The following is a 64,717-nucleotide window of genomic DNA, read 5'->3' as shown; positions in this document are numbered from 1 at the left end:
AGAAACTTAACTATGTTTCTAGTCCCTTGCCTCCTAACCCCAACAGCAGTATACCAACATTGGTACAGCAACGAAGACACACTGAGAAAACCACTTCTCTGAAGTAAATTGTCAGCAGCTTAGATTGTGAGGGCATTTAATGTAACATCACAGTGATTAGTGTCAGGCAGATTTCTTTGAAATTCTGCAACAGTGCCAGGAAACATTAGTGCTGGGCACTAAATGAGGAGAGTTGACCAGCATAAATGAACACCGAGAAATCATCAAAATGTCTTAGAATAAGTAAATAAATAAATGATTTATTCTAGGAAAGTTAAAGCCAATCCACAAAAAGAAATATAACATGAAAAATAGATATTTTATAAGAGATAAACAGGACCAGCAGTGATGCTGAAAGACACCTGGTGTTACAGGACAAAACCCAGGAGTCTGAAATCATATATGCCAGTGTGAATGCGGACATGAATTTCTAAAGACTGAAGTCCAGTCATTTCTGCTATAGTAAGCAATGAATGCTTTTGTTCATCATTTGGTAACTGCATTCCTACCAGCAAAACCTCTGGAAAAATAAAGAAAAGCCGAGGAAAAACAATTAAAGTTTAATTTTTAAGGAAAGTTGAGCAAAACCAATCACCTGTACAACGGATATAATAACACAGTAAGTAGATAAAGATGTGCATATGCTAGTGATAACAAAACAGTATTTAGAACAGGTAAGAAAGTTCATTAATTTTTGGAGAGTATTACAGCTACAGAAAGTCAACTGAATCTGAAGAAAGCTATCAATTAGATCCAAAGAATATGAAGTATGACTTTAAAATTCTTACTACTATTACATGTAATGTTTTGCCTGGGGATATCAATATCCCAAGTACTTGCATCAACTTCACCTTGCTTTAGAAATGAAAGCCAGCATTTAAATGAGACTTTAATTTTCCTGCAAAGGTTATATTAAAAACACCCTTTTCCCATTATGGGTCTAATTCCCCTTGTTTCACTGCACAATTATTGTGTGTAAGGCTAAAGGTAAAAGCTGCTAGAGGCAAATTTTTTCAGCCCAAATTCCATTAGATTACCTCTGGCCAAAGCCACCAAGGATACAGCAGGACTCAGCTTGTTCACGGAACCCTTGGGGTCATTTCTATTTTTGTATCCATACCATTAAGCCCTGACTGTGTATTGAACCTTTCTTCAGCTGATAGAATTCACCTTCCTCTGGTATGTGCTCTTGAGCATTTACATTCAATTCCTTCCTCCCTCCATCCCCTTTTCTTTGAACAGTTTGTGCTGATAAAACTGACACTATGGTACCTTCTCCAGTCCTTGAACAAACACACAGACACTTCGGTCTAAATACAACATTTAGCCAGGTAACTACAGCTGTTGGAAAAATAATTAGACCAGTAAAAGACTGGTGTGGATGCATTTGTGCCAATCAAATGGTGATCCATGCCAATATAATCTCTGTATGAGAACAGCTATACTGCATCAGTATAGCATCCCTTTGGAGAATAAATTCATTATCTGAGCATGTCTGCATTGCAGTAATGATACAAGCATAAGCATAGCAGTGAAGTGGCCAAGCTTCAGTTAAAGAAATATCTTGAAGAGGTATCAGAGCTAAGATTAAATTTCAGAGATTTTTATACATTTTTGTGACAAAATGGAAGAAATTTCTTGATATTTAGACACCTTATTCTGGTGTTCTCAGTTTTCAGGTCTGTTCAAAGTTCACAGAAATTCTAGGGAGCTACTTGGACAACCCAAACTTGAATTTCTTGCTTGCTCTGTATTTAAATTTCTCCAATCAACTGAAATGTTGTACACAGAAGATCATGAAATCTTTAGTGCTTTTAGCATTCCTTCTGTTCTGGGCAAAGGGAGATTCAGTATTTCCACCCAGAAGTGTCTGCTTCCAACTTCCCACTCCCTACTTCATATTCTGCAACACACTTTTCTAGTATAACAGCCACCATCTGCTCCTATTCAGCATACCTTTCATCAGCTATCATTGAGTTCCTTACTTTAGCTCTGAACTTCTAAATACTCTATCAGGAATACAGGAAAGAAAGTGGATTAAATGGTAATCGAAGCTGTTTCTCTTGTATTATCTTATAATTTTGAGATAATTGCAAAGCTAATCCAGCTGCTTGGTATGAAATAGAAAGAGTAAGTGACAAGTAAGGTATCAAGTAGTAATAATAGGTTCTAATTACGAGCATGGGTCTCACAGGTTCTGTGAGAACACAGAGAATTAGTAAAACAATTGTGTTAGCATTGCCATTAATTTATAACTCATGTTAATCAAATGGTTTCATTTTGAGGTGGAAGTTGTAAAAACATGTACTGTTCACGATCTAAAGTGAGAGCAAGCCCTGCAGAATTATACATCGGTGGAAACTTCTCTCTCATTTCCCACTTGTCCTCTGCATTTATGTTGTCTATATATCAGCTGTTTTGCTTTGAAAAGGAAGGAAAAATACATGTTATAACTTGAGAAATCTTCTACTATCCTTCCATTGCAATTATTAAACTAGTCAAACACTTAACATGTTGTAGATGAATAACTGGTTCAATTTATTTATACACCCTGTTCTTGAAAGCATATATGCTGTGCCACGTCCAGGATCATAGAGGTCATAATCCTCATGAAAACAACTTGAAGAGCACCATAATTTGCATATGTTAACTTTAATCTCAACGTGACATCTTTTATGCATTAAGACAAACTTATGAGTGGAGAACATTTAGGATCAAATTTGAAGTCACAGGTTCCAATTAGTTGGGAATTCATTTGGGAGCTCAAGATTAGTAAGGACTCCAGGAAAAAAACGACAAAAAACAAACAAACAAAACCAACACCACACAATGCAAACAAATAAGCAAACAAACACACCAGTTCTGGAAGAGACATCCCAAACTGTATATTACAGAACCAGAGATTGGTTAAGGTTGGACAGGACCTCTGGAGGTCACATTGTCCAACTAGCCCTGCTCAAGCCAGGCCACCTAGAACCATGTCCAAACGACTTCTGAGTATCTCCAAAGAGGGGGAGTCCACAACCTCTCTGGGCACCCTCTATGAGTGCTCCATCGCCCACACAGTAAAGAAGCGTTGCCTGATATTCAGACAGAATCTCCTGTGTTTCTGTTTATGCCCATGGCTTCTTGTCCTGTCACTGGGCACCACTGAAAAGGATGTGTGTAGTTAGAGACCATTAGGAGATGAATTAAACTGGGGCAAGCAAGAGAATGAACTGTTTACATAAAAGTTACATTACCCACCATTTTATTACAAAGAAGGTTATAACTAACCTCTAGAGTGTTCCAAAATGTTTTATAAAACTAAATGCTGGAAGAGGAAGGCTAAATTGTCTCAGAAGTGATTCTGTAACCATCATTTGTCATACTTAATCAACAAATTAAACTGAACTGAAAACTCAATAAGGTAATCTTGTCTTTTTTAATATATGCAACTCCCGAGGACAGTAAAAACATGTTTAAAATTGTTGTGATATCAAAAAATCAGTCATCCCATCTGTTATAACAAAGATAACTTTTGCAGAGTTAATAGTCCATAAGAACAGACTTTTTCTTTCTATCAACTCTACAAAAAATGAGGTATGACGGTTTCACCCTGATGGGCAGCTAAACTCTGCCACAACTGCTCTCTCACTCCCCCTCAAAGGGAAAGGGGAGAAAATATAATGACAGAGAGTTCAAAGGTTGAGATAAGGACAGGGAGATCATCCACCAAGTATCATCATGGGCAAAACAGACTCAGCATAGGAGATTAATATAATTTATTGCATACTACTAACAGACTAGATCAGTGAGAAACTAAAAGCAAACTAAAAACACCTTGCCCCCATCCCTGCTCTTCTACATCTGTCCCCTGAGTGGTACAGAGGAACAAGGAATGGGGGTTGGAGTCAGTCTGTAACACTTTGTCTCTGCTGCTCCTTCATCTCTCTCTTCCTCTCCACAGGCCGCAGCCTCCTCCAGGCCACATCCACCTGCTCCACCAGGGGCTCCTCCACGGGCTGCAGCATGGAGACCTGCTCCATGTGGGACCCATGGGCTGCAGGGGGACAGCCTGCTCCACCAGGGGCCTCTCCACAGGCCGCAGGGGAACTGCTGCTGCTTGCCTGGGGCACCTCCTGCCCTCCTGCTGCACTGACCTCAGGGTCTGCAGGGCTGCTTCTCTCATTTTCTCACCCCTCTCTCCCAGCTGCTGTTGCACAGCATTTTTTTCCCCTTTCTTAAACGTGCTCTCACAGAGGCACAACCAGCATCTCTCATTGGTGCATCTTCGGGCAGCGGTGGGTCCCTTTTGGAGCCGGCTGTTATCTAACATGGGACAGCTACTGCACTTTTCTCACAGAGGCCACCCTTGCTATCAAACCTTGCTGGAAAAGCCTGATACACAAGGGTATTTCACAACACCTATTTATTGGAATTGAGGTCTTCTGAATTTCACTCAGACACCTTATTGACCATCATCAAGTCAATCAGCTGTTTTACCACCACCATTCCCCACACAACACTGCCTTGTATTGCTACATACTCACAGTGAGATGAGAGATTGAGAAGCAGTAACTGACAGGAGGTGGGAATGGGGATTCAGTCAGTGTTTGACAGACCGTGCGTGACTTCAGACGAATTATTTGCTGTTCGTAACATACTCCACATCCATCTCAGGAAGCATCAATAAAGCTTTTGTTTATCAAGCTCTTGGAGGCCTAGGGAAGAACGTGCAGAACAAACATGAGTTCTGATACCCAGTCTCCTGTAGTAAGTCCTCACGTACACATTTATCTACATTTCTCACCCTGTCACTTCAGCTTTGTTACTCTCTGCATTTAAGGCACTACCCCTCCTTTCCAGTGCAGTTGCAACACAGGCAGAGAGGAAGGCTGATTTCTTTCTCCACACCATAACCGGTCAGCCCTCTCCACCACCTTCTCCACAGTCCCCTAGACCAGCAGCAAACCTCCATGGCTGGGGCAACAAACACCAGCATGAGGCAACTATTTGCTGACCCAAAAGCCCTTGAGCCCTTCCCAGCTCTCCCCAAGCCTCCTGACCTGTAGGCTCTGCCTCCTGTTACCCCACCCAGACAGCAATCTTGTCTCAACAGCTTCAGCTGCTAGGGAGCTTGAACTCACTCACCTGCACTGCAGTTCTGACCCTGTGTAGCCCAGCAGCAGCAGTCAGTGTCTTCCCCTCAGCAGTTTAAAAAGCTTGACGGCCAGAGCTGCCTAACACGACCTCTGTCTGCAGGGGGATTAGCACCTTTCACTTCACCCTGCAAACAATCAAAAGAGCGCACGCAGCCAGCTACTATGCATGAATGAAGGGGTTAGGAGCAGCTGAAACAGCCCTTACACATCTGTTTGCAATCATCTGATCACACAGTTAATTGGCACGAGCTACATTATTTCATCTGACCTGTGTAGGACAGATTTCTTATATTCTAGACTGGGCGTGGCAAAAAAAAAAAAAAAAGTTATGATAGCTAATGCTTGTGTTTTTTAAAGATGTCACTTCTTTCATAAGTATCGGTATTTATCCTTCTATACACAGCGAGTAAAGACCGCAGCATCAGTCTGGGAGATCAGTTTATGAGCTGATCATGCAGCTCTGCTTCTCATTTTCTCCCCTCTCTTGCAGAGCACACAGAGATAAACGTGGATGCAAGTTACTGTGCCAGAAATAGCTGTGCAGCAATATACTGCGGACATGACTGTAAGCAGTTTTATGAGCTGGCCAAAGGCAAAAACATAGTAAAGGCTTATTCATAAGTGATGGTATCAGCATATCTAAATGTTTCCTCTACCTCACCAAACGTCACAGGAGGACGCTTCAAATAAAGGGCAGTTAACCCAGGAGATGATTGGTCATTCCTGGTAAATGTCCAGTGGAACAAGCTGCAGAATGAAGATGTTCATCAGGTGGAAGCAGAAGCTGACTGACTGAATAAAACCTGTACTGCTTTTTTTTTTTTTTCTAGCAACTCTACTGCCCTGCATAGCCTGTATAAGCCCTGTGCATATTAATGTATACCCACATACAAATATATATATTTATAAAACATCAGAACAGCCCCTTAAGTCAATATAACAGTGAAAGTGACAACAGCAACAAGTCTTGTACAGTCAAACTTTCACAATATATTAATTAGAGCAACAATGCTCTCAGCTCACAGAAATATTAATATTTTTTTTTGCACTTGGAAATATATTAAAGTTGTTTACAAATGCCAGCAAGATGAGTTCCAACATGCCTGAGATGCAAACAGGCACGGTCACACAGCAGATGGTGAAAATAAGATACGGTGGTGAAAGCTATTGTCCCTAACTCACCTAAATATGTCACTGACATAGCCAAGAAAGGACTTCTGATTTCAGAATTTAAATTTCTGATATCCAACATTGACCCAAAGAGCATCCTAATATATACAAAGATTTCTATGTATTACAGAAGCTTTTGGGTCAGTCTCTTAGAAATAAGACACTGTTGTCAGCATGATACCAGCAAGCTAGCAGTGTAGGACAGCAATAGTTGCCACACATTGCAGGGCAGAAGCAAAGATAGGTCAGTGAAATAAGGTAATTAAAATAAGCAATGGAAAGTTGTAATTACTAAGGATGATTAAGGAAAATAATGGAAAAGAATAATTAAAGAGGAAAAAAAAAGAAATAAAAGAAGGTTTTATGTTAGAGAATTTAAATTCAAATGAAAGAAATCACTTGGTATAATATTGTTCTGTTAAGTTCAGTTCTCATCAGATAGTCAATTATGCAAAAAAAAAAAAAATCACTGGGAAGGTTAGAAAAGGTCATAGTGCAGTCCATACTGCTAAGTCTATTTCTCTTAGTCTCAAGGAAGTTGTGAGAGCTTTCCAAATACTTACTGTAAATAGTACACTTGCTTCCCATCACAGAATATCTAAAGGTCAGTGGTGTCCTCAGTCTAATCTCCATAAGTTTCTAAAATGAAGTTTTGCCTTTTATTTTCCAAATGTTTTGCTACTGCTAGGTGCTTTCTTTACATTCTTGAGGCCTGAGCTCTTCAGCAGCAAAGAGGCGCAGCATAAGAACAACATATGCTTCCTCCCCCATCCTAATCTAAAGGACCTACTGCTGAAGGAAGAAAAAAGGCTTCATACTGGTTGGCATCTGTGGTAAAGCAATGAGCTCTCATGTTGTGGTAGGTTTTTAAGAAATGCACATTTGTTCTCTGTGAAATGGACAACAGTCAGCAAGTATATTTATATAATCAGATACAAACATGTAATTGGTAAGTCTCACCATTCTGTGTTTGTTTGGGACTGATGGTCTAACAGTGAAAGACTGATCGCTCATCATCAAACCCATCAACAGTCCAGCCCCCTACCCTTTTTGCTAAACATGGAAGACATCTGTAATATTTAAGACATCTGTGTTTAAAGAAGGCTTTGGCTTTCTCTCAACATAGTTTTTCATCATACTTGACCCTGCAGTAAATCTGTAGCAGCAAATCTCATTTTGCAAACATAGAACACAGGATCACTGTAGACTCAGCCAAACAAAGGTTAAGGAGATACATTTCTGTTCAAATACACTTAGCTCCAGAATTAGCAGAGGCAACACAGAAAGTGCTTGGCTGAGTGCGTAGACTTAAAATGATTTTTTTTCCAAAGTTCATTCTAGTGCTAATATGCCTCTCAACAAATGCTGGAATGTCAGTCGTTAGATGGGGGAGAGAAAACTTTCAGGATGTCCCAGACGAACTACATTGGGACAGTTATGTTAAAACGGCAGGATTTTTTTGCAGTGAAGTCTTTGAAATTTATGAACCCTTAAATTGTTTGTTAGGAACAGCAGGAAATAATGGACTATTATTATCTTTTATCTTAGATTGGAAGGTCTCTGGGAGAGGTACTGCCTCTTCTGTGTGTCTTTGGCTGAAAGTTGGCAGAACAGAGGCCTATCCCTGACTGCCCCTCATCTGTGACTGCTGGGTCAGTCAGAGGAGAATTTGCCATTGGATTCAAAGGGAAATGAATCAGATCTCTCAGTAATATCTATATAAATGATAATACGCAGGGAGTAATAATTGAAGAGAGGGTCTCTTAGGTTCTGCATGTTGATTGCAAGGATAAAAATGATTAGAAGTGTTTCTCTTGTCAATCTGGATCCTAGAAGGATGGAGAGAAATGTCAACCAGTCAACCCACAAACCAGCCCTTCTGCTCATGTGTGTGTGAATTGTTGGAAGCTGCACAGGGCTGCTATTTCTCCTTTTCAAATAACACAGAAACTCAATTTTTTCAGCAAGGAAAATGGCACAACCAAGCCCTATTTTTAAACTGAACTGTTCTTGGACAGTACAAATGAAAAGCAATACTATCCTGACTGTACATTTTGTAACCTTAAAAGGAGAGAGCTCTTTTTCAGGGAAGATCAGAATTTCTGCCAAGTATTATCAGCAATGGGGTGGAAGGCAAAACATTGTTTTCACAACTTTCTTGACCATTAGTGGTAAATCTGATCTAGCCTAATGCAGTCTCTCTGTGTGTCCCTTTTAGGATGTAAGTATGGCTGGTAAAGAGAAATACTTGCCAATCTCTGTCCATTTTGACATGGGTTGGAGCTGTGGTAAAACCTCTGTATTTCCAGATCACCAGACAAATACATCAGGTGGCTTCTTACTTCAGTGAGCTCCTTTGCAAAGATTCTAGTGTGGTGATTTTACTCAGCTGGGCAGATGAGCTCCACCACAACCACTCTCTCACTCCCCCTCCTCAAGGGAAAGGTGGAGAAAATACAATGCAAAGGGCTCAAGGGTTTAGAAAAGGACAGGGAGATCACTCAACAATTATCATCATGGGCAAAACAGACTCTGCATAGGAAGATTAATGTAATTTATTACCTATTACTAACAAGCTAGAGCAGTGAGAAACTAAAAGCAAACTACAAACACCTTCCCTGTATTCGCCCTCTTCTACGTCCTCCCCCTGACTGGCGCAGGGGAACAGGGAATGGGGGCTGTGGTCAGTCCCTAACACTTCATCTCCGCCGCTCCTTCACAGTCACTCTCTGCCCCTGCTCCATGTGGGGTCTCTCCCACGGGATGCCGTCCTTCCCGAACTGAGCCTGCATGGGCTTCTCACAGGCAGCAGCTCTTCAAGAACTGCCCCAACATGGGTCCATACCACGGGGTCCATCCCCCAGGAGCAAACTGCTCCCGCACGGGTCCCCCATGGGCTGCAGCTCCCCCGAGGCCCCCTGCTCCTGCGTGGGCTCCTCTCCACGGGCTGCAGCTCTGGCCCAGGGCCTGCTCCTGCGGGGGCTCTCCATGGGCCGCAGCCTCCTCCAGGCCACATCCACCTGCTCCACCAAGGGCCTCTCCACAGGCCGCAGGGAAACTCACAACACAACCCATCAGCATGATGGTGGGTCAAGCAGTCCTGATGTGCTGTGCTTTTTGGTGGTGATATCTGGTCCTCTCACCTCACAACCATGTTAGCATGGGGACATCACCACAGCTGTGCTGGCTGCACAGAGCACCACAGATTGCAGCATGGCTCTTGCCCAGTTTTCAAATGATCCATTTACCAGATAAAAACCCACTACTCCCTTACTGATTTTTTCCCCCCTAAAAAGGAAGGAACAGCTGTAGAGCTTGTGAAGAGCCTGGGAGAGGGCTTGGGGGTGTGCTGGTGTGCGAGCATGGACCCAGGCACAGGGACGGAGCCAGAGCTGAGGAATGGGGCTGTTCGGCGTGCTTCAGACTGACTAAAATTGTGATGGGGAGTGGGGGGGGTGTGGAACTCTCCTTTCCCATCTCCCTATTTAGCCAGGGGCTCCCATATGGTTTTCTGACTGTTCTCCACTGTAGCCACTGTGTGGCAGAAGAGATCAAGACTATGATTTTCTGCGGAGGACAGCGAGGGAAGCGTGCAGCTTTCACACGCCTGCGTGGGGCAGGCGCCATATTGTGCGGGAGGGCGGTGTGGCAGGGGCCCATGCACCACAGCAGAAATAACAACCACTACCCGAACAGATGTGTCATTAGCTGACAGTTCATTGCTTTTAAGGGTGCGAAAGAGTCCAGGTCAGGGCAGTTCACTCCGTTAAATTGGCAGAGCCAATAGTTGCCATGCGTTTTAACACCGAGGACAGCCTGCCCTGAACCTCATCTGCCTCCCAGGCCGGTGTGGCGGAGCGGGTGAGGTGGCGGCCAGGACGTGGCTGTTGAACCTGGCAGAGCTGCCTTGGAGCAGAAGGAGCTGCGTGGACGTGAATGTGCAGACCGGCTGGGCACCACAGTCAAAACTGAAGTTAAAAATAATCCCCTCAACAGAAGACAATAAATAGAACTCCAGGGAGTTCCTGTTAGCACAACGAGGAAAATTGAATGGCTTTTCCTCTCTTAAAATCCAATGTTCCTCAAGAGAAAAAGAAAATGTGTTGATCCATATTCACAGCAGACAAGGGAGCCTCATATTTTAACCAGATGCTAGATTTTCTCAAAAACATGCTTTCAGAATTCAAAAATTACTGGCAAAGTCAGATTCAATTCAATAATAAAATTTTCTCAACATGAAAATAATATGGAAGGGTCAATGTATGTTGTTGCTGTAACATTTAGTTGCAATGTCTGGGCAAGGGTTTAGTTTAAAAAATTACGTTTTCATTTTAAATTTGATTTTCCAGTTGATGCATAACAAGAAATCAAAATAAGCCCTTTTGTTTTGGGTTGAATAAAATGTTTTCATTTCTACCCAAACCAAAATTGTTCTCCATTTGTTTAGTTTGGCCACTGAACTGAACGACTAGCATGTCATTATCCACACTTAATGGCAAAAAAGACATCTTAAGGACAAGCAGGGTTTTAATTAGTTCCACTTCAGTATTTAAGATCAATGCTTAAATGGAATTCCTGACCAGGAGTTTAAATAATAAATGCAGGTTTGTTTGTTTGTTTTAATGTTAGTTTTGCATTACATACTAATATTTCAGAAGTGAATCAGGACTTTCTCAACATAATCACATCTATGTAGTGAAAAGATGGTGCCTGCTTAGTGTGCTTGTAAACAACAGAAATAAACAGAGTTGGGTAATATAAAGTAAAAAACAGTTATGATTGTCTATGATGTAATGTGGTTAATAAGCTACAGTCTCAGCACATTTACTTAAGTGCTGACAAACTAAAAGACAAATACAAAACAAAACAATACATATCTACCTCTCAACTAAAGCCAGTATATCAAAACACACTTCAGGCGACATCAGACTGTATTTAGAGAACAGTGTTGAAGATAACTATGGGAACAATTGATGTTGAAATCCAAGACTATGAAGACAGCAAAAGCACAAAACACACATATGGATCTGCAAAACTTTTAAGAAACGTTCCAAATTTTAAGCAAATGTTTTTGATGGAAACCCATGAAAATAAAAAAAATAAAATAAAAAAAAGGAAGGCAAATTTAACTATTCACTTCATATTTGCTCACTCTGGGAATGTTTAGGAATTCTGTAATGGATCTGTACCTCATACACTGTTCAAAAGATCCCTATCTTACCAACTTGAGCTATAATTCAGTGGCCAAAATGTTTCTCTTTTGTTTCTCATGGCATGGTCTTACAGAACTGTGCTATTAGTCCTCAAAGGCAACATGCATATAACTTGGCTTTTATAAACATGTAGAATGTATTTCCAGAGTATGAATATGGGCATTAGTCTCAATAGGGCTACTTATCTTGCTAAAAAGATTTGATGGGGCTAGACTGTTAGGATGACTACTGGCACAAAGGCTATAAGCCCCTCACTTTTACAAGCAAAACACTTGCAGTGGTTACAGGTTAAACAGGTGGCAACTGAACAAGAAAGAACGGCTATGAGAAAGCTTAAATGTTGGTCAACTAGAGACACTATTGCTGCAAGAAATGACTATGACAAGACTGATCCTGCTTCCTTGGATGTCTGATCCTCTGGCTAAACTTCAAGAGAGAAGTTTGGGTATACATCTAATGAGGAACCAGGATCCAGCTGTCAGTGGCCAAAGGAGTCATGAACTGCCAAGTGGAACAAGTGAAAGATCCTAGTGTAAGAAAAAAACGAAGTTATTCAAATTTACTCAGTTCACAAAGACCTATTCATTCATGTGTTCTTTTTACAAGGTCCTATTAAATTGCTAGTCCTTTTGACACTGGTTTTCATTGTGCATTGCAAAGTGAAAAACAGAGAGGAACTTAATAAAGTCACTGCTCTGTACCAAGCTTCTGCTCATTTATTCAGCTGTATACCAGTTTTGATGCCCAATCTGATACAGAATCTATGAACTACTGCGAAGTCTACTGGAAAAAAAATCAGAAAGAAAAAGAAAGGAAAAGAGAAGTACTATCACATGATTGCAAAGCAAATCATGGAAATACAAACCAATTGTGTCAGCTTCCTAAATCTTTAGCCAGCCGAAAATAATAACACTAGGAGGGTGCACTTGACCTCTGCATCTCAGTGGGTTGTTTACCTTTTTCCCTGCAGGTTTCAAAGTCAGCAGTCATTGCTGATTTCCACTGTTGGTCATTCTAAGAGATGTGTATTCCAGGAGTTTGTATCCCAGGCCAACCTGCTTCCTCTGATGAGGAATTCGCTACTCATGTTGTCCTTCAAAAGGCAGTCAAAGCCTAATTGCCTACAGATTTTAGTTTGTTGATGATTGGGTTGTTTCCTGGATCATATCTTTTCAGTAGCACCAGACTTGGATTTGAACTGTTGCTTTGAGTTAGCACATTGAGCAGGGGCTGCAGGATCAGCTCTGCATACTGAACAGTTTTTTTCCTGCTGACTTACATAAACATGTTACACAGTAGACATGTTTCAGCCCATTTCCAGACTAGGCCTTCCCACACAGTCTTCTTAGAGGAGTATCTTCTCACTTCAGTATAATACAGGTCGTATATGTTGCTGCCTTGTCAGCAGCAATATCTGCCCATTTCCTACGTAATATTTGAGACACTGAGCTTCTGGCTGATTAGAGCTATATTTAACTGTGTTGATAATTAATTTTATCTGGTTGATGAGAAGTTGAACATGAGTCAAGTGTGCCCTGGCAGCTAAAAGAGCTAATCATATTCTGGGGTGCATCAAGCATGGCCTTGCTAGTTGGTCAAGGGAAATGATTGTCCCACTATACCCTGCACTGGTGCAGCCTCACCTTGAGTACTGTGAGTAGTTTGGGGTACTACAATATAAGAAGTGCATAAAACTTTTAGAGAGCATCCAAAGGAGAACTATGAAGATGGTGAGGGTCTGGAGGGCAAGACAAATGAGAAGCAGCTGAGGGTCCCTTGGTTTGTTCAGCCCAGAGAAGAGGAGTCTGGGGGAAGGCCTCATGGCAGCCTGCAGCTCCCTCATGAGGGGAGCGGAGGGGCAGGCGCTGAGCTCTGCTCTCTGGGGATAGCGACAGGACCCGAGGGAATGGCATGGAGCTGGGACAGGGGAGGGTCAGGCTGGGTGCTCGGAAAAGGTTCTTCACTGAGAGGGTGGTCGGGCACTGGAACAGGCTCCCCAGGAAAGTAGTCATGGCACCGAGCCAGACAGAGTTCAAGAAGCATTTGGACAACACTGTCAGACATATGGTCTGATTTTTGGGTGGTCCTGTGTGGAGCCAGGACTTGGACTTAATGATCCTTGTGGGTCCCTTCCAACTCAGGATAGCCTATGATTCTATGATTCTATATACTTTGTTGTGAATTGTAGAGCAGTCATCAGCTACTGCAGGTGAAATTCTGAATCTTGATCATGGATGACACACTAAGCAGGAGGCAATATAAGGGCTCATACACGTAAGAAATGAGCAGTTTTCTCTTGAGAAACAGCTGCAGCTCTGTCTAGACTGAATTGAAGTAAGGAAAGTCAAAGTGTGTTATTAAAGCAGCTTTCATATCAGTCAGTCAGAAAAGGAAAATGCCAATGTCACTTGGGAAAATGAGGTGTTTCCAGGTACCTTGCTTTCCCTCGTCATTCCAGCACTTCATCATCTTGAAGTATGACATCAGAGAGGGATATAGCATTCACTTGTCACTTGAGGGAGAAACTGTTATTCTATCACATCTGGATATCCAGATGACTCCACTATTAGTGGTTAAACTTTTTATTCATGGACATAAAAGACAAAAACCCTTCAGTGCCCTTATGGACACATGGCCAAAACCAGCAACAATGGCAGATACACAGGCAATTGTTTGTTTCCCAAGAGTCTGGAACAGCCCCAAACACAGCATTTCCTGTAGGCATATGCCTACAGGAGGTAGAATTAAGATCCTATTTGCCTCTTAAGTACAAAGGATCTTGAGCTTAGCGTCTCTATTAGATATCCAAACACCAGCATGTACTTGTAAAATAAATGAAAACCTAAAATTCCGGGGGGAATGGGCAAGAATCATCATTTCTCTTGCTGTATATATTACTCAATGTCAAAATGTATAAATAAAGTTAGTATTTTAGAAAACCATTAAACATTCACTAAGTATGGGAAATCTTCATCAAACAGATGTGCTGTTATGAATTATAACATTTATCAGTCTACTGATGATACAGTTTACTGTAAGTCTGCTCTTTCAAAATGAAACCATATGTTGAATGGGAGAGAGTGTAAGATTATTGTAAATGGAGATAAGGCTACTTACCAAGCATGCTGATGGGCATTTTGTGGATGAACTTTCTTTTACAATATTGTTAAGGGCTATATACATTCTAGTTTCATGCAAACAAACTTACAGACACCAGGTAGAAAATGATTTAAGCGTCAGCTGGACGTTCTGGTTGGTAGTGGGACCAATAGTGCCAGGTGCCAAACACGCACCACAACAAAACCTTTTATAGTTTCCATATTCAGATAGCTGAATAATAGTAGTTTGTAAGAGCAAGAAGGGACAGAAGCTGACTTTTTTATTTTTTTCTTCACTGCTCTTGGAAATTTTGTATTACAGAATGTGTTGAATCTTGGAACACATGAGGAAGTCACATTTGCAGCTATTCCCTAAGAGTTCCAAAAGTTTAAGTCTAGAAAATGTCATCGTGATGGGTCCTGTGAGCTGTAAGTCATGCTGCAGTTTTGGCTTGTGACTATGTCTGTCAGTCGCCTCTCTTGCTGATTGCCTGCAGTGTATCCCTGGAGTTGCTGTCTCATTTGAGAGAGAGCAAGTCCTAATAGAGGACAATAAAGCGTTTGAGCTACAACTCCCATGGGAAAGGGAAGCATTTCTAAAGTGAAGCTTTTCAGCTTTTGGCTAAAAGACTAGTTCTGAGTATTTAATTGGTTAATTTAAAAGAAAACAAGGTTTTCCCCAGAAAGCAGGCTTTTTATTTAAAAATGTGCATTTAATAAAAATCTAATTTTCCGCCAAAACTGTTTCAACCAATACTGGGAATTATATTCCCTGACAAAACTACTTGAAAATGAATTTTATAATGTAGAGGAAAATCCAGACAATTTTTTCCAGATGACTTTAGTGATGTTATTATTCCTGAGCTAAACATGATAAACTTAGGAAACTCAGAATTAACGTTAATGAAAATCTAGCACATTAAAGATATGGAAAATACAGTGTGTGAGCATGAAAATGACTTTAGTCTCTGCCATCTCATGCTGTAACTTTAGAGTTATGAAAAAACATTATATTTAGTTTGATTTACTCCAGAGCATCTTCAAGCAGCCAGCACATATTGAATGATCAAATACTTTTCAGAAATACTTGGTATTGCCAGAGTAGCACAAGTGTCTAGCCAAGCTCAGTTCTGCTGCCCATTTGTCAGCTTCCTTTTGTGCTTCTCTGTTCTTCCCTGAGTCTTAATCTGTACACAACTGTCTTGCAGTTCTACCAGTTTCTTCTACAGTCCCTTCTACATGTACCTATATCTCTGCACACATAAACCAAATGTGTAAACTCTCACTCAGATATAGAAGCACAGATCAGTTTTCTACTACTCCATATTCACCTGAGCATGACTATTTCTTGAGGCTTTTTTTTTTTCCCTGATTCCTTTTTTGTGGAATATAATGAAAGTAATGAATAGTTTATCAAGAAAATACATTAATGATGAAATTAAAGATGGTTCTGTAATTTCATAATACTGCATTTTCCTTAGGAATAACGTAGCATTAAAAGTTACTTTTCAGAAGTAACTGCATTGGTTTCAAGTGGCCATTATCCCCACAAGAAAAGGTTCTCTTGTAAGATGGCTCCTACTTCTCAGCATTTAAAGTGAATCAGGCTCCATCTTGAATGGGGGCCACCTCCCTTCATGTCATTGACAGAGTAAGAGAGACTCCTCTTAGTGCACTCACTTGGCTGACATTAATTTCAACAACTCCTCTGTCCAGAACACCTGAGGTTGGAAGCTACTTTCAAAGAGGGCGGTTGTACTACAGGAGTTTTGATTTTCTGTGAAATGTAGAAAAAATAAACATTGAATTGCAATTGTTTCTGATCTGTCTCTTGACATTTGAGCTCCCCGGCCCTGTCTCCAGTGACCGAATGTGGTGAGATGTAGTTAGAAATTTCTACCCTGCTCTCCATAGTATATTTTCAGTTCATCAGTTCCATCTTTAAAAAACAGTTTTCCTGTTATTTGAACGGGATGCAACATATTGAAACCCAAAACTTGCAGGTTTGGGTGCAAATTTTGTTCTTCCCCTCAGATTTACACAAAGGAACACTTATAGTAAATGTGTGTGATAATGACTGGATGGAAAGACAGATTTTCACACTGAGGCCTTGCCTTGAGGCCTAGCCTTTTTACAAAAAAAAATAGCAGTGGAGCTATAACACTTTGTTTTGTCTATTCCACAAGCAAGATTGTAAGAGAACTTAACAGTAAGTACTCCATTAAGTCACAATTCTGTTCATTTTATCATGCAGTGATTCACAGGCAAAACCTCAAAACACTCATGGCCATTGACTTTTTAATATAAATAAACAGTCATTCTAAGGCGGAATGTCTGAGTAATTACAAATAAACTTTTAAACAAGATCTACTGCACATTCATAGTCATCTATTAAACATCTCCTTTCATGGTTTCTTGATTTTTCATTTTTGTAACACAATATTTTAAAGCAAAATTTACATTTTGTAACAACATTTTAAAGCTTTATACGCTCAGAGGAAAACCTGCAAGATCAGCTGCGCAGAGGTGAATCACGGTGCTGTAAGAGAACCTAGCAACACAGCACAAGTGGAGATGGGAAAATGATAGCCACATTAAACAGTTTATGAAATGAATTAGAAGCTGACTAAGGCAAAATGTAATTATCATAGTTGGCCTTTGTCCAGAGCATACAGTTTCTAGTAATTAGGTATTCAGTATCAGCCAAAAATTATTTTTCTTCCTTGGTCCATAAAACAGGAACAAAACTCTTACTGAAGTTAGCAACTAAAGACAGAAAGGACACATGAGGTTTTATGGCAGAATTCTTGCTGGAAGTGATTAAGGAAAAGTTTCCATTCTACTCTGCATCTGTGAGAGTATCCGGGGTTATTCATGTGGCAGGTGCTCAAATGACATCACAGTTAATGTTTAGCATCATTTTCTTATAGGCCAAATCCTTCCACACCCTTTTTAAACAAAAAGTTGGCATTGGACCACACGATATTGCAAAAGAACTTGAGATTATATACCATTGACAAAATGTCACGTTACTAACAGGAAGCTCAGTAAAATGAAAAAAAAAATTAATTGTGTAAATTAAGTGTAATAAAATACCATTGGCAGAAAATCAACATGAAACATGGTAGGCCTGGTCCTGTTATACCTGGTCTTGTTCGGGAATCAGCAGAGGTGCCTGTGTGTCAAACTCTGACAAATAGGAGTGAGCACACATGGGCTTTTAAATTCAAAACATGCTTAATCAGTTTCACGTGGAGATACGGACTATACTGCAAATGTTAATTGGTTGGGATTGAAATGTAAACAGATTAATTTTGAAGGTCTCAGGTGGTGGAGCTAGAGTTTCCAACTGTCTGTTACAGTAACTTTAGAGAAGAGCTAGCAAAAGCTGCCTTCTTAAACTTTAGCTCATGGATCTCAATAATACAGAATATATATATATATATATATTTGAAAGATTACCTTTTACATTTTAATAAGTTAAAAAACATTCAGGTTCAAACAGCTATCAGTTCACCAAATTAAGGCAAATACGGTTTTAGACCAAGAACAGAATACCTTATGTAGTTGCCAGTGTTTTGTTCTCCATTATTAGCATAGCTCTTCACTGTGACTAAATCCTTGTGGTCCCTGTAGGCAGAAATAGCAGATTCCAGTTAGTAAGTCAAAGAGAAAGTGATGCTACCATGGGATGGGGCTTAAAAGGAAAAGAAAAGAATTAAAAGCATTTTCACTGATGTCAGTACGGTGCTGCTTGTTTCCAGGAGAGACAACTGGAACAAAATCCACTCTGGTTGTACATCACCATGATTTTATTGCAAGCATATTTATTCGCGTTTCATTAAATACCACTGTTAACAACTAAACAGATGAAGATGGGTTTGGACAATGGAAATCACTAAGGGAGCTTCCGAAATGAGATCAAAACAGCACTTACTAAACTTTGTAAGCCCATATTTCTGGCTGGTGGCCTGAACAGGATCCCTGTGCATGCTTGACACACCCCTTGAAATAAAAGGCGCTCGAGGAATGCATGATGGCCTCGTGCATTTCATGACTGAGGCCCATGACTGAGGAAGTCATTAAACCTTCATTTTAGCTTTTTGCTTGTGCCTTAGATAATGGAAAGCTTTTACAAAACATGACCTATGGGATAGAACAGACAATAAGGAATTAATGAACTTAATACAAGATAGAGATGCTATGATTGCTGAAAAGTATGGTAATACCAACATTATATTAACCACATGGACCATTACTATATCAGAAATATATACCTACCTAATGGGTGAATCATATAAGGTTAGTTCCTCATTATCAGTGAGGCAAATCCTTCACATTCACTTTGCAAAAAGAACTTTTTGTCAGGTTTAATTCTGAGAACAGCCAAACTTCCATGAAAAAAATAAAAAAGCCAAATGAAAATAAATTGTTTTTTTAACTTCACTGAAAAATGTTCATATGTCAGTTTTGGACTGCTGGTAAGAACTGTTTTTTAAAGAATTTTCTGTGGTCCAGCAAACTAAATAAGTAAAGAAAAGCACCTTTGCACTCATCTTCAACAACTATCAAACTTTTAAGGTACACAGGTTACGTCTGAGCATGTTCTTGCTTCAGCATTGCATAGCGACGTTAACGTGTTGCTGGGCAGTCTGAAAACTAGAACCAGCTATTTCCTAGCTGAAGTTTCCTTGTCAGCTGTGATCAGGTGAGTATGCAGTTCATCCCTAGCAGACACAAAGAACAATTGTTCTCTGTCCTGTTTTTCAACAAACTTTTGCATACTAGAATTTTATCTCCATGTCTTCTCTTTGCCAGATTAAACAACCCAGGACTTTTATTTCTTACTCACAGGTCAGATTTTGTTGTTCATAACCTTGTTGCTTCCTCTAAACTCTCTCTGTTTTGTCTGTATCTATCTGGAAAGATAATGATTACAGCTGGACATCGTCCTCCATCTGAGGCTTTCCCAGCACCAAGTGCAGCAACCCATCTGTGTCTTCTGCACAAAACTCTTACCTATAGCCTCAGCGTGGTGCTTCCTGTTTTGTGACAGTTCTGTATTGCCACTATCTGTTCAAATATCTTTGTTCCCAAGCACAAAATATCAGTTTTATGGTCTGAAAATGTGCACTGTGCCCATTTCTGCTTTCAGCATGAACCTCCAGAAATTACTTTGCTATGGTTTTGCCTTTACTACCTCCTTCCCATACATTCTAGCAGCAGAATAACTTATTACAGACGTAACGATATGTTTAAATGTTTTAAAAGTAAATATCATTTGGGAGGCCTGCAATCAGCTTAAATAAACAGCAATTAAGCAATTTACCTCAGCATCCATCCTAGAATACCATCCTTGACGTGACTGTGCACTCAAAACCCAGCGGAACACAAAACCCATCAAACCACCACGTCATTCCCCAGCAGCTGGGATGGTGGTACCAAGACATGCTTTTCTTCTGTCTGGTAACTGGCTGGGTCTGTAGTGTGGCAATACCTGACCTTACAAATGTGGTACTGATCCATGCCCCCTGGGCAGTTCACATTATTTTGCACCTTTTTTCTACATTTACAGTCAATATCACAAAGATCTGCTGCTGAAGAAGCTTTCCGTGGAAGAAGTCCCCATGAGCCCACAGTGACTACGTGCCTGGAAATGAATGACTGCCAGCTTGGTGTTTATGAAGATACAAGCTTCACTGAGGGAAATTGTATGAAATTTGGCTCCCTGGGCAGCATTTACTAGGTAGCTGCATGGGATTTGGAGGAAGCATCACCTTCTTTTTTGATTGGCTTACTTCTACTCACAGTAACAAGCTCACTCAGCAACAGGACCGTTTCTTATGATGCCAAGACCATTTATCTCCCAGTATATGTTTTTATAGGTATATATATGCATGTGATGACAAATAAATTACAGTCAGAGAATACCAAAGGACCAGAGTTTTTCTTCTTTGCTATATCTGGTTCTGACACCCAGACTATTGGATGCCAGTTCCCAGTGCAAACACCAGTTAGTTTCTGCTCTTTCACTTGGTGACTCAGTTTAATAGTGGTCAGTAGCCAGGGTGTATTCATGACAGTCACATACTTCATCCATCACAACATGGCCCCCGATCCTTTCCCATGAATAACGTCTTTGTGGTAGCAATGACACAGTCATCATCTGTGCTCGGGGTGCTGGCATTAGGAAACTCCTGTGAGGCCGTACAATTTATTGTCCATTAAGAGGCGGCGAAAGCACTACCAGGCGTGCTCTCGGGAGGCTGTGGCACCTCAGTGCCAGGCTTCCAGGATTTCCAGACTCCTTCCCCAGGCATGCAGTGAAATGACTGCAGCCTGTAGATGCTGCAGATGCAGAACCTGTCAGAGCTCAGGTAGAGAACTGTTTTTTAATGCTTGAAATTTTCAGAATTCCAGCCTTGGAAATAATGTTTGCTGCACAGCTGTACTTGGCAAGGTACTTATGGTACATGTAAGGCCGGGCACCTCAGAACTCCTTAAATCCCAAGGGGTTGCTGGGCTAGTAGTGTAACGAATGCACCTCCAAGCATGCACTGTTAGCTTGTCCATAAAATACCGAGGATCACAGAAACTAGAAATCACTTTACTACACAAAGGCATTCTATCAGATCATACTGTCAGATCATTCGCAAACATACTAATAGATATTATGTATTATGATTCAAATCCTGTAACTGGCAACAGACCTGGAGAGCAAAGTCCTTTGATTTGGCACAAAATTCATGCAGCAGGGGTAGGAGCCATTCACTGCTGTGTCTCAAGCCTGACCCAAAAGGCTCACAGCTGAGGAGTTATCCCAGTTCTACGGCCAATTTAATTCTTGCTTATCCCATTATTTCTTTCAACAGATGAGAGAAGAAGACACCCTTGGACAGAAAGTATTGCATTGTTTTGCAAAGATTGTTGGACAAACTCAAACACTACTTTCAGGGGTAAACAACTAGGGTTATATATGATCTTGTTAGAACTACAACTCAGCAATCAGTTCTGTATGCCCTTCCTGTAAATGTTTTTTCACTTTTGATTCTGACAACCAATACAATTTTCATTAGCCACACTGTACATGAATAAGCAGGCACTACAATATTAAAATGAAACCAAAATTCAGATTTTACATCGAATTTGGTTAACAAAAGAAGTTAGTAAATATCCTCTGCAAAAAAGCAGTTATCAAATGAATATTGCATGAAGGAAATCCAATCTCAGTCAAAATGAATACAGCCAATCTATTTGCATTGCCCAAAGTAAGAAACGCAGGAGCTCAAAGGAAGAAAAAACAAATGTCTGAAAAAAATCATTGCTGTTTTAAGTCCCTGAGGAATTTAGTAACACAGGTGAGGACACAAACAATTCAGCGTCTTAACCTTTTCTGTTAAGGTAGAAGGCACTTCCTACTTGCAGCTTACAGGCAACAAGTTCAGGGAAATATTAAAGCAGTTTGAGTGTTGACAAAGATGAATATCCTTCACATCTACCTCCTACTTCACTGTTGCATCATGAAATCCTATCTAGCAAGGCAGATGCAAATGGATACGGCTTATTAGCTGATCATGAAAGCCATATTTTCATCAGAAAGCATTTAAACGGAGAAGGCAACTCATGGATCTCCAGGGGTATGAAAGGCCATGCTGGGTAACCCTGCCTCAGTCCTGGCTATAGGTGAGCATTCTCCATTCCCATTTTCACATGAGCTGCTGAAGGTGTATTTCCAGCCCTGAAATACAGCCACTTGCTTCTGAGACTCTGATGCAGCCTACTGACATTTCCCAAGGGATGAACAGCAACGGTCGTGATCTTACTTGCTAGTAGGAGACTAGCTTCTGTGGCTTGCATGCCCAGGTTCCCAGCTAAGGTGGGCTGGCGCAGTTCTACCAACGCACAGCCCAGTTTACGTTGCACCAGCTAAGCGTCTGGCCCACTCTGCCAAAAATCCAGCTGCAGTCTTGATGCAGTTGGCATGACTGCTACTCATGTTGCTTTTGTTGACCAGGCCAGTGCTTTGATCTCTACGTTCAGAGGGACATTTGCAAACAGATTTGACATATGTTTCTAAAGCACAGGAGAAAGTTGTCATTCCAATGATCTTCCAGTGGCTGATTAAAGCGAGTAAAACAGCTGGATGTGTTTGACTATGCTTTGTCTCTTAGGCAACTAGAAGAGGTGCAGGCAGGGAAAGGGAATGAAATACTGATGAAATAAAGTAGCAGAGAACAAGTGAATGCCATAAATACCGCTCAGCTGGACTAGAATAGCAACATCTGCTGTATTTTTCAAAAAGTGTATTTATATATATATTTCACTCCCAAGAAGAAGGAACAATATTGCTAGACAGAGAATACAGACTCCACACTGATGCCACATTTTCTCCTCTGTGACTTTTGGCATTACAAGCAGAGTTAATACCAGAAATCCTACTGTGGTATACCTTTGAATCCATCACTCGTAAAGCTATAATTTATACACATATACAACTTGTCCACACTAAAGAATCGTAGCCAGCGGGGTTGTGTTTGGTCTACAAAATGTTTTAGTGTGGGGAGACAACCAAGTCTAACAAATCATAGCAAATACCTGCTACACCTTAGCACAGGAGTATGGTTAAAGAGCCCTACCATCACCAAGGCTCGACTTCCTTGCTTTTGAAATTAGAGAAGTGCATTAAGCCTGCTTTTGCAGCCCTTTGTAACTGCCCATATATTTATCCTATTTTCCTTATTTCTCTTTCATGGACATTCCAACCCACTCCTTTCAACACTGGCATATCAGCTTGGTCTTGAAAGCCAGTCATATTAATCATAAACTCAGGTTTGATCATCACAGTTTCATCCAGAATTCCAGGGCTTACCTGTTTTGCTCTTTAAAACATATATATATATATATATATATATATATATATGTGTATGTATTATATATAATATCCAGAACTTCTGATTTTCAAGTAATTTGAGGTTCACGGGGAACTCACATCATCTAATCATCCAGTTTGCACAGTAACTCTAGATCCACTAGCAAGTCAGCCTACCTGTTTGAAAATCTCAGACCCTGCTGCTTTGGGAGGCAGTGCTCTGCTGGTGGAACAAGGAGACTTTTAGTGACAGTGCTGTGTTAAATATAGCAAGGCTAGGTGTTTAAAAAGGCGTTATCATTGCCTGTGAGCTTTAATGGATTCCTAATTAGATGTGCATGCCGAAAATCAGAAGAGTATCTGATGTCTGCCTCTACTGGTGATTTTATTAGCAAGAAATGAAGTTTTAAAAACATTTCTTTATACTAAACTTAACTGAATATCTGCTTCTGCTTTTAATAAATGGTGATTTCAAGGTAAATCAATATTCTCTTCACCCAAGGAGATCTTTAAAACAGCTTTACTGTGAAACCCCACAAGTGGCCAGCTTCATAGCATACTGCTCCAAAATACCTATGCTTTAACAAATGCAACTTCAGAGAAACAGCTTAAGCTGCCTTGAGAACTAGTACCGCTGGAATTGTGACCAGCAATGACCTGAAAAGCCTCCCTGGATTGGGAGAGAACAGAGGAAAGCACAGCTGAGCCCCAGGTCCTGAAGCAGCATAGCCTGTTTTCTCTCATTCTCTCCAAGGCCCACAATAATTTTTGAGCCCATTAGTCATCTCAGTCAAATTTAACTGATGACAGAGATGTCACTGATAATTCTGTTCCCAAAGCTTTTAAGGAAAAAACAACATTAGAGGTAGAGGAGGGAGAGTCAGCTCTTGGTTTCCCAGCTGATGGAAGAGCTGACACAAGCTCACTTTTTGTTAGAAACCAGAGAATCTATCCGGAAGAGGAACCGTAACTACCTGAAGTGCAGAAAAAAGATTCAGGAAGGTCTACCCCTATTTGAGCACCGCAGTCAATCAGCCATGAGGAACTAATCCATAGGCAATCAGGCATAATTAGGTTGAGAGCTCAAAGGTCAATGAACACATCAGAACGAAGCATTATTTAATTACAAAGAGGACGAATTCAGCCTCATACCAGGGAAGTACTGAAAGAACGTAAGCAAATATCGAAGTGCGTAATCATCTATCTAAAGTCACGTCAAATAAAAGCTCTGTCAATAGTTACAGGCACGTTACACTGTTTTTCAAAACAAAACTGCTTTTATTTCACCTCCTTCGCTACCGCCCTTTAACAGTCCCCCACCCAACCTGTCCTTCTGGCAGGAAAAGGGGCAGATAAGCAGGACTGGTGTTTGAAGGACTAATGAATGCTAACACAGGGGAGACCCAGCCCTGCTTTCTGCCCATGCCGTTTTCTTCTTGTGCTCTGTATCTCAAACTGAGGGTTCTTTCTTCTCTATGACACGTGACAAGGCTTGGCTATAATTAAACCTAACATTCCTATGACTCCTATTTTTTAAAGGCTCCCAAGCTATTTGTCAGTGCTCTGCTCCGTAGAAACCTGTCAGCCACAGAATTCCTGCTATGGAAAATTTCCCTATCTAGTTGCTCCATAGTTCCAGAGAGTTTCTGAAGGTAAGAACAGAAAGTACAACATGACTACCCCTCCCTTTGGGTATCTGGCAAGGGTTTCCAGTCCCCAGGCTAACAAGTGTTTCCCAGGTCATATACACGGGAGGTAGGAGCCTCTCTCCGCTTGGAGGTGCAGATCTCATCACAACTTCCTCAAGCTGTTAACCCTTGGTGTAACAGCACAGATAATGGCAGTCAAGCAAGCAGACTGTCCTCTAAGGTCAGAAGCACAAACAGCTTGCTCCTTCTCTTCTTGCCATTCAAAATGATTTCCTAAGGTATTTTTAGAGGAGGAAGAATGCAAGCAAAAATACCCAGATACACGAGAGGCTGCAACCGATTTATCCCAGCATTGTATTCAATGCCAGTAGACAACATGGAAATCCAGGGAGCTCCAAAAGCTCCATGCCGTACATGTTGCAAGCAAATATAGCTCAGGAATGCAGAGCACCAGATGTGATCCGAGTGCTAGGACTGAAAGCCTTCTGCTTTTTCAGCTAGTTCTTTAAACTCCGAAAGAAGGGCAGGAGTATTGCTGGTCCCAACACCAGATAAAGAAAAGGGGAAACGTTACTAGATAATCAGAAAGTTAGTTGCACAAGCAGACATCATTTAAAAGATGTATTTATACTTCAAGAGCAAGAAGAGCACTCTGCAGGGAAATAAAAGGAAGGAAGAAGCTGCACAGTTAGACATATGAAAAAAAAAAAATCAGGATGCAGGATTTGTTTGAAAGCCGCTGATATCCATATAAAGTACTGCATTATGTATAAGAGATGCAGATCCATTTTCAATGAAATTAAGTTTCTACAGAAACATCACTGTGGACAGATTTTTAGATTTTTGAAAAACATTAAAAAAAAATAAGCTGTCTGTAACCTTTTGTGAGATAAGTAATACCATCACAACGCTGAACTAACCAGAAGAGCTAGAAGACTAGCTGCTGCTGCTGAATGCAATGGGAGTTTTGCCATGGGTTGTGAGAGACCGTGGACTGTCCCTCAGTGTAAGCTGGAGAGAAGAATGTAAATCTGCTGGAGCAATATTTGTGGAACATGGTGCTGATTTTAGTGATGGCTTTTTCCATATACCGAGCATGAGATCATGTACAGGGCTGTATTTACATGGTGATGTAATTTTACAGCAGAAGCTGGAAAAACAAGGAGGGTATATCATGTCCAGCCTGATTTATGCCAAGCTTTCCACAACTATGCAGCCTCCCTCCAATGTCATACATACTTTGGCAAGAAGAAAGTAAGAAGTGGGACAACCCTGCCCCCAATTTCTAGACAACCTTATGCTTTGGCTGCAAAATCAACTCGTAACTCAAATGCAACCTCTGTCGGGCAGACAGTCCTTAAGTCAAACAGCATATGTGCTTAATTGAATGCTTACCAAATTACCTTTTGTTTTATACAAACGTCCTCCCAACAAAAGAGCAAACTAGGGACTGCCTAATGGATTTAGCAGGATGGCACTGTTCACATTGTGATCACAGAAGATATACTCAAATACAATTATTTTCCAACTAATGTTTTACAGCATTGTGGTTTAAGAGCTGTTACACCCACTCATCTTTTGAGGTAGAATCTTACATTTTTTTCCTTAAAAGGCATGCCATGCCATGCTTTTGAGATGTAAAGACTTGAAAAATAAACTTTTTGGCCTCGTTCACGTACAGAATGCTCTTAATCACAATTAAACAAACTTAAAACAGAACTGTTTAATTAACCAATGCAATTGTGTACACACAATTTGAAAAATCTGGTTTGTCTACAGTTGGTTTCTAATTAAGCAGGCACAGATCTCCCTATGAATAACATTTAATGTAAGATTGTAACTGTTGTTCCAGTTGACCTACATCCATTTTTGTGCTGATTTAAATAAAACTGATGCAGCTTCTGAACCTCTGTTGCTTTCATAAAGATTGCTATAAGAAGCTGAGTGAGTTACTATCTAGAAGCAACACCAAAATCCACCTATAAACCACATGTACAACCTTCACAATAGTATTTTTCAGTGACAGTAAACTTCGGTGTAACTTATAAAAAAAATTATAAAATAGTGGCTGACCATGCATTAAAGGGACAACATGCAGCTGTCACCTTTAGAAGAGTGCTCCAAGACACCTTTTTTCCTTCTACTGAATGTATCCTTGAGTACATAAACTTCCTTGCTAACTTATGTCATAGATTGGTCTTCATAATTTTCTCCTTCTAGTAGGCTGCCTTAGTGTCAAATAAGCCAATAAGCTAATAAGGTCTTCTAACTGGTTGATTCTACCATACCACAAATTATTTTCTGTCACAATCCTGTTCAACAATCAACCAATGTGGGCACACCCCAGAATCCTGTCACCATGCATGTGGCACGTGAAGGAGGCTAGAAGGAAAGGTCTTTGTAGATTTCCATCTCCATTCACATGCACTGCCTCATGTAAATAACCTACTGGCAGTCCCCAGCCTCCAGAACAGTCCAATGCATTGCAAACAATCCTCTGGACATCCCCTTTACCCGTCAGATGTCCTCCAAAGCACCAAAACAGATGTTATCAGGAGGACTGGAGAGTTGTTTCAGATAGTGATGGGTTGGTTTGGAGCACAGCTTTGGTCTATTTACAAGGTAAATGCTGATGCAATGAATGGGCATTTCTGGTTTTTCAGCTGGGCAGGTCCCTCTTCATTCCTAGATGATTTTCCTTGGTTGTGCACGGAAAGAGATTTCCTGGTTTCTTCCCAGGATCTTGGGAGCCAGTAATTAGGAGACAAGTAAGACATGAGTTAAAAAAAGAACAGCCCAAAAGAAGTTTCTTTTCCTCCTCACCTCTACCCCACCACATCCTACAGGGCTGGAGTGCACTCAGGAGACAGGCATCCCAATGCCCAGCTGCCAGGCTTTCAGTGAGGGAATGTGCACTGAATCAGCTGAGACTAGGAACGAGTAGAGCCAAATTTTGCACAGTGGGACAAATACATGATTGCTTTCTAAATCAGTTTGCTCAAGAACACTGTAGTGCTCTGGGCATATTGGGGAACACATCCACGCAACAAGCAACTTAAATGCAACTTAAGAGAAGAATAAAGATGTAACTTTTTTTCTGAAGAAGAGACCAGAATTTCAGACTAGTTGAGTAACTTCAGAGCTGATAAACAGCGGAGAAAACTTTTTCCCCCCCCCCAACTCTTCAGAATTCATTGCATCCTTACATGAATGCACACACTAACACAGAAAGCCTGAACAGCTGGAAATGAGCACATGATGAAGCAGAGCCTCAGAGTACGTTCTTCAGAGTGCTCTAGTACCTGGCTGCATCTTACAGAAGAAGCCTCATATACATCCACAACATGTCGGCCACCAATGCCCCCACATGCAACACTACAAGAAAAAAATAGTTCCATTTGTCAGCATTTTCTCAGACAAAAAGGTAGGATTTGAACTTCAGTTTGTGATGACAGCAAACGCAATTGAAAAAAGAGATGGATTATTTTGTGTTCTTAACTTTTATTATAAACACGCAGATTAAATATTAACATAGGAAAAACGAGACGTTACTAGTTAGGCCTTTATAAGGCTAAGTGTCCTAAAAATAGCCAACAAAGTCCATTTTACACAATATCCACTGAGCTGGCAATTGCTGTAGAGCCACTTTTGTGGTGACTGTATCCTCCAAAACACTGGAATATTCCCTGTCCTCTCTTTCAAAGGGAACAGCATTCTGCATAAGGAAACAGTTTGCACTTTTGTTTACCGCAGTTCAGCCACAATGAATAAAAAAGATCCACGTATTCAAGTGAAGACACTCCAAGAACATCAGCTCAGTCCAATTCCCTTTTTCATTTTACCTGACAGGCCAGGCTCATCCCAAGTACCATAGCTGGATGAAAGCTGGCATTGCAAGTCCAGACCCAGTGGGCTTAGTGGGAACTCTGCAAGGAGCATCTGTAAGAGCAAGAACCAATGTCTGTTCTCCAAGTAACATGCAAAAACTGTTTCAGTTCATTTATAAAAACTGGTCAAAAAGCTGAGCTTGTAAGAGCCTAGAAAAGTCCTTTTGTTTTCTAATTTTGAAAACCTTAAATTTCACCAACAAAAATCTAGATGGTTTAAGTTTAAAAAGCTTCAATTAACAACTGATGAAAAGATTAAGATTCCTTTTTTTCCCCTTTTTGCCTTTATTTGAAGTCAAAATGGCTAAAATAAAGCAGCTTTGAGCTCTCTGCTTAAAAACAACATGCTTTCCTGTTACAGTGTTTTCTCTGCCCCCCACTGTTCCTTTGCCTTCAAGCAGTGAGTGCTCTCACCACCACTCCAGTCCTTGTGTCAGATGTTTGAATGGTTTCCAAGTTATAAAAAAGATACTGTTATTCAGTGTCTATACAAACACATACTTGAGCAGCTCAGACAGCCAACACTAAATGTGTAAGCACTGAATTTAATGGAATATATTTTTGTTAAATCCAGTAGTTAATGCAGTGCAAAAAGGTCTTTGTTTTTATAAGTATATATTATATACTATATACATGGCATTTTCCCCCCTTAATAATAACTATGAATAGACCACTGAAAATATGGGGACTAGTAGAAAAATAATCTTTGGATTTTATAGGAAAAATATCATTTGCAATAAAAATATGGTAATTTCTTCTTGCTGAAAACAAGTAACAAATATATACCCACACATATTTTCAGCACCCTGTACATGTAACAAATATTTATGCAGTAGTAGCCCATCTTTTAAACAAAACCCAATTCCTTTACTGTTCTGCTTTTTAATTAGCATAAAAAAGCACTTATATCAGTAAATATTTGCTTACTCCTTAGTATGTTGGTCTGGCTTTTAGTAAACTAAGCAAATGGTAGAAGACTGTTGATTAGATAGGAAGTCATTTACTTATTAGAATTATATATAATAAAAATAATTTATCTAAAAAATCTGGCCCTGATCCTAGGCAGAGTTGATACCTCTTTGCATTATTCCACTCATTCCAACTAGCAGTCACCAAACAAAGCAAATCTGGAGGGCCCCACTTGAAAAGATCACAGTTAGTCAGAGAAACTTGTTTTTCAATCCCTCTGTTTAAACTAGTGAGAAGGATGGGGGAAAACCCAAGATACTGGCACACTGTGCAACCCTTCACCAGAGGCAAAGATTAGAAAAGCCGCTGGGTGCTGCATTATTGCATTGCTCCCTTTATGCCTCCTGCTACAGCCACAGCTTTCCCACTTGCTGAGGCACACATTACTCTGGTCAAATGGTGTCAATACACGTGCAGCCACAGAGGCTTAGAGGTACCTAGGATCAAGCCACTAATCAGACTGATTCTCATGGAAAAAAATCTTGTCTTTGCCAAAGACAAGATTACAGATGAGGATGAAGTCTGTGACTAGTAAAGACTGGGTTTCTATACTCTTGCAGAGCCTAAAAGGAGCAAATATTTATTTTTCCTGGTGGATTTTTAAATATCAAGTGAGTGCTCTTCCCATTTTCTAAGTCTTCCTCTTAATAATATTTAAGCCAGTATTTCTCTTTGTGAAACTTAATTTTTCCAGTTAACATGGAGGTGTTGATTCAGTGGAGTCCTTCTGAACAACTTGTGTAGACAATATTTTTCTTTAAATTTATACTATTTTAAAAAGCATATCTTTGTAGAAAAATCAGTCCTGAGTTTCATCTCCAGTCTTCAAGATGGACCAAGGCTGTACCATTTAACAACAACTTTTTCAGGGTTAGCGATGGTATCTTCCCACTGCTCTACTGCTTCACTGTTATTGCTATCAGAACTTATCCAGATCTGCAGTAAGAAATAAAAAGAGAAATAAAATTGAGTTTACCTGCTGTAACAGTGGCCCAGACTTTGTTAGATCCAAACAAATACCATGAAAGTGTAGAATGAGATGCAACATGTAGACTGTGACCAAAGTATTAGCAACAAATACAGTTCTGTTAAGACTAACATAATTTGGCTTTCAGCTGGGAACACAGGCAGTCTGTGTTTACATTTAGTCTCTAAACAAATATGAATTAGAGAACTCACTACACACTAATGTTTCCCTACTTAATAACATATTTTAAGTCAAGCATTCCTTGCTCCATTCAAATTGATGTGCTGGGGTCAAGGACCCATCAGGGCAGTGATGTCTCTCCAGACCACGCACTCAAACTCCAGTTGGCAGCAAGCCACCTGGCACCCAGAGTTAGCTGTCCAGCATTTTCATGAGCATTTAAAATTGCACACTCCAACAGACAGGGCCAAACCTGCATTCCACAGAGGTTACTAACTTGCCTGTATCACACATAGTCACGCAGTAAGAGTCCATTTCTTCTTGGTATTCAATTAATGGATAGCGGCCCTTAAACAAGGAAATGAAGTACAAGTAGGAAGTTTTTCCCCTGAACAGTATCACCAGCTTCCATTGCCAAAAGAATTCTGCTTATGTAAGTAGGTATCGTTATTTACGGGACTCTATTTCCTCCACTCTTCCAAGAATGAGTCGTTTTTAATAATTCTCAGAAACCTGCACCATGAAGTACATTTAGCCCACACTGCTGAGGCATGATTCCTCAAGAAGTGAGAATAATGCCTTCCAGAATACCACAGACAGCTGATGTTTCATCCACAGAGATTCAACATACATCTTGCTCATGATTAAAGACATGCCCATAAATGCAGCCTAATCGAAGTGTTGTCTGTTTTAGAACAGCATCCAATTAAACATCATTCTCTGAAGAACCATGTTAATAGATCCAGCTATATTCATCTTTTTCCAGCTACCCAGCCAATTGCTTAAAGTACATTTTTCCCTGAGCCATATTTTATGTCTTCATGTGTTATGTGGCAATGTCTGCCTGCATGAGCTGAAACAACCTTTCCAAATAATCTCTGAAGAGCAGAAGTAGCTCATTTCCTCCCCGTAAAAATAAGACCCATGATTAAATGAAACTCATCAGATTGAGATGACCCCACATATTGCTTAGTGACTGCAAAATCATACCCAGTTAGTTTTGCCCCAAAGTAGCACAGCTAGCTAGCACACTTTTTTCTTTCTGTTCCAAATCCAATTCTACCAACAGAATCACAGAAAGATGGAACACGTGTGACATGATACTTGATAGAATAGAGGAAGGTCACGTAACTCTTGCTGGCACATCATTTCTATAGCAGATCAGCATCTCCTGCAAGTGAACGTGTGCACCATGCACAAGATCCACTGCCAGGATGGGGAGCTACCATTTTCTGCACCTAAGGATAGTGCAGTCCTTCAGCTGGTAAGGGACTTTACAGTTGGAACCTCAAAATCAATTCCCCGTTATTCATTTATGTATATATTAAAATTCTACTAGTACATCTACCTGGGTCAGGGAAAGCACTGAGCATTAAGAACAAATGTGTCTCATTATACTATGGGAAAAAAAGGAGAGAAAGAAGGGACAGAATAATGGTCAATTAGAACAACTAGGGAAAGAGTGCAGAGAGAATAAAAGGAGACCAGACTTTCAATTTTTATGGTGGTTAAATACATATGTTCACATAAATGCTTTCAAAGAGATACGACAGAAGTTCCAGTTGGAAAAAAAAAGGTGGGTTGGGGGGGGAGAGCATTCAACTAATCTTTTTGTTTGTTCACATTATCACTTGATCATACACATTCAGAACATTATGCTGACTTCAGCATTGTTGTACCCAGAAAGGCAGTCTGCTATTGTAGCTGTTGACATTTCCCTTCTACACACACCTGTTTGTGAGTGTGCTAGTACTGTAAGCCAACACACCTTCTTTCTGTAGAGGACGTTGTAGGTTGTGGAGCTGGTGTGAATGCTATGTTTGTTTTCTTTAGAAAGCCTAGAGGCAAGAAGGACATCATACATCTGTCTGTAAGAAGCAATCTTTTACATAACAACACTCCACACAAAAATGGCATAAAAGAGTTCTTTTTAAAAGAAAGATCAAATGCCAACATGCATTCTGATGTTCGTGCATGTTTAAGAGCCAGTACTATTCCTTCTTGGATTAAAGCCAGAAGATTTTATTAGAATTCACTATTTTCCTATATGCCACCTTATTTAAAGTATTTTAAAATTCATACAAAAAAAAATCTTGTGGAACTGGATTTTAAGCAAAGCATTTCATGTTAGATAGCAGAAACCAACCTGTCCTAGGAAGTGTTTTCTTCTCACTGAGCTTCTGCTGTAGAGTTTGATGAGAAAACTAATTCCTTGTTCAGCTTGGCTAACTGGAAAAATCATCATTTCTTCCCACCTCACTTGGCCGTTAGTAGATTTCAGAAGACGTGTCTTCTTCTTATACATCAGCCCTTCTGTACTAAACATTCCAACTTTAACAAAGAAATCTAGCACAAAGTAAAAAAGAGGGAGGGGGAAAAAGGGCATAACACACAAAGGGTTACTCACAAACATACCCAAAGAGGAACTGACAAGATCCACATGTATTGTTCAAATTGCAACAGTTTCCCAAAAGTCTGGCCAAAAGAATTGTACAATAGCTTTCCTGACTGGTCACACAGTGTGTTCACTAGTATTGAACTGATTAACATGTATCCAAACAGCAAGTGCAAACTAATGCTCTTGTATGTCAGGATTAATACTGGGATAAAAATCTTCCAAAATACATAAATGCGTAGCTTCAAACCAAACAAAATGTAATCAAGTAAGACATCTGTGGAAACAAGCCTTGGCAATAGAAATCTACTGCACAATATGTTAGTTTGAGGTTTGTAAGGAATGTTATCGATTGCCAACCCATTTGAGCAGCATTTTACCTGTTACAAATGGTTTTAGACAGGAGGCATGAGACAATCGATGTAACTTACATAAAGACAGCGGTGTAGATGAAATTGGAAGGTTTTGTGCTTCAAGAATCTGTAACTGAATCCTCCTGTTTATTGCTTGAAAACAAGTTCCTACTTGAAGCTCTGCACGGCACACCTACAAGCAGAAGAATGTTGCCATAACATCTGGATTAAGTTGCTTATAAACTCAGGAAATGCAGGAATTCTGTTATATGTTGGGCTCCCACATTTCTATCTGGGATTTCCTGGACAGAAATATAAGTATGTGTTGTATATACAACCTGCAGATGCACAGTAAGTAAATGCACCTTGCACTTGTCACAGCTGCAGTACACGTGCTCCACTGATGCACTGCTTATGTACAGTGCATATATGACCCTAATGGGCTGCAGCGAGAGGTACTGGACAAATAAACCTCAAATTTCACCTGGGAGATTCCTCAATGGTAAGAGTGGACACACAGAGGAAAAACCCGACACGCAGTAGTAGCTCTACTAAACGTGGATGTGAAAGAGAGAGAACAGGCATGCTCCACTAACAGAAAACCTTTGGACTTCCCCTTCCACCCTTTTGAATTTTGTAATATGAAGATACAAGCAACACTTTACGTAGATACAAGGCCCTGTCATTTAATGTCAGGAATGCTTAGGATGACAGCATGCTGTGGATTTTCCTGTGTTGTAGAAGTACATGTGTTTCACATGCTTAGACACACAAACACAGACACACATTCTGAGTCTACTGAAAGCTCCAGTCCGATTTTTTTTTTAATAAAGAATTTTTGCTAGTGACAAAGTTGCCTTGAGGTCCTCATTACTCTTCTGCCAGAGGCTAATGTACTCTGGACACAGTAAGAACATCAGGAGTGAGCCAGTGGAGTGAGACCCAGCTTTTCAGAAAGCCTCCAGTTAAAAGCCCTGTGCTAGTCCTGGTTCCCTTCAAGTTCTCATGGACTTCAGAGATGGAAAAATGCACCAAGAAAGAGTGCAACATGTCAGATAAAGAAATCAGGTTCCAGTTCACTTATGAGAACCAAATTCTCCTTGCAGCTCAGCCACAAAATTTCTGTGTAAACATGAGAGGAAGCACATGGATGCAGTGTCTGGAGAGCTCTTGGATATAATGGTGAGGAAAGCCAACACAGGCACAGACACAATGAGACAGGATGAAGTGGCTTCTCAAACAGCTTCCTCTTTCACTTAATCTGTAGCAAGTTACTGCTTTTGAAGCACAACTTTTTAGAACTACAAATGTCAAGTATAACTTATGTTAGAAATCAAGAGTGTCACTCATATTACTTACACATTTAGATAAAATTTGCTTTTGAATCGCTAATTCAAGTTTAATTTGTTGAAAATACAAATGTCTAGACACAATCTGTAAAAGAAACAAACAAAGTGGGAGCAGGGGGAAAGGAAATCCCACTGTGAAAATGACATTTGACAACCACCTGTTTTTTATTACTGTAATGGAAATGAACTGCTTGAATTATTACTTCACAGCATGTAATCTGAATATTAAAATATATATATACACACACACATATATATATATATATATATGCGGTTTCAAGCCACTGAAGATCTTAGCACTTTTCTTCCATAAAAGAATCAAATTCCATTTGCTGTGAGCTCTTGCTGCTAGTCCTACGGATCTTCTGATGCTTTTTTGGTAGGAAAAGGCAATTACTCGGTGCCCTTTGCTGAAAGTCTTCCCAGAACGTCCCTCCCTCCAGCTGTGGGCCATGTTGTGGGAGAGCTAGTTCTAGCTCTTTTCCCAGAAACAGCTGCAGTTTATGACCATAATAGTGATGCGCCTAGTTCAAAAGCCTGCATTTTTTTTCCATCAAATGCCCCCCATCCAAGAAAGCAGAAAAAAACCCAACTGTGTTTGCTGTTAACAATGAATTATTACTGAATTATTCTACTTCTGTTTCCAACAACTCTTTCTACGTGATATGACAATACACTTTTGTGGTATTAGCACTTACAGATGATTTGGAAGGAGGAGATATATCCAGCCAATGACTTGACTCCTCTGAGCTGAGCTCCCGCAATGCCAAGGAGCACTCTCCAATTGTTCTTCTCCTAGGAGCCTGTGTCTGGATTTTAAATACCAATCTGACAGCCTGGAGGCTTTGCAGTTTAATAGCAAATACAAAAGTTTCCATAAATTCAATGTCCTAAAAAGAAAGACACAGAGGTAATATCATCTTTATAAAGAGTCACACTGAACCCAAAACCTAGAAATAAAGACTTCCTGGTCTTATAGCAACTGCTCTTGGATACCATTTCGAGTTGTCATGGAAAGGTGTGCTTTTACAGTGGCTAAGTTCACACAGAACTTGCCATCTCATTGTCACAGCCTGGCAGGCAATACTCTGGATTCTTGTTCACTACCAGAATGAGCTGAGGCTCTCCCTTATGGAGCTTTACAACAGCTTACACACATTATGACAGAAAATCCTCCAGAGGCCTTTTGCTTCAGTCTCTCTGCTCATTTTATATTCTTCCACATTTGATTCACGTTATGGGATGTTTACATTGCTTCACCTCGCTCCCCCTCACCCCAAGCCCTTTCATCTTCCTATACTGGCACCATCAGGACTCCTGTGCCACATGACCCACATGACCCATTTTTACTACTTTCTGTAGAGACAAAGCATGAACTTTGTCTCCTGCCCTAGCGAGGCGCTGGAAGCAGTACATCATCATCTACCTTCCCCAGGAAGAATATGCATCTAACGGTGTGTGCAGGTTTCCTCCAATCCCCCACCATTCAGCTGCGAAGACCAGCATGGTTCAGTCCCCTATGAGTGTATCCCACACCTGTCCTGCAGACTTAGGAAAGGAGGTATGCAAGAGAGGATAAGAGCGGAGGAAGTGGAACAAGCCATTTAAAGGGATTTGGAGAAAGGATATGGGGATGAGGATTTCTTGGTGTTTTTCTTGCTTCTACTTACATTGCACCCTTCCTTGGCAGAGGATTTGAACTGCACTGGTTTAGGCAGTGTGAGAATTCCCTTGACATAGATAAGAGGATTTTCTCCACAACTAGAAGGCCAGCTCAGGTCTTTGCACTACAACATTGGAAACAGAATCAGCAGAGACAATGTAAGCCTCCAGCTTTCAGACAACTTAAAAACACAAGGTCTTCTACACTGCTGTAATTCCTGTAATACTGAATGCAAATTAGAGCTGGTGTAATGATTATGTCACTTCAGAACATTTAATAATTTACTTTCACAGCAGAGAGTAAAAAGTGAAATCACTAAAATCTGCTGAATCATTCTGTGGGAATTTGACAGCATATAAATCGTGAAATCCCTTATGTAATCTTGCAAATGTATCATTTGGTATAGTCACAAGGTTTCTGAGTACTCTAAGTTCCATTACCTAAAAATTAATCAGTTCCTGGAAGTGTATAAACGAGTCAGCATAACAGCATCACATTAGTTAACAAAAAAACTGCAAGAGCTATACAACCTTGAAGTGCTATTACAGTTCTACCCTGAAGGAACTACTAGATTTAGTCAGACAAATGGTGCCTCCAAATTTTGCTCCAATTTGCTGCCTCCATATTTCCACAGGAAAATTTCTATAGCAGGACCAGCATATAACCTTCTCAGGTTCCCTACCCATGCCAAACAGTTTCTCACTCCAAAATAAGACCATTTGACTGAACTGTGCTTATATTAATCCTTAGGGATAATTTTCTTTTTCCTTTTTCTCCTCAAAGTATTCCTTAATTCTCATTACTCTTGCTAAACAGACTCTCTGTTACCCTAACACTAAATATAGTAAAATAGTCGAGTAAACAATAATCAGGTTATTTATGTTTGCTTATTTATAATTACTTACATGTAAAACTGTGATCCAGATCTGTTCCGCAGAAGAAACGTAACACAGCTTTACATTCAGTCTTCCAAAGTCTCGTTCATCACCTGATAATGTAATAGTATCTGTGGAAAAAAAGCCAATTAGTGTTTTTAGAAGCAATACAGTATCTTAAAAAATTATTCCAAGAGTAGGGGAATTCATTACTAGGTGGACTGCCTATCTTTGAAAACTTCTCTCAACTTAAGTTTGACATATCTTAACACCTGTTAAGTTAATAACTTATGCTATACGCAAACACCTTTTAGAAAGTAGAAGAGCACGTTCCTGACACACCCAAAACACATTTAGAATCTATCACTTCCCTTAATCACTTTCACTGTTAAGTTTATAGATTGGCCTGCTATTTATCTTTCTCAACCAGGCTAATAAGCATTTTACTGTTACACTTTTCTCTAAGAGCCACTTAATACCCAGTGTTTCTCTATTTCATTGAGGACACTGTGTGAAATTCTGACTTTCATAAAGGAGACTTTTGTGGGCGCTTGAATTGTTTTTGAGGATTTATTTTGCATCATCTCCACTTTTTCAGCATTCCTTTATTACTAAGGATACTATTTTTTTCATGCAATATTCTTGAATAATTCTCAATGTAATACGAGTACTATGTTCCAAATACTTTCTACAGAAAAATACAGATACATGGAAAAGGACTAGAGCTGTGACCAAGGTGCCACATCCTATCCTAACAGAAAACTTGTAATTTCTTAGTTCACTGGGGTAGTAAATCCAGGGATCAATTTCTCAAAAGCACGAAGACTTGCACTCCTTTGAAGGCCCAATTTACTCAACCTCCTGATAACAGGAACATGCAAGTTGTAAACTCTTAATTTCAAATTGTGAAGTAATTTCCAAAGTGACTTGTTACTCATCTCAAAACAAACAAACAAACAACATTAAGACAGCTTAACATTGCAAGTATTTCATTACAAGTTAAACAAACAAACCATACCAAGACTCCTGTTACTGCCTTGTGATTCCTTCCTGGAGGAGGTACTGCTAGGTACACTGGAGAATGAATCGTATCTCTGGGGAGGGGAAAAGAAAAAAAAAAACACAACAAAAACCCACCACTTCAGTAAGAGCAATAGATGCAGAAAGCCAGAGATTCTGCTATCAGATAAGACATGATGAAAACAAAGTAACAAGCAGTTTCAAATCTTTGTTTCCCTACTAAACTCTTGATCTAGCATGATATTACTGCCTTGACGCAAAGAGCTGATACAGGACACATTAGGCCAACTCAGATATTTTACTTACTGATACACAACGCTGTGTTATGTAACAGATGATTATTTGGGAAAAAACAAACAAACAGAGCACTGTTTTTTTGCATAAATAGAAACTTTTAGTGTTCCACTTTTCAAGTGATGGGAGAAATAACAAAATCAGGAACCACAGACTCTTCTTCTGTCCTGACTAAAAGCCTACTCAAGTTTCTCAGCAGCTTTGTTGGACTACAACGGCAGTAGCTAGAGGAGGCATCAGGAAAATAAATACTTAAAGTCAGTCAAGGTATTGAACTTCTCCCTTTAGCCCTTCCAGTGCACAGTACAGTGCCCTTCAGTGTTTCCTCTGAAACACCATGCAACAAAAACAGATACACCAAATGTGCTGAGATTTCGGTAGAACTGAGGTTACACGTAAGGTACAAGAAGTACTCACCTTCATGAATCGATGAGGTGGGCTTCTGAGATCAAACATTGAATGACTTAAATCAAGCGATCCAGGCAAACCACTAGTTCTTAAATCGTTAACTAAAGAGACAAAAAGAACAGTACATATCATGTCATTGCTAGAAAAAATATTATTCCATATTTAAAACTTGTGAATTTCACAAACTACTGAAAAACAGATACACAGTTCTTTATTCCTTCACTCAAGCCTGCAAATTTGTCCTCGTTTTGGCTGGGATAGTGCTAATCCTCCTCATAGTACCTGGTATGGTGCTGTGTTTTGGATTTAAGATGAAAATCATGTTGATAAAACAATGATGTTTTAGTTATTGTTTGTGCAAGTGTTGTTTGACTTTTCTGCATCTCACACTGCCCTGTCAGCGAGGAGGTTGAGGGTCACAAAAGAAGAGGGCCACAAAGTTGATCAGAGGGCTGGAACACCTCTCTAATGAAGAAAGACTGAGAGAGCTGGGGCTGTTCAGCCTGAAGAAGAGAAGGTTCGGGGGTGGCCTTACTGCAGCTTTTCAGTACTTAAAGGGAGTTTATAAAAAAGATAGAGAACAACTTTTCAAGGCCAGATTGGATGAGGCCCTGAGCAACCTGATCTAGTGGGTGGTGTCCCTGCCCATGGCAGGGGGGCTGGAACTTGGTGATCTTTAAGGTCCCTTCCAACCCGAGCCATTCTATGACTCTGAGTTGTCTGGGAGTGGACCACTGTTTCTTAGGGACGGGCTGGGCATTGTTTGGCTGGTGGTGAGCAATTGCATTATTGCATTGTGCATCACTTTTTTTTTCTTCTTTTCCTATTTATTTATTTATTATTAAACTGTCCTTATCTCAACCTACAAGTTCTCCCTCTTTTACCTTTTACAATTCTCTCCCCCATTCCACATGGGCGAACAGCTATGTGGTACTTAGCTGCCTGTTGGGTTAAACCACGACAAGGTTGTAAATCACTGAAATGTTTTAAAGACAGCACAATTTGCTATGTGTTCTTAGTAAAGCTGGTTAAAGTTTTTGAAGAACCTTAGGGAGAACACGGGGACAAGGAGGAGAGATGGTGCCTTTTTCAAAAACTTAAGTTTTGAATGGAAAAAAAATAATAGCTTTTACACTGAGAAAGCTGTCTGTAAAATATAAAGCAGCAGAAAAAAATCAATCATAAAGATATTTTGCTTACAAAAAATTACTGCAATTTTGGAAGAATATTAATCAATTTATTTTTCAGTTATTTGTTAAGATGAAGAGGGGGGACTTCACATGCAAATTCAGAGACTTCACTTCATACTTTCCAAATAAACACATTCTGTACTTTTAAGTCAACTCAAATTAAAAGTATCACAACACTTAGTGCAACAAAATAGGCTTAGAGTTTTGCCTAGAGTCTACAGATACACACAAAGAAAATAATCTAGCTTTTGAAACAGCTGTTAAAAAACTCTGGAGGAAGAAGACATTATAACTGTACTCTAGACATACTTAAGTGACCTTTCTTGTGTTTGAGCTTACCAAGACAAAAACTAGTGAAGTGTTTACTTGGCTTGAAGAAAAACGGAGAAAGAGATGATGAACTGAAGGGAAGATGTTCAAGACAATTTTATGAAACCATTTGGCTCCCACAGGTGCTTGCAAAGCCTAGCAAAACCATATGTGTGCTTAAATTATACATGTGTTTTGTTCTCCTCTTAAAAATATATATATATGGAGTAGTCTTTTCATTTAGTTTCTATGGTGATTCAAAATTAATTTTAAAACAGGACACTGACTGAGACATTTTTCCTAGCTGTAAAAGAAGCATGCTGTACCTTTCTAACAAACACGTCTTTAAAAATGCATGCTGTTGCCAGCTTGCTATCTGATGGAGATCTGTGTACATTTCTTCGAGCATGAATTTTCTGAATGGGTTTACCTTAGCAATCACTTACAGCATGCAACACTTAATCATCTACTTTACTGTAAACAGCATGCATTATACAAGATACATAAACCAATGAACAGTACAGAGGTTTTACCTAGGTAGCCAAACACTTTGTATCTAAACTTTTACTGATCGTATCTCACAGCCCTCCCCTGTTATTAAACATACCTGCACAGTAAGAACTGGAGACATTTCTACACCTTCAACAGCAAAGTACATAAAAGCTGGCATACAGCATCACTTCCCATTTTGTTCCTATTCTCACAATCTGCTCCTGAATGTTTATTTAGCGCTTGTTTCCCTCTCCATATATATGTTCCTCAAGTACTCTTCCACTCGACATACTACTTGATTTCCTTGTTCCTTCTCCCTCAAATACTCCTCTTACTGGTAGCTAGACTCTTGGTACTACAACGTGTTTTGGATCAAAGGCAGCTACACTAGCTCGCTTTGCCAATATGCCTACTGTTGTGTGATGCATACAAGCCTTATTAAGCCCCCAACTGACAGAAAGTAACAGCACAGCTGGAAATCAAGCAGAGCCCGCTCCACAGATCAACTCACTAACCGGGAAATGTCTGTAGTATACAGACTAGTTTGAGAATTGCTATAATCAAACATGTCTTCTGTAGTCTAATGAATTTTTCTCTTACCTATGCACAGTGTGAACTGGAGGAAGACAGAAAAGTAAGAGTGCAGTTCTTCTCACCTGATCCGTATAATTTCCTATTATGTGATTTTGGTTGGAAACGCCTAATCAGATCTGGTGAAACATGCTGCTCCAAATAGAATGGGTTGTACACAGCATACTGGGGCCACTGGTACATGCTGCGCATTTCTGCTTTCCGATCACCAAATGAAGCTCTGGCAGATTCTGTGGAGCACAAGTAAACATCAGATGCAAGAGTTCCAGACATAACACATGCTGCTTGTTTTCATAAGGCAGGCTGAGTGCCTTCAGGGCAAGGACAAAATATTTCATTATTATCTGCTTCAACGAAAGGAAAAAAAAAAAAGAAAAGAAAACAGACATATATTACGTCAGATTTCAACAGCATGCTAGGAAATATTGGAATGAAATTGGCCATAAAAATCTATGCATACCCTGTCTTGAAGTGTTCCACGATAGATGCCTAACCAGTTAAAATACAGAAGGCTCTAAAGACAAAGACCAAGACGGAAATTCACCAGAAAAGTAGGGCCACGCATACAGAAAACCTCTGACTTATTTGGCTACAATCCCCCAGGGTATTCCTAATTGGCTAATGGGCCCACAGTCCTTTAGGAGGGTCTTCCGTGGAAAGATAATGCAACTTGCAACTGCAGTCTCCTTGTCATCCAATTTCCATAGGAAGTGTGTCAGTGGTAAAATTACTGGTCCAAAATGACTTGAATTGTTGGCTGAGACACAAGAAGACAGATTTGAGAATGCTTGAATCCCAGCCGTTTACTCAGACCATTACTGCACAGCTGCCCTGCTTTTCTTTCCTTTATAATTATTTCAGACAAGACATGCACTCCTTGGTCAGCAGAACAGCAAAGAACACCACTGTAGTACTTCATTTTGTCTGTCTGGAGCGAAAAGAAGCCTTGCAATAAAAAGTCGAGTAGAGAAGGGGGATGGGGTGACCTGGAATCTGCCAAGCTCTGACATTTGCTTCCTTCATGTCACCTCTCTGGATTTCAGCCTACCTGTGAAATAGCTCATTACTCCATTACCAAGTGCCTTCAATTCTTCACGTGTTACACCATAAGGGGCAAACATTATTACTATAAAATTCTTTCCTCCGGGTGGTAGCAGAGTAAGTAAAATAGAGTAACTCGAACAGTGAGGTGGGACATGAGAGATGGTAAAGCAAGAATTCAAGTAATATGGACTCCAGCAGAACCCATATGAGGGTGAACGCTAGAAGTGAGGCTGTGAAGTTTTGCTGCACAACAGGTGACGGAAAATTCAATGTTCCAGCCCAGGAGCACACTCCCTTCTGCTAGCTTACTTCTGCGAGAGCATGAGACATGCTGCAGTGAATACTGAGAAGGGCTGCCAGAACTTAACTTCTTTAAGGAGGAATGCCAAGAGCTAACACTGAGCATGTCCTGTTTCAATAAAGGAAAATGGTCAGACATGCACAGAAAATGGAGTGGAATAAGGGAAGAACTTGGACTTCTACAGATATTTAACAACAGTCTAAGAAACAAATACTCTAGTGGTTTTATTTTTTGGGGTTTTTGTTTTAAATATGTTGGTGCTTTGGTTAATGTAAAGAAGGAATGACAGCACACTTCTCTATATTTAGTAAATCTTCCTAAAAGTAAACTTTGCATTTTAAACACAGCTTTAATGAGGCTTAAAAGCTGTACTTTCCAAATATAAATACTTACTTTTTAAAAAGAAATGGAAGCTGCCTACTTGACATAAGATCCACTTTTCAAATATTTATTCAAGAATTTAAAATATTTGCTCAAGAGAGACAATTATGAACAGTCAGGTCATCCTGCCAGAAGATCTTTGGCTTTATAGCCTAAAGGGCCACTCTGTTCACTAGGTCCTTCGGAAATGATGATGAAGCATAATTCCCAATGAAGCCAAGTCACTGGTTTATAAGTCATTGACTGATAAGATTTTGTAGAACAGCAAGAATAAAGAAAACATTTATCTAAAGGTTGTTAAACACATCTTCCTTCTCCCTTCCCCCTGGAGAACCCTGGTGCCTCAGAGTCCCTTATGGACTTATCTGTACAGTATCTTGAGGATGAAGTAAGATCAAGCAAGACAAAGTATGAACCCAGATCCTGTAAGAAAGACAATTTACCAGGAGCATGTCCTGCATTCCCATACCTTGTCCAAGTACTCTTTACAAGAACTAGCTACTGAAGAACATATACAACAAGCAATCCCTCGGGACAACAGCTCTGCCAGGTGGGTGGCAGAGAGCAGCCTCACACATCAGGATTGCTTTCTGCTGGCCATCTGTGGGAAAACCTGAAGCAGGTCAGGCTCAGAGACAAGGAGGGCCTTGTATTTTCCAACTCCAACCATTAGGGTGCTGCCCGTTTGTGGCTGGTGAGGTGGGCATCATAAATAAAACCCACTGAGAGACCAGGTACAGAATGGCTGATCTATACCAATCAGCTCTGCGATACTGATTAGCTTGGCCCCTGTGCTAGTGTTATTAGCAGGGGTGGGTGAGGAAGAGGAGAAAGTCTGGTAGCAGGAGAGAAGCAAGGGACAAGAAGCAACAGCAAAGACCTAGGGAGAAGGGAGAATGATGGGAGTAAAACCACACAAACAGAAAAAGGTAGCACTGCATTAGTTATTATGCAACATGTGGCTGATTTTTTTCAGTTACTGAAGTTCCCACCCTCAGAAAAGAAATCCAGTCACATGAGACTAAAAACATATTATCAGCTCATCATGTCCTTGAGGCAAAGCAGCTCTAGAGAAAGCAACTGCTCAGTTATGCCCTTGTACCAAAATTTTCCCTTATCTAAACCTACACATCTCTGGAGAAGACCTCAAGTCCTCATCATCTCCAGTGATAGTACGTGCCCTCTAACTCGTGTTACTGGGCCGTGCTCCCATTCTTTTAAAATGCCACTGTGCCTAAATTGCATACATGTCATTTCAGCTGTGCAAGCACGGGTCTGACAGAGGTTGAAGTATAAGACTGTTGTGAGCAAAGTATCATATCATCATATGCAACCCATATACTGCTGAGACCTTACCCCCGGCCACCCAAAGAGTAACAGAAAGAACAGGAAATAGAAAAAAACAACATACAAAAATGAAAAACAAAAATAAAAAACACTTTCCTCCAAGTATTAGCATATGCTTCCTGTTGATGAAATTTGAAAAGGAAGATGTGTTAGTATGCTAAAACTTATCAGTACATTAAACGCAAAAGACTACCCTCCTTCCTTCCTTAAGTGATCTGAATAATGGTGATGTGTTAGGTTTTTTTCTTGCCTCCATAAATTCTTTCATAGACCTTTGCCTTTCTTCAATGTTTTCCAATACTTTGAGTATGAACACTAGTGTGCAATCCCCCCTTTCCATTTAATTCATGCAAGATCACGAAGATTCATACTGGGTAACATCCTTCCCAAAAGCACTCTGGATGTCCAGAGAGAAGAGCCACAAGACCAGGCTTCTAGAAAAGTTTTGCAAACGTATGTTTTCAGTAGAAATACTTGATAACTTTCAAGGTGTAGCAGATACTAAATATCTATTTTGGAGTCCTATGACAGACTAAATAAAACAAGAAAGACATACTCCTCCTCTAAATTTCTATAAGCTGAACAGTAAATATAGCTAACACAGAAACAGCGAAGGAGATACCATTGTGTTACAATGCACAAAATAAGAAATTTCTCTCACAAAAATAAAGTTTCTCAGTCTTTGGCTAGAAAGTGACACTGGTTAACATACCTAATGAAGTACAGTATTTTTTATTCAGGTTTTCCCCACAGAAACACATACTATTTCAGCAATACTTTTTATATTTTACCTTGAATCCCTCCAGCATGTGAGGCACTAGGAAGGTTTTTGGGCTGTACATAAGCCAGTTTGAATGGGGGGACCACAAATGGTACTTCCTGACCATCCAAGGGCAGTTTAGAAAGCAGATAATCCTCTGAACAGCCAACTTGCCGCTTCACTGACACAGAAGACAATGGAGGTTGCTCTACAATAGCTGGCTTTCTTGCAGCTACTGCTTCAGATTCCTGTACCATGGAAACTGCTAAAAATAAAGAGCAAGAAAAACAGACAGTCCACATATGCGTTAAAATTTGAAAATACTGTGAACAGATCTCTTTAATTTAATAGAATCTGTGCTTGATACATTACTTAACTGCTGCTAGCATTCAGTTTTACTAGCATTCAGGAGTAGCACTTGGAAAAGATATTCATCTTCATGATACCTGTACTAATATAAATTTCACTGCCCAAGCTTGTATATTTATAGCTGCCTTTCTCTTAGTAAATTTTTAGAGGAGGCATTCTATACACTTGTATAGAACAGTTTTGCGAACAACTAAGCCACCAAAGAAAATCCTGACAGCAAATCTGCAGGCAGTTAAAAGGAAAAAAAGAAAAAAAGTGTTCACTTTTAGAGAGCTTGAGAGACACAAGACCTTCACATGACCTTAGGTAAAGAAGCTGGCTTTTTGGACAGCATTTCAGGCTGCAAGGAGCAGACTTCAGATAAGTGTTATTCTTCAGTTCCAGTTCATAACACTAACAAGCATGTGTCCAATCTCCAAGTGGAGGTATGGAATGACTTTCGGATGTTGTAAAAGAATTCAAGTTTATCAGGAGTGACAAAATAATTTTATTAATGGGAAATCTCATCACCCAGAATGACAAAACCCTTAGTCAATGTGATTATGTCGGAACTCACGATCGTTTTCTTCTTTTTCCGCATAGAAGCACCATTTACAGCAGTTCTTTATATATTCTTTCGCCATTGTTTTCAGTGTCGCAATGTAGAAGAAACCACAATCAAAGATCCACCATAGCTATCAAACCTGAAAAACACTATAAAAGCAACTGTATTAGATGACAATACTTGAAATTAAAATGCAATAATATGTTATTGAATATGTGATTGCTAATTTGATTCAGTCCCTGAGTCAATGACAGTTATGTCAGTCACAAATGGATCAGAGTCATCAGATTTCTCTAACTGAGACAATTATTAGTTTACATAAAGGCACAGGGAAAGAGAAACTCACCTTAACATGCAGTATGCCAGTACTTTCAGTGACCCACTCAAATAGGTACCCTTCTTTCAGGAACACTAAAATTCTCCTCATATTTGTGTGTGTCACTGGGCTTTGCAATTTACTCAGCTCTACATCTGTTTTGATATGCTTTGGCAAGTCATTTGTAAGATGTTTCCCTTGGTCATGTTTCTTCTGTTCTCTTTTCCTCATGTAGAACGTTAACATACGTAGCCATTTACATTTTTGACTCTACATACTCCATATTTTACATTTGAAAACAGTCTTTACGAATGATGCCAAAATTGCCTTCTTTGAGGAACTACTGCTTTCTCATAATTGTATACACATGAAACCGAAGACCTGTTTTATTATATAATTGTCTGCTATGTGCACAGAAATAGAGAGCACTGGCTTCCAGCAAACCAAGAGGCATGCAATCTACTGAAGAGCGAGATCAAGTCTATAACAGCTGGTTAACATTAAAATAACTTTATGACAATGCTAACTGGCCTCATTTAAGTGTCTTTATTTATACACTTATGTTGTCTTTTCAGAAGGACACAGACAGCTGTGTTGCCTCTTGTCCAAAACTTTAGCCGCCTAAGTCTAGCCCTTTTACATGTACCTAAAGTACACACGGTTCTTTGCACAGAATACCCAAGACATGACGCCAGCTCCTCAGAGGTTAGCAGAAGACACCGAAGACAGCATGAACAGAAGTTGGAGGGATGGGAAAGATGACAAGTAGGAGAAAGGGGGATAGCACAGAGAGAAGATGACAGTTGCACAGAAATGGACAGGTTTGCCTGGTTATCTCAGTCACAGGAAACTGCTGGAAGTTTCCATGCCCCAGCCAGAAGCTATTCCTACCTGCAGGTTGAACAGCACAGTCCTTTTGTTTGTATGGGTATTCAAAGACAGCCAGGGAACCACACAAATACTGATAAGAGAAATAACACCAATATCTCAACTATCAACCAAAACCTTTTCTTTCACTACTCCCCCACTCCCACAAATTAATTTGGATGCCAAATGGAAATATCAGGCACCTTATCTAACTTAGAAAACGTGCTTTCTTCTCTTAACATTACTTATTGCCATGCGTAGGTGCAACTGAATGTTACCAACAGACGTGTCAATGTGCAAATAATGACCTAATACAACACATCCTTACTGGCCCAATCTTTTGCACTCTTCAGTACTCTCAGAATTGCTACTTATATTTTAAGTTGTGGGCTTTGAAAGGTCACGAGTGCATATGGCTTTGTGTAGAAGGCTTGAATTAACTTCTCATCTTTAAAATACGAGTGTGAAATATAATGAAGGTTTGTTATTATGACTATATAACTGTTCCAGAATTACTCTTAATTATAAGCTTTCACAGAATACTGATTAGAAGGAAGTTCTTTAAATTCCCATTAGACCCAAACTTAAGTAAATCATTATTCTACTGCAGCAAGGACCTAAGGGAGTTTTTGGTTTAATGCAACTTCTCTGAGAATTGTTGCTATTTTTACTACTGACATTAATTACTTCCTCTAATTTTATTCTGCTCTTTATGCCCAATAGACCAAAATGAACAAGATGCAAGGGACCTGAACAGAAAAACCTCAGAAGAAGCCTGAAGAAGACTGGTACATATTATTCTGGAAAACAGAACACTACTGAGGAGCTTACAGAGCTTAAGAACACCCAAAAATACTTCTTAAAGTAGGGTACTGCATTGCTATCTGGTTACAAAGGGACACCATTACTCTGCACAGAATCCCCCACTCAAAATTGCTCATGAGTTTAAGTAAAGGATGAGATTCATATTGCAAATCTGGGGAGATGATACCACCCAAGCACAGAACCTGCTGCACCTTTACACAAAAAGAGGCACAAGGATCTCTCATGAAATTCTCCACACTTCTAAGAATAAATTTTTCACCTCTCCTCCACCCTCTGAAGTGTACTCACGATAGCTAAGCATGCTACAATTCAAAGTTTACTTTAAGGTTCCCATGCAGTGATTTTCCTTCCCAGCTGTTATCAGTGCACAGCTGGAGTTAATATGCTTTCCTCTTGTTCACCATGTTTAAACTGGGCTGAAACAGCTGCTTCGTTTGCTCTCAGCTTTGCAACAACGGTATCTAAGTGTCAGTGGCAGTTTGCTCAGGCAAAACAATCTTTTATCTCAAAGCGTCCAGACTGAATTTATTCACTACTGGTAGTGAAGGAACCAAAATGTTAGTAACCACCCAGCTTTCCAGCTACATGAAGTGGAAAAATTAGTTTTTCTGCATCAGAGAAAATTCAGTTTATGGTAGTAATTTCTTTCCCCTGAATTTCTTAGCTGGAGCCATAAATGTGAGTCAGTAAATAAATACAAATCACCATTTACAAGCAGTTGCCTTCCCATCACTGGGTTGAGTCCCTTTGTTCGAAAGAAAGGCTATATATTGGTGTTGACGATCTAACAGTAATAATGCAGTTCTCTATCTTTTGCACTCCTAACTGTGAAATATGTGGCCTTTTTAATGTAAGACTAAGCAGCCCGTGATATTCTTAGACCATAATCCACTCCCCACCCCCCATTTTATAGATAAGGAAACATTCATACATTTCTTTCTATCTGCAGACAAATATAAAAGCAATTCGTCACTGCCTCTTCTACAGAAAAGTACACTCCAATATTGCTATTTCCAGATTGTTGTTTTGTAGGCAGGGCATTATCAGTAGCCAATGGCAAAGTACATAGACACAGAGTTTAGAGTTTCCATTTTAGTTTGAGCTTAAATACAGTATTTTGAAAAGAAAGTTCCAGCAGTAAAAAACTGGAATGCTGTTTAGACTTCTTTTGCCCTTAAAAATGTAATGGTTTGAAAGCCAGTCGCAAAATTTGCACTTGGGTTCCTACACTTACAGCATGGCCAGAATTTGCTGAGGAATAGATCATTTGAGCAAAGGTTTCCCTCATGCTGCTTAGAGCACTTTGCTTTGTTCATAAAGTCATGGCATGGATGTTCTAAATTACTTTAAAAAATTTTATCCACGTAATTTATCTACAGAGATAAATATATTTGTATTTTTCTTCAGTTCATTTATTTTATCATACCTATATTTTTCATGTTGCCTATGATTAGGCAAGCATTTCCACTGCATGTAAAAGTTTTGTCTTAACCATGTGAGGCAGACATTTAACAGGTTTTATTTCATTTTATTAACTGAAAATGAACAAAAAACCTTGTAGAAGAAGGTTAGAAGACTAAACAAGTACTTACTGATCTTGACATAAGCTGGTACTTCTATCAAAGGTTAAACTTCCCCCATATGCTAGAACCTGTTGCTGGTGTCAGCTCCCCCAGAATCTTCAATATATCACTTAAGAGTTGTTAAAAGGCTGTACTAACATACATCTGTCTGGGAACAGATTTACCAAATAAACCAGAACTGCAGAGAGACCTTTGTTCGGTATGCCACTGAATTCCAGAGCAGTACTGACAGCCCAACAACACACGTTAACAAGGAGCTGAGACTCCTTGATCCTCTGTCTAAATCTTGGGGTCAGTTTCTGTTAGGCAATATGATTACTTTAAAGACATCTGCCACTTTGGAGATACTAGAGTGAGAAGAGGACAGGAGGAAAAGAAAAATTATCCCTGATTTTCAGACAATAAAAAAGTAGAGAAATCGAATCACTTGCAGCAGAAGAAGGAAGTGCAGCCAGATCTCATTACTGTCTCAAATTCTCTTTCTTGGTGTTCTTCAGCGATTTCAGTATTTTTTCTCATTTCTCTTTTCCCAATATCAAGCCAAAGTAAGATGATCAAATATAATTCAGCAACAGTCCTTCCCCACTAATGTAGAAGGAAAGCCAAGGTTATTAGAACATCCTGGAATCAGCAAAGTTTAAAGGCAAACCACACACATACAGAGTCCAGAGAATTACAATCACTACTATTTTAATGGGTTTAGATGGAGAACATAAATTATCTTAATGATTTCCAGATTTCTCTGATAGAAATTTTGAATGAGCTAAATCAGATAAACAGAGTATCGAAGACTTCAGTTCCAGATGCCGCCAGAATGATTACAAGACAGAGATATTTGGAGAAGAAAGTAAATATTTTCAACAACTCATTAAATAAAAAGAACATGATAGAAAACGGATGATCACAATATTAAATATTAAAAGCTGAAAGCAGTCTTGAAATGTCAGGTCTTAGCTGCCTTATGATGAAGGAGTGTGTTTTGCAGCAAGTCTGTAGGCTGTTGATATATTTTACTGCATTTAGTCATAGTACTGCTCCATAGAAGTTGGTCAGGTAACAACACACTTAAAATTCTGCAATAGAAACAAAGGTGAAGTATCTGATCCTGAACTGGGAAATCTGGCTAAGCCAGAGGTTTCAATCGTTACGAGATTTATTGCCAGCCATAAACATATAAAACACGTTCTCAGGTCTGTGTTCCAGAAACACGTCACAGCAATATTCCTAGTAGCTCTAAGTTCTCACAAAGCAAGAGGTGTAAAAGAAAATATCCGGAAACAGGGATGATCAGTTGTTATCAAGCATTTGGGACAGATCCTTGAATGATGTAAGTGTCTACAACTCCAGTAGCCCCAGAGGAACAACAGCTGAGGATCTTCCCTGTGGAAAAAGCGAGCTCAAGCTTGCTGTTTCACACCTCTGCCAAATACCACGTTTACCTCTTTGCCTGTCTGCGTTTCAGACCCAGGAGATGCAGTCAATTCCAATCATGAAAATCCTTCACAGAGCATAACAGCACCACCACAGGTCTCCAGACGATTAACAAAAACGCAGCACAGCACAAGCTGCTTCTGCTGCAGGTCAGACGGACTCTGATGGCACAGACACTGCACATGGTTTAACATCCAGAGCCAGCTGTTCAGCAGTTTTGTTGCTGGAGGAGAGTGTCTGGGAGCTGTACACTGAGCAGGGCTCTTCATTTGAAGAGGGTAGCTTGTGATCACTGCATCTTGAAGAAAGTGAGCACTAGTAAAACAGCTTAAGTGATTCTCTGAAATTTGCCCCAGGTATTTTGCTACTCTATGAGCGAGGATGGCACAAACACACACACACCCCTACGCAGATGCATGGCACGGGCACACACTTGCCAAAGTTTACAGTTAAAAAAAAGTCCTATATTTGTTTTGCGATTGTAGGCAGGTCTGATCTGTAATGCCCACATAGGACACAGAGGCAGTTCAAATAGGTCTGAACGTGTGAGCAGAGACAAGCTTTTGCTCCTATTCATCAGAAGCCCTGGCAGCAGTAGGTTGTCTGGAAGGAGAGGAGAAAAAAGAAAAAAACATGTCAACACACCCCTACAGGGTGCATGATAAGAGGCTCCTATCTATGCCTGGTTTGGGAGAACCCCACAACAGTGGTATCTGCAGTAACTAAGGTGTGTGTACATACATCCTTCTCCATTGGTACCTGTAACTTAAAGAAAAGCATGAAAACTCTCGGAATTTGCAGATGGATTGTTCTATTCTTCTGCTTTCCAAGAAAATAAAGAAAATGTGACAGACTTCCCTTTCTTTTGTGCCTGGAAATAGAAAGGGATTTCACTATGAAAGTGGTGGATCACAAGGGAGATGCTGAAATAACACCACAGAAAAAGTTATGAAAAGGGTTTTGAAAGATAACCAGAAAAAACTTGTTCGTGGGAGACAACTTGCACACAACTTGACAGAAACACAATAAAGAGATGGAAAACATTTCTAATGCAGCAAATAAATAAAGAAAAAGTAACTACACGTATAAAACTGAAAGAAAAATAGACTATGCATCATTCGTCCAGTTTTGACAATGTGGATTTTACGATGGACTGTTGCACAGCTTTCCTGGGGCAAAGAGCCTAGGAGCATTTTTACACAGTTACACAATTAAATGTGGTAACAGAAAGAAGACAGTAAAAAGTTGCTAGGAAAAGTGTTGTGCTCCATGATGCAAACAAACCACCAACTGCCTAGGCACAGGAAGCACCTTCCCACTTGGGCAAATGAGGGCACAACAGCCATTTGGGGAGCTTTTTTGGGGGGCAGGGGGTGTATTTACATTTTCTTTGGGGGCTTTACGTTGTCCATTTGATTCTAGAAATGAAAACCAGAACTAAATGGTCCAGCAGGCCAAATGAGCACATCTTTTGCTGCAAATTCCTTTCATTTACTTATGGTTTGCTCAAACAGAATCTTACTGCTTGAGAGCAGAAGGACAGTTACACTCCTTTGTTCCCACCTCCTGAATTACTGACACCGTCAGATTTCAGCCACTTTCCCCAGCACTATATTGAGCAACTTGTGCAGGAAGATGCTTGGGTTTTATTTCACAGAACACTCTAGTAGCTGGTCACCTTCTCTGTTAATATTTTAGCCAATGTAATTTTTCCAGTGACTTTTTTAGTTGTTGCAGTTTTTATGTTTGGAAAGACAATTATCAGTAGTATGTCTTTTTTTCCTTTAGGCTTTAAAAGATTGAGATCTAACCTCTTAGATTTCTCCTCAGTAAGCTAAATGGACAAAACCATGTGGACAAATTTAAGGCTGTATGTTTTACACCATCCGAACCTGATTTGTACAGTTCTTCTCAATATATTATCCCACTTCTCTGACCTTTTTCCATGCTGATACTACAGTTGAACTATACACCTCAGATTCAACATCACAAGACAATCTAAGCGAGAATGGTGTCTTTAAGTAACACTTGCAAGGAGAAAATTGCTCTCATTCCCTGAGCATTGTACTGAGATCCCAACTGTGACCAGTCCCCTCATGACTCTGCATCCTCTGACTGGATTCTGAGCAAGTGGAGAAAGGAGGAGGATGGGGCACTGCAGGGAGCATCCCCTGATGCCTGCCACAGCATTCAGGTAGAAAGTTGTCTGCTGGACTCTCCTGGAGATAACACTTGCATGTAAGGTTTAAAACCCTTACAATCAGCAGGAGTCCTCAAAAGTTCACCACTAGCAGTCAGGACATGACAGCTATACAAAATATTACCTATACATCTTTAACAGGCTTCTCCTGAGGCAAGAACACCACCTTAGAGGTCAATTCTTAGCTGAGCCTTTGTCGTAATGGTAAAAGCAGAGCTTACTGGCATCTCACTAGCTGTTTTATATGTCCTCATGCTGAGAAGATCTAGCTGTAAGGGAACTGGGGCAGAAGCTTCGCCTGGAACAGCCACGTCTTCCTATGTACGGTTGTGAAAGACTATACAAGTCCCCTTCTCCCTCCAACTTCTCTGACCTGATGAAGATGATCTAATGCATGCCTCCCTTCCTGTAGGCCCTGAGCTGAACCCTGTGGAAAGAGCACTTGTGCAATCTAGCTGTGGTCTCCTTGAGCTCAGCAGCTGCTTCTTCCCAGGGCTCCAGACCGGAGGAGGCCAAAAAGCCTTCATCACATCCACGGCCCAGACACACACCACCAAACCGAGAGTAAGTCATGAAGTAGAAATAACTGCTATTGCCTACTTCCCTGAAGAAAATAAAGCCGAGCAGGTGTGCGTCTGAGCTATTGTGCTACAGGAACAACTGCCTCTGCTCTTCAGGCACCCCTTGGAGAAGGGAAACAAGCTCTGGCACAAGCACACGATCAGAAGTCGTTCTTCTGACATGCCCCCCAGGGACACCCTACTCTTAGCATTATAGCCTTGCACCTGCAGCTCTTAAATGCAGACTTAATCCAAGCTTGCCCCAGTATGCAGAAGATTAATAATATCATTTACAAGGGCCAAAAGTACGGTTTTCATAAATCTGAGCCAATTTTTCTCATGTGAGATTTATGTTTGAATTAAGAAGAGAACATTATAAATCTATCCCATGACAAAGCTTAAAACTTGGGATTTTAATATGCTGAATCCCCTATGCACTGGGCTGTAAAAGTTGATAGAGATAGTATTTCTTCCTAATGCTGCATTAGGCAAGGAACCAATTCATCCAATTACTGTACTGACAACACTGTTCCTGTGAACTGTAGATAAATTCACTGACTTGGACAAGGATGTACAATATGGTATGTATTGGGGCAGTAAACACAAAGGAATAAATCCATTATGTTGGACTGCAGATCATTTTGGACTCAGATGGAAAACAGCAAAGCAAGAGTTGAAGTCAGGACACCAGAGAAGAAAACTTAGAGACTGAAATCTCTGTAAAAAGAACTTGGCCTCTGATGAGAACATGGAAAGAATTCAACATAAGATAAGTCCTTTGCTCTAAGCAGATTAGGAAAAAATCATGACTATCATTGACGGTTACTTTATAATCTAACTTAATACTTAAGACTTTCTTTATGTATTCTGTGTCAGCTTTTAATCCAATATTTTCTCCTTCTGCAGTAAAGCCAGCAAGCAACAAAAATAGAACCAACAGCAGTCCCTCTATAGCCCTGATACCAAAGAACTGGAAACATCTGGATGCATTTTTCAACAGGGCAGCCAAGAAGGTGGTATTTAGACAAAAGCATCTGTCTGTGCACTGGGGTTCCCTAGCAAGACTAAATGTGTCTAGCTTTGAGCTCAATGCAACACTGAATGGCATCCAGAAATCCTCAGCCAACTGCCATAACCATGGAGCCACACAGAAAACACATGGACATGCATATAATATCCAGACAGCTCATGAAAAGTAGCTCTTCCTGTATACATGGAAAAAAAAAAAAAAAAAAAAAAAACACATGAAAACCCAAACAGTCTTGCATGGAAAAATACTGTTTCATTACCACTAATACTATTTTAAAGGAACTCCGGTGACCTACGAGAGTCAAGATGGAGCATTTCTTTATATATACTTGCACACACACATCTAGGGCTTTGTTTTAGGTAAAGCAGTTTCTCGTTAGTTATTTTACATTAATTGTGTAATAGTTATTTTACATATTATTATTATTCTGTTTAATGATGAAAACAAAAACTGCAAATTATAGAGTTTCCATATGATGAAGATACTTTATTCAGCTTCTTGTAACATTCTATAATCAGTTAAAACACCAGTAAGAGAAAGGAAATATGTAATTCTATAAATCAAGGTTAAAAGACTATGGCTGGGATTAAGAAAGGAAAGAGGTGACTCCAGTACGTATCATACATGAAAACAGATTAAATAAATGACTCAAGAACAGGAAACTGGAACTGATCTTAATTAATTCAAATCCAACCAGACTGGGAGTATGGCTCTGCAGGACATGTGCACTGAGCTCAGGACACTGCCTAAACACACTTAAAAATAGAAGTCCAGGAGGATCCCGTCTTTATAAGGTCTAACTGTTTATTATTTTTTGCTTTAAACCCACCCAGACCAGGGGCCCAGAATCACTTTTAACAACCCCAGCAGCTCCTTTCAGAGATGTGAACAGGATGGAGTAGCTGGCAGCTGCCCAAATAGATGAGTGGTAACCAGACACTGCATAAAGGAGGTATTTAAAATGAATTTTACACAGACATTGGGAGAAAAGAGCAGAAATCGTAACCATCTCAATTTATGGGAGCACCTAATATACTGATTATTGGCCAGATGTTGCTACAGCTATAGGGCAAGGCAGTGGGTCTCCACTTGGTGCTATGTGCAGAAGCTGGCACTGTGAACTTACCATTCCCCTTCTCCCCCTCCAGACAGAATTGCTTAAAACAAAGTGAACAATGGCTACACCGGGAATGTACTTTTTTATTATTATCCTGTTGAGTTTAAAACAACACCCTTCACAAAAGATTTTGACCTATGATTTCACACATTGGTGAAACTAGATCTGGAAGTAAACATACCACTAAGCTGAATAAAAGCCAGGATGATTCTGGAGATGTTCCGGGTTTGGTCAAGGTTTAGTGAAAGAAGATTTTTAGTTTCCTTCCAATCACTGCCAAAAAGACAGAGAACCTGAAGTGAAGATTAAGAAGCCTCTATCTAAAGGCCTCAAACTCATTTTAAAAAAAAAATTAAAAGACAAACACATTTGAATTTTCCTCTAGTGGGAACTGAAACTGGCCTTGAGAACCTTCTTGAGTGCCCTTCTGAAATTTACAATCTCTCCAAAATGGGACACAGTGTTTGTTTTTTTTTCCAGTTCATCACTAGCCACAGCAGCACTACTAGGTAGAGCTACTTGTAAAACCTCCTTCTGGCTAACCCTCCTCTCTGCTGTACAGCAGGCACTTCCTTCACCAGAAGATGTCCACAAAATAGACTTCCTGTATGAATTCTGCAAAGGGACCCCACCTCAGTCCCCTTCTGTCCTCCCCTCCAGCCCCTGCCAAGCCCTGGTTGAGGGTTTGGCCATCTTCTGGCCGCATGAACCACCCCACACTGTGCACGCTGGCCCAGCTTCCACAAACAGGGTGGAGAGGGCCACCCCCACCCCCTTGGCCTGGAGATACAGGGGCTCTGTGGGAGCAAGAGGTTGAACTTCTGCACCTGGAAGAAGCCCCCACAGTGCTCTGGTGACCAGGCTGTCCCAAGGCTGGAAGCAGCCTGCTTTCTCTCCATGCTTCAGATGAGCTGTGGAGCTGTATGTGTGCACTGATGTACCCTGAGCAGAATGGGCCTATGCGGCCATCAGAGTCAGCCATGCCTCCCTCCGCCTTGCAGAGCCAGGCAGGGAGCAAGGCACCCGCTTCCCCAGGCTGGAGCACACCGTACAAGCCCACATCCAGGTTTCAGACTCCCGGGGTGAGGAGCCAAATTAATTGAAGTGCCTAGCAGGTTTTGAGGCCACTGGGACATAGTCCTTCTGGATTGCTTTCTTGGACTTCAAAGCTGTTCTAATTGGCAATGCCACCTTTCCAGATCTTGCTTTTAGGGTTAGATCCAAACCTCAATGCAATGACCACAAGAATTCCCCAGACACCAAAGGGGTTAGTTTGAGGCCTCATTATCTGATTATCTGTTCCTTCCAGTTTAAGTGTGGCTATTAGGTCACTGAGATCCAAAGCTTCAAAACACGATCAGAGGTACAATTTGCAGGAAGGACAAGCATCAAATTTCTGACTTTTTTTTTTTTTTTTGGCACCGCATTAATGTAAACTTCAGCTGTGATGACAGACAAACAAACATTCATTCATACTAAGCTTAAGAGAAGTGTCCTCGCTAATTCTTCGTGGCTTGACGTATTAACACGATTAATGGATGTGATGTAATACAGATAAGTTGAAATCAAATTCAGGATTCGAACCTCTTCCTGGATGAGGCTCTTCAGTTTAGGTCTGAAAATTCATCTCATCTGCAAGAACTGATCTATAGAACTTTTTGTCTGTGCAAGAAATTCTTCAGAAGACCAAACAGTATTACTCACCAGAATGACAACACAGGTTTGCCCAAACTCTGCCTTTCCTACCTGAAGTCAAAGTCCACTCTGCTTTTCACTTTGCCTTTCACTTTAAAGAGATGAGCTCTTAAGGTCTCTGCTGACGGAGATTGTGTGTTGTCCTACTTAGATTGATGAGGAAATATTTACCAGACTTAAGATATCTCAGAAGTACCAATTCAAAGCAAACAAAGTAGTTCTCTTACAAAATTAAGAGTCTGAACAGAGAAGCAGTAGGTTTGGATAAATATCATGCAAAATTCATTGAATGGGGTCAACAACATTTTTACCAAGCAAATAAATTTAATAAATATTTCCACCAAAGTCAAGAGGTACTTCTAGTATAAGGCAAAGCAGGCAGGATTCACATGAAGATCTAGAAGGCCTAAGTCAGCCAAAGCCTGGCTGGAAGCTGCCCTTCTAATTCAGGCCCTCTGGCTCTGCCTACCAGGCATGGTGAGAGCAAGGGGCTGCTGGCTGCTACCAAGAGGGACAGTGCTGGTCTCCTGTGCCAACAACCATTCATGTTAGATCTAGTAAACATGCAGCTGCATGATGAGTTGGCCCAGTTCACTGATTAGATGGAAAAATAAACTATCAAAATATATAAATATACTTACAAAAAAAAAAGTTTTCCCACAGTTGACTGTTCAAGGGTGGGGTGAGAGTGCTCTGTTGGGAAAACAGGGAGCCAGAGTGGGACAGTCCCCTCCAGAGCCAACCCACTACTCTGGGGTAATGTAAATTTGAAAATGAAACACCTATGACTAAGAAGAACAAAGGCTGAGTGAAAATCAAAATCAGCTGGTAGGAAACGGAAGTGACAGAACAAACAAGTGAGGTGATTGAGCCTCATGATTAGGAGAAAGAAAATGAGATCAGAGTCTGAGCTTGTTCTCCACCATAATAAATTAATAGCTTATACACACGACTGACTGAACAATTCCACCTATGTTCACTCTTTCCATTGCATAGCAAGAAAGAAGATTTAATCACTTGGGGATCCATCACTTAAATTAAGTGTAGGAAAGGACAGTGGAACTAACGGGACTTCCGTGGAGTCCAACGTGCCTTTAGGTGCAGCATTCTTAGTAGGTGTAACTTTTACATGTATTTACAAGAATCAAGGAACACTTTAATAAAAATATATATTATCTTGAAATTCAATATTCCTTAGCCACATGTATTCCACAAGTAATTTTTTAATATTCAACATACAGATGGAAAAAGGACTAGAAATCAAACTTCCCCACTCCTGAATTCATAGCCTCTCCAGTGAGTTACAGGATCACAGTTCACCTAATGAATATTTCTGCACTGAAAGCAAGGCAAAACAGTTTTATAAGTAAGGAGTCAGAGACCATCAGACCCAAACAACACACAAGTTTACGGCTCTAGTACTAACTTGAGAAATGAAAGACAGAAATTCAGAACTTTGCTCTTCATGGCTGGGTAGCGGTTCTAGACAAAACCTATTGAATAAGAAGCAAGGATGGATAGGCATAGCAGCACACTCCCATGCTCCCTGCATGTATTTTAAGTGGGTCCTGATCATCTAGGTATAATTCAAAGATAATTGAACTCTCCAAGAGCAACTTGTCAAGAAACACCTCACTCACTTGTGGATACCATAACTAACACTGTCAAAACTTACGCCACATCAAGAAGCAGACCTCAACATATTCAGCAAATCTTACCAGAAAAACCTGAGCTGCGCAGATCAGCAAGTGAGGAGTAGGACTGCAAGGGTCTAGCCTTGAGGAGCAGGTGCCCACAGGATCATTTAGATGCCAAAGTGCTTCACAGTTCTGTCCCAGCAAACTGCTGTTGAGATCTCATTCCCTTTCTGCACAATCACAACTGCACCGACTGGAAGTGTAAACTGAAGGAATGGCCATGATATCTACCTTTCCATTCTTATCTAGAGAAATGCATCACATGTAACACTTGGCAAGCTTCCACACTGAAGGAAAGTTACAAGACCAGCTTACTTTAATATGATCTCCATTTGAGCTTTGGCTAAATTGTATCTCCAGTTACCTGGAGCACTCCTGCAGAAGGTGATTTAGTTAGTTTATTTCTTGCTTGGTATAACAGCTTAGATGTTAATTCACACAGAATATTTTGATTGTACAAGGGTATTTTCTTATAGTAATACCAGCTTGAGGCTGTTTTAAGTACAATTTAATCTTGGGCCTAATTTATATGAAGATTTAATTCTGTAACAGCTGACTGGTTACTATTTTTCTACCTGCCTCCATTTCTCAAGGTCTGCTGCTTCTTAGAAAATATAGTCCCAAGCCAAATCTTGGAAGCACACTGTCAAGTTCACACTCATAAACAAGCCAAACGCAGAGGCTGAAAGGTCTGCATACCAAAAACCCCACTGATACAGTAGTGAGCCAGACGTGCAGCATCACCTGTAACATGAATTGCCCAGTAATATTGCCTTTAAGCATTAGTGTTCTGCAAGTTGAATTACTCTGATAACTTTTAGCCTACTTGGAAAAAAAACACATAGATCAATATGCTCAGATCCTTGAAGAATTCTGACTTTAAAAACATGCTGTCCCATTCAACAAAACTATCAGTATGCAGGTGAAATACATCAGGTTTACAAAACCTATCATTATGTTGTTTTTGTTTCCCAGGACGTACTTACCTACATAGTGAGAAAACAATAATTTACAGATTGCAAAACCATCACTTGCATATTCACATTTAAATATCCCAAGCATCGATACACAAGGCAGGTATGTGGCATGCAGCCACACGGTGACACGTTGGGGTCACCCCGGCAGGACACCCTGACCAAAGCCAGGATTCCCACCCGGTTCTGCTCCCATTTATCCCCACGCACACCCCGAGGCGGCCTCGATCGGCACCGGGATGCCCGCGCTGCAGCGGTTCTCCTGGAGCTAGAGCCCAACGGGACGCTCTGGAGGAGCGAGAAAAATAACCCACCGCCCGCCGGGACCCCCTGCCTTCCCCCTGCCTCCTCGCCGTGCCCCCAGCCGGGTCCCTCTCCTCTCCCCTCCCCTCCCCTCCCCGCCGCTCACCTCCCGCCGGGCTCCCCGCGCCCTGCCCGCACCTGCCGCCGCGCTGCCTGCGCCGCCTTCTCCGAGCCCGGGCGGTGGCTGCGGCCCAGCCTGCAGGGGGCGGCCCCCGCTCCTCGCTCCCCGCTCCCCGCTCCCCGCCCCGGCCCGGCCCTCGCGGCCGTCCCGGTGAGGGCCCAGGGCGCTCCCGTGTCGCGGAGCTGGAGTTCCCCCGCCGGCCGCTCCCCGCCTCAGCGGGACGGGTTTCTCTCCGAGCGGCCGCCGGGTGCCCGTGCTTGTCGCTCGCTGGGCCGTTACGCTGGCAAAGGCAGTGCCAACGCTGTCCCTCGCTTCGCTAAAGCAACATCGGGCCTATGCTTCAGCGAGAAAAGTCATTTTTAAAATGTATATTCTTCTAGCAAATGGCATTGCCAGCTGGGATGTCGATCCCTGTCAAGTTAGGCTTTACACAAGCACACGAGGGAAAGCCCCTGCCACAGCCTGCACAGCCTGCAGGGCAACTTACTGGTCACATGGGGTGGGTTGGCTCAGAAATTGCCCCAGGAATTTCTGGTGCAGAAATCTCCCTGCAGGAAGCAAAGGTTTTGTGAGACTCAGGTGGTTTTGCCCGGCCTCTTCTCTCGAGGCAGGTGTGAGCAGGAAGCAGGGCTGCATTTGTAGGGGAAAAAAAAGGTGTTTTTCCTCCAGTCAATTTTGAATGCTTCAAGGTGCTTTAAAATTACAAGTCAGTTAGTGAGGTGTTGGGATGGTCATCCTAACTGCTCTTGAACTCCAGCCTTTTGGGGATTCCCCATCCCCCAAGAGTGCAGTTTTTCTACAATGACATGTTTTTATTTTCAATTTAACAGCACCATGGACCTGATGCTAACTAAGAGTTTCGTGCCTGTCATCATGCAGCATAACACAACTACTTGAAACCCCAGAGTCACTGTGAGGAGAGAGCCTTCGCCAAAAGCACAGGCTCAGAATATTTGAACTAACAACGAGTCTCTGTTAGTCTCTGTACAGAGCCAGCAGTACCGCACTGGGATATCACATAGCGGTGTGGTTCTGATTCCTGTTAAGGGAGCTGATGAGATTGTGTGTGGTCACTCCTATAAAGCAATTCAAGTAACCTGGTAAGCTTCCAAAATTATCTGAGTTCTTTTGAGGCATACATTAAGCACACATTTCAAGGCATCTCATTGAATTCACTTACGTGAATAAATTACGTGAACAACTTTCTTCCACTGTTCATAAAAGCATGTTGTTTAACTACTGATACAGTCCCTGTATGCAGCTCGCCACTATCAGATTACGTGAACATTTTCAAGCTCAAGGGTTTTTCAGGCTCTCCAGTGATTTCCAGTCCTGCCTGAGTGGCTCTCCAGCTGCTGGAGTTGGCAGCGTGGGAGCAGCCAGCCTTCAGGAATGCAGATCACGTCTCTGATGAAGGAAGGGACATAATAAAGGGTATTTCTGACAAGGAAGTTATAGGGGAAAAAAAATTTGCAAGTCTACCTTCCTTCTTTCTCAAAGCACAGGAAGGGTCATCCTCCACAATTTGAGGGGGCTTCTTCTCACATTCCTGTTTGTGGTTTTTTTTTTTTGATGGTTCGGGACACACCTTCCATTCTCCTTTCAGCTGCTTGAAAATTGGATGGTTTGTTTCAATAAACACAAAGTTCAGCTGCACATGGGATGTGGCTGACCTATTTTGCATGGAGGGACAGAACATTATTGTGCTATTTTTTTATTATTACTATTTTTTTAGCTGGGATGGGAACTATAACTCCCATCTCCCTTGGAAGATTTTTGTCCCAATCAAATTAAGCATGAAGATCAGCAATGAAACCAATTTACCTCTGTTCTTTGCTGCCTAGACCTCTCTGCCAACTGCAGATACATTCCTCTTTCCTTGCCTGCCTCCTGCCAGTATATAAAGCGCCCCATGCTCTGCTTGAGTCATTGTGAATTTTTCTGTAACTAAAGTTCACTTGAGAAACCCAGTGATGTTCTCATGCTTTACTGACACCTGCTCTCAGCCCTTCTCCTCCATGCCCATCCCATCCCATCCCCAGGACCATCACTGCAACCGCTCATCCTTCCTAGTTTCAGGGGGCTCTGCAGCTGCTCTTGCCCTCTCGTGCTGCCTCCAGCCAGGGCACCCCGTTGCTAAGATTGAACAAATAAATTGGGCTGGTTTGGGCTGGCTGAGCCAAACCACAGTGCTCTGAGCTCCAGAAGTGCAGGGCTGAGATTACTTGAGCAGCCCCGGCAGAGCCAGCAGGGAGAATTTATTAGTCTGGGCTACACTTCTCGTCTCATATTCTCCAGCAAGGCCCTTCCCATCTGTTTTGAACCTCTGCACAGCACACTTTTCACTTGTTGCTGAGTCTGTTTAATGCTATTGAATTACAAATTCTCAGTATTTTTTGTTTGTTTGTTTGTTTGTTTTCTTGGTGAAAGAGGAGAAGCCAGAAGAGAAGACCAGAGAAAGGAGCTACAGGCAGGAGAGCATTTTATCCTTCTTTCCTCCTTGGCCCTCATACCTTTCGGAAGTAGACCTGAAACAATAAAAACCCCATGTGTAAATACCGACACAAGTGTTCTTGAGTAATTCTCTATGCAAAAGCTTCCAAACAGACTATAACCCTTTTTCTTCACTTTGCACAAGTATGCCAGTGAACAAGTTTGTAAGCAGGAATGCTCACAAAGGCTGCTGATTTGCATCAGTCAAGCCTGATAAACTCTCCCTAGTGCTCCTCTGCATCAGAAACCAGATCCCACCACTTGTGTACACTTACTGAATCATGCCAGCTTTGATTTTAAATCTCAAGCAGTTCCAAGTTTGCACATCATGTTTGCCCCAAGCACACTGAAAGCTTTCGAGCAGAAAAGTGCATGTCTGTGGAAAACATTATTGCTTAGTAGTTCTTGCCTAGTTTGAAACATATCAAATGCAATTATGCAGTTGAGAGTCCTTTAGAGCAAGTAAGCATCTAACTCTACTGTGTCCAAAGTATTTTCAGAAATCAACATGAAGTGATGTATGATGTACTTATGATTGGATTTAAAATGTAGTGTATACAGTAATACCCAAGTGATGAGCTCAGCTGTCCGGACATTAAAGTAGGGCGTTATCAAGACAAGTCCAGCACACAGCA

At 40.6% G+C, this 64,717-nt stretch overlaps 1 protein-coding gene and 1 long non-coding RNA gene across 8 annotated transcripts in view; both read right to left on the bottom strand.

Annotated features, from left to right (window-relative positions):
• LOC121071138 overlaps positions 1 to 18,799 on the bottom strand; it is a 19,397-nt gene extending 598 nt beyond the window's left edge. Inside the window, exons 1-4 of one of the 2 annotated variants that reach the window (XR_005820403.1) lie at positions 18,602 to 18,799; positions 18,223 to 18,294; positions 5,173 to 5,308; positions 4,572 to 4,742 (exon numbers count right to left, since the gene is read on the bottom strand). This is a non-coding gene — a long non-coding RNA (uncharacterized LOC121071138). Of the gene's footprint in view, positions 1 to 4,231; positions 4,743 to 5,172; positions 5,309 to 18,222; positions 18,295 to 18,601 lie in introns of those variants that run through there. The other variant, XR_005820402.1, reaches the window with a different exon arrangement.
• Positions 18,800 to 28,672: 9,873 nt separating this feature from the next.
• On the bottom strand, positions 28,673 to 62,098 carry TC2N (tandem C2 domains, nuclear). Of its 6 annotated transcripts, none has more exons than XM_040559156.1 (13): positions 61,575 to 62,098; positions 51,901 to 52,495; positions 46,883 to 47,019; positions 45,989 to 46,222; positions 42,190 to 42,354; positions 39,552 to 39,643; positions 38,839 to 38,914; positions 37,851 to 37,951; positions 36,953 to 37,069; positions 35,981 to 36,172; positions 34,012 to 34,126; positions 33,332 to 33,531; positions 28,673 to 30,974 (listed from the first exon to the last, which is right to left on the bottom strand). In XM_040559156.1, exons 3-13 carry the CDS (start codon positions 46,947 to 46,949, stop codon positions 30,864 to 30,866), a joined length of 1,470 nt encoding a protein of 489 aa, XP_040415090.1. In that variant the 5' UTR covers positions 46,950 to 47,019; positions 51,901 to 52,495; positions 61,575 to 62,098; the 3' UTR covers positions 28,673 to 30,863. The 6 variants fall into 6 exon arrangements, with proteins under 6 accessions (XP_040415090.1, XP_040415089.1, XP_040415087.1 ...); XM_040559155.1 differs by lacking the exon at positions 61,575 to 62,098 and adding an exon at positions 61,178 to 61,499; XM_040559153.1 differs by lacking the exon at positions 51,901 to 52,495.
• Between the last annotated feature and the right edge of the window lie 2,619 nt (positions 62,099 to 64,717).

The sequence above is a fragment of the Cygnus olor genome, chromosome 5 (assembly GCF_009769625.2).
Source record: "Cygnus olor isolate bCygOlo1 chromosome 5, bCygOlo1.pri.v2, whole genome shotgun sequence".
NCBI lineage: Eukaryota > Metazoa > Chordata > Aves > Anseriformes > Anatidae > Cygnus > Cygnus olor.
Note: the sequence above shows the minus strand (reverse complement) of the source record. Positions and strands in the feature narration are given on the sequence as shown.

What these genes read in the sequence shown, in the direction of transcription:
- TC2N (XM_040559156.1), bottom strand. Translation starts at nt 46,949, where the DNA reads ATGGCGAAAGAATATATAAAGAACTGCTGTAAATGGTGCTTCTATGCG. An exon ending in TCTGGATCACAGTTTTACAT is followed by an intron (nt 37,070 to 37,850) that starts GTAAGTAATTAT and finishes CCAATGTTGTAG; the next exon opens with TGCAAAGACCTGAGCTGGCC. An exon ending in CTGCCAAGGAAGGGTGCAAT is followed by an intron (nt 36,173 to 36,952) that starts GTAAGTAGAAGC and finishes CTTTCTTTTTAG; the next exon opens with GACATTGAATTTATGGAAAC.